This window comes from Numenius arquata, unplaced genomic scaffold (genome assembly GCF_964106895.1).
Source record: "Numenius arquata unplaced genomic scaffold, bNumArq3.hap1.1 HAP1_SCAFFOLD_246, whole genome shotgun sequence".
NCBI classification, from domain to species: Eukaryota; Metazoa; Chordata; class Aves; order Charadriiformes; family Scolopacidae; genus Numenius; species Numenius arquata.
The window spans coordinates 73,799-145,723 of record NW_027414497.1 but is presented as its reverse complement, the minus strand read 5'-3'; the positions used below and the strand labels follow the sequence as shown (position 1 = coordinate 145,723).

The 71,925-nt window shown below is 51.6% G+C and overlaps 1 protein-coding gene across 1 annotated transcript; it reads right to left on the bottom strand.

The window, feature by feature from the left end:
* Positions 1-45,063: 45,063 nt before the first annotated feature.
* LOC141478043 (elongin-A-like) lies at positions 45,064-50,645 on the bottom strand. The gene is made up of 11 exons (XM_074167179.1): positions 50,542-50,645; positions 50,027-50,213; positions 48,676-48,779; positions 47,883-48,294; positions 47,506-47,620; positions 46,994-47,143; positions 46,669-46,763; positions 46,211-46,385; positions 45,892-46,003; positions 45,455-45,603; positions 45,064-45,170 (listed from the first exon to the last, which is right to left on the bottom strand). Exons 1-11 carry the CDS (start codon positions 50,643-50,645, stop codon positions 45,064-45,066), a joined length of 1,710 nt encoding a protein of 569 aa, XP_074023280.1.
* Positions 50,646-71,925: the final 21,280 nt, after the last annotated feature.

The following is a 71,925-nucleotide window of genomic DNA, read 5'->3' as shown; positions in this document are numbered from 1 at the left end:
GTGAAATCACAACGCTCCTCTATGACGTTACAACCCTAACTCTATGACATCACAAACCACTCTGTGACATCACAAACCCCACTATGACATCACAACCCTACACTTTGACATCATAACCCCCTCTATGACATCACAACCCCACTCTATGACATCACAAACCACTCTGTGGCATCACAAAGCCCACTATGACGTCACAACCAGACTCTAGGACGTCACAACCCCCTCTATGAAATCATAACCCCATCTATGACATCACAATCCCCGATGACGTCACAGCCCCCTACGACGTCACAACCCTACCTCTATGACATCACAACCCCAATCTATGACATCAGAAACCCCTCTATGACGCCACAACCGCACTCTATGACATCTCAATCCCCGATGACGTCACAACCCTCCCTCTATGACATCACAAACCACCCTGTGACATCACAAACCACTCTGTGACATCACAAACCCCACTATGACGTCACAACCCTACCTCTATGACACCACAACCCTCCGTCTATGACATCACAACCCGACTCTGTGACATCACAACCCCTTCTATGACATCACAATCCCACCCTATGACGTCACAACCTGACTCTGTGACATCACAAACCCCACTATGACGTCACAACTCTGTGAAATCACAACGCGACTCTGTGACATCACAACCACACTATGACATCACAACCCCACTCTATGACGTCACAACACTACCTCTATGAAATCACAAACCCCACTATGACATCACAAACGCACTCTATGACGTCACAACCGCCTCTAGGACGTCACAACCCCACTCTATGACATCAGAAACCACTCTGTGACATCACAAACCCCAATATGATGTCACAACCCAACTCCGTGAAATCACAACACCCCTCTATGACGTCACAAACCCTACCTCTATGACATCACAACCCCACTCTATGACATCACAACCCCACTCTATGAAATCACAAACCACTCTGTGACATCACAAAGCCCACTATGGCGTCACAACCCAACTCTGTGACATCACAAACCCCACTGTGATGCCACAAACGCACTCTATGACTTCACAACCCCCTCTATGACATCACAGCCACACTCTATGACATCACAAACCACTCTGTGACAACACAAACCCCACTATGATGTCACAACCCAACTCTTTGAAATCACAATGCCTTTCTGTGACGTCACACCCTACCTCTATGACATCACAACCCCACTCTATGACATCATAACCCCTCTATGACATCACAACCCCACTCTATGACATCACAACCCCACTCTATGACGTCACAAGCCCACTCTATGACATCACAATCCCCACTATGACGTCACAACCCAACTCTCTGAAATCACAACGCCCTTCTATGACGTCACAACCCTACCTCCATGACATCACAACCCCACTCTATGACATCATAACCCCTCTATGACATCACAATCCCACTCTATGACGTCACAACACGACTCTGTGACATCACAAACCCCGCTATGATGTCACAACCACACGCTATGAAATGAAACGCCCTTCTATGACGTCACAACCCTACCGCTACGACATCACAATCCCCCTCTATGACATCACAACGCGGTTCTGTGACATCACAACCCCACTCTATGACGTCACAAGCCTACTCTATGACATCACAATCCCCACTATGACGTCACAACCCAACTCTCTGAAATCACAACGCCCTTCTATGACGTCACAACCCTACCTCTATGACATCACAACCCCACTCTATGACATCATAACCCCTCTATGACATCACAACCCCACTCTATGACGTCACAACCCGACTCTGTGACATCACAAACCCCACTATGACGTCACAACCGCACTCTATGACCTCGCAACCCCCTCTATGACATCATAAACCCCACTATGACGTCACAACCACACTCTGTGAAATCACAACGCTCCTCTATGACGTTACAACCCTAACTCTATGACATCACAAACCACTCTGTGACATCACAAACCCCACTATGACATCACAACCCTACACTTTGACATCATAACCCCCTCTATGACATCACAACCCCACTCTATGACATCACAAACCACTCTGTGGCATCACAAAGCCCACTATGACGTCACAACCAGACTCTAGGACGTCACAACCCCCTCTATGAAATCATAACCCCATCTATGACATCACAATCCCCGATGACGTCACAGCCCCCTACAACGTCACAACCCTACCTCTATGACATCACAACCCCAATCTATGACATCAGAAACCCCTCTATGACGCCACAACCGCACTCTATGACATCTCAATCCCCGATGACGTCACAACCCTCCCTCTATGACATCACAAACCCACTCTATGACATCACAAACCACCCTGTGACGTCACAAACCACTCTGTGACATCACAAACCCCACTATGACGTCACAACCCTACCTCTATGACACCACAACCCTCCGTCTATGACATCACAACCCGACTCTGTGACATCACAACCCCTTCTATGACATCACAATCCCACCCTATGACGTCACAACCTGACTCTGTGACATCACAAACCCCACTATGACGTCACAACCCAACTCTGTGAAATCACAACGCGACTCTGTGACATCACAACCACACTCTGTGACATCACAACCCCACTCTATGACGTCACAACACTACCTCTATGAAATCACAAACCCCACTATGACATCACAAACGCACTCTATGACGTCACAACCGCCTCTAGGACGTCACAACCCCACTCTATGACATCAGAAACCACTCTGTGACATCACAAACCCCAATATGATGTCACAACCCAACTCCGTGAAATCACAACACCCCTCTATGACGTCACAAACCCTACCTCTATGACATCACAACCCCACTCTATGACATCACAACCCCACTCTATGAAATCACAAACCACTCTGTGACATCACAAAGCCCACTATGGCGTCACAACCCAACTCTGTGACATCACAAACCCCACTGTGATGCCACAAACGCACTCTATGACTTCACAACCCCCTCTATGACATCACAGCCACACTCTATGACATCACAAACCACTCTGTGACAACACAAACCCCACTATGATGTCACAACCCAACTCTTTGAAATCACAATGCCTTTCTGTGACGTCACACCCTACCTCTATGACATCACAACCCCACTCTATGACATCATAACCCCTCTATGACATCACAACCCCACTCTATGACATCACAACCCCAATCTATGACGTCACAAGCCCACTCTATGACATCACAATCCCCACTATGACGTCACAACCCAACTCTCTGAAATCACAACGCCCTTCTATGACGTCACAACCCTAACTCCATGACATCACAACCCCACTCTATGACATCATAACCCCTCTATGACATCACAACCCCACTCTATGACGTCACAACCCGACTCTGTGACATCACAAACCCCACTGTGATGCCACAAACGCACTCTATGACGTCACAACCCCCTCTATGACATCACAGCCACACTCTATGACATCACAAACCACTCTGTGACAACACAAACCCCACTATGATGTCACAACCCAACTCTTTGAAATCACAATGCCTTTCTATGACGTCACACCCTACCTCTATGACATCACAACCCCACTCTATGACATCATAACCCCTCTATGACATCACAACCCCACTCTATGACGTCACAACCCGACTCTGTGACATCACAAACCCCGCTATGATGTCACAACCACACGCTATGAAATGAAACGCCCTTCTATGACATCACAACCCTACCTCTATGACATCACAACCCCACTCTATGACATCACAACGCGGTTCTGTGACATCACAACCCCACTCTATGACGTCACAACGCTACTTCTATGACATTACAACCCCACTCTATGACATCACAAACCAGTCTGTGACACCACAAACCCCACTATGACGCCACAACCGCAGTCTATGACGTCACATCCACCTCTATGACGTCACAACCCCACTCTATGACATCACAACCCCACTCTATGACGTCACATCCACCTCTATGATGTCACAACCCTACTCTATGACATCATAACCCCTCTATGACATCACAATCCCAGTCTATGATGTCACAACCCGACTCTGTGACATCACAAAGCCCACTATGACATCACAACCCGACTCTAGGACGTCACAACCCCCTCTATGAAATCATAACCCCATCTATGACATCACAATCCCCGATGACGTCACAGCCCCCATGACGTCACAACCACACTCTATGATGTCACAACCCTACCTCTATGACACCACAACCCTCCGTCTATGACATCACAACCCGACTCTGTGATATCACAACGCTCCTCTATGACGTTACAACCCTAACTCTATGACATCACAAACCACTCTGTGACATCACAAACCCCACTATGACATCACAAACCTACGCTTTGACATCATAACCCCCTCTATGACATCACAACCCCACTCTATGAAATCACAAACCACTCTGTGAAATCACAAAGCCCACTATGGCGTCACAACCCAACTCTGTGACATCACAAACCCCACTGTGATGCCACAAACGCACTCTATGACGTCACAACCCCCTCTATGACATCACAGCCACACTCTATGACATCACAAACCACTCTGTGACAACACAAACCCCACTATGATGTCACAACCCAACTCTTTGAAATCACAATGCCTTTCTATGACGTCACACCCTACCTCTATGACATCACAACCCCACTCTATGACATCATAACCCCTCTATGACATCACAATCCCACTCTATGACGTCACAACACGACTCTGTGACATCACAAACCCCGCTATGATGTCACAACCACACTCTATGAAATGAAACGCCCTTCTATGACGTCACAACCCTACCTCTACGACATCACAATCCCCCTCTATGACATCACAACGCGGTTCTGTGACATCACAACCCCACTCTATGACGTCACAAGCCCACTCTATGACATCACAACCCCACTCTATGACATCACAAACCACTCTGTGGCATCACAAAGCCCACTATGACGTCACAACCAGACTCTAGGACATCACAACCCCACTCTATGACATCATAACCCCTCTATGACATCACAAACCCCACTATGACGTCACAACCCGACTCTGTGACATCACAAACCCCACTATGACGTCACAACCGCACTCTATGACCTCGCAACCCCCTCTATGACATCATAAACCCCACTATGACGTCACAACCACACTCTGTGAAATCACAACGCTCCTCTATGACGTTACAACCCTAACTCTATGACATCACAAACCACTCTGTGACATCACAAACCCCACTATGACATCACAACCCTACACTTTGACATCATAACCCCCTCTATGACATCACAACCCCACTCTATGACATCACAAACCACTCTGTGGCATCACAAAGCCCACTATGACGTCACAACCAGACTCTAGGACGTCACAACCCCCTCTATGAAATCATAACCCCATCTATGACATCACAATCCCCGATGACGTCACAGCCCCCTACGACGTCACAACCCTACCTCTATGACATCACAACCCCAATCTATGACATCAGAAACCCCTCTATGACGCCACAACCGCACTCTATGACATCTCAATCCCCGATGACGTCACAACCCTCCCTCTATGACATCACAAACCACCCTGTGACATCACAAACCACTCTGTGACATCACAAACCCCACTATGACGTCACAACCCTACCTCTATGACACCACAACCCTCCGTCTATGACATCACAACCCGACTCTGTGACATCACAACCCCTTCTATGACATCACAATCCCACCCTATGACGTCACAACCTGACTCTGTGACATCACAAACCCCACTATGACGTCACAACCCAACTCTGTGAAATCACAACGCGACTCTGTGACATCACAACCACACTCTATGACATCACAACCCCACTCTATGACGTCACAACACTACCTCTATGAAATCACAAACCCCACTATGACATCACAAACACACTCTATGACGTCACAACCGCCTCTAGGACGTCACAACCCCACTCTATGACATCAGAAACCACTCTGTGACATCACAAACCCCAATATGACGTCACAACCCAACTCCGTGAAATCACAACACCCCTCTATGACGTCACAAACCCTACCTCTATGACATCACAACCCCACTCTATGACATCACAACCCCACTCTATGACATCACAACCCCATCTATGACATCAGAACCTCAATCTATGACATCACAACCCGACTCAGTGACATCACAAACCCCACTATGACGTCACAACCGCACTCTATGATGTCACAACCCTACTCTATGATGTCACCACCCCACTCTATGACATCTCAACCCCAACCTATGATGTCACAACACCCATGACCTCACAAACCCCCACAACCCCACTGTGACATCACAACCCCACTGTGACATCACAACCCCACTCTGTGACATCACAATGCCACTATGACATCACAACCCCTCTACATCACAACCACACCCTGTGACATCACAAACCAAACCTGTGAAGTCACAACCCCAACCTGTGACGTCATAACCCTCCCTGTATGACATCACAACGCCTATATGACGTCACTACCCTCTCTTTAGGACACCACAGCCCCCCTCTATGACGTCACACCCCAAACCTCTAACCTCACAACCCCAACTTGTGACAACACAACACCCTCTATGACATCACAGCCCTCCCTCTAGGACATCACATCCCCCTCTATGACATTGGGCAACGAAACACCCCCCCCAGCAGCTGTTTTACCTCGCCTTTGGCTTTTTCCACCTCATCCCGGACTCTCTTGACCCTTTTCTCCAGCAGGCGAGGTCAGGTGCACCCAAATCGCACTGTCTTCCTCCAGAAGTAACAAGAGTCAACACACTGGGCCACGGATTGCCTCTGGATCTATGGGGAGAAATCCAGGGATATTAAAGACTCCCTTGTCATTACAAAGGAGGGCAATGGTGTCTTCTCCCGCTGGGTTTTTAGCAGGAAGAAGGGTCCTAAGGACAGGATTCCAACGGGGGATTGAAAATAGGGCTTTCTGGTGAATCAGAAAATGAATGGTTAAAGGTTGTTAGTGTGAATTTAGTACGGCATGGGAAAGAACAAAGCTCGGAGCCCAGCATTCCAAGATAAAGAAATGGCCTTGTGTATAAGATAGCGGGAGCAGCCTGCATGCTAAGGAGGGACCCAACTGTCTGGGAAAGGTGTCCATCTGGTCGGGACTAGTTCTGCGGTTTGGGATCCGGCCAACCCAAGCTTTCTGGGACAAAGGTGAAGGTACCCGGTGAAGAAGACTGCGAGCCTTCCTCCAGAAGACCCCGGCCCACGACCACCAGGCAGCAGTGCGCATGCGGCAAGGGGAGGAGACTTATGATAATGAGTTCTTAGAAATAATTAGAATAGTAACGCCTTTTCTTAGAATTAATTAGAATAACCCAGCCCACCTTAATGAATATGTACGCTTTTCACCATAAATAGACGCTTGTTTCACAAACCGGTGTGCAAGTTTGGAGGAGAAATCCCCCTTGCACCCGGTGCCGCAATAAACATACCTGCTTTATAACTCTCAGCGAGTTGTAAGGTTTGTTTCCGCGCGTCAATTTGGCACCCCAGATGGGACCCTCTCTGTCCGGCTGCGGGACCTGCTGAGGACGGGACTCCTCTGGGCGCCCCCGAGATTTCTCGGAAGGACTCCCCAACTCATCCAGATCACCGCGGGGACAGACAAGGACCATCTCCTGCGGACCAGGTATGTTCAGGGTTTCTTAAGGGGGGGACCTGTAAGTCGTGAGGAGACGTCCTACGCGTGGTAAAGAGTCGGTGTACTCGCCCCGGGGTATGCTCAAGCTTGGGCTAATGGTTGGTGTGGGATCCCTCGGTTTCGGGTTTTTGTGTTAGTATGTAGAATTGCAATACTGCTGGCTACTTGTTGTATTTGTCATAAGGTACCGCTATTACCGCTATTTCCGCTATCGTGTTATTGTCTGATATAAGGTGGAAATTGTTGTATGAGTGAAATGAGTGATTGAGACGCGGCACTGCTGCAGAGCGAGTGCGGAGTTCCGATCTGCGGTTCCGTGTTCTCCGCGAGGAGAGCGGCCGGAGACGAACGAAGCATATGACAGACTGTGAACCTAATACTGAGAATATTGCGTGGCATTGTCCTGGACATTCAGATAACGTTTGTGATCCTATTTTTGTCTTAAAGTGCTTTGCTTGTAATACAGAGGCTTGGGTAGATCAGGAGGACGATTTTTGGTGTTCACAGTGTGGTAGCTGGACTGAGTGGGAGAAGATCGAGCGGGCGGGAGAGTTGGAACAAGTAATCTGTGGAGACATAGCCTACCCCTGGAGATAAAGGTAGCGGCAGGGATATAGCTGTACCGTTTCCCGGGAGGGGAACAGGGGTAACACCCAAGTGACACACGGAGATCAGGGTCACCTCTGAACTAAGGGGGTAAGGAGGACATAAAATGGGCAATAATCAAGGAAGTGAGATACTGAAAAGGAGTCCCCTAGGGTGTATTTTAGCACACTGGAAGGAGATCGGAGGCTCACCAGGTGGCAGCGTGAACAAGAAAACCTTAATTAAATACTGTAATCAGTGGTGGCCCGTTTACAAGTTAGATGATCAAGAGAAATGGCCCTTTAATGGGACTCTTAATTACAACACTATATTACAATTAATGCTGTTCCTTAGAAGGGAAGGAAAGTGGGATGAAGTCATATATGCGGACATGTTTTTCACCCTTTGGAACCACCCAGAGTACCAACGGGACTGCGGGCTGTTACCTCCACAAGACCCGATGGTATTAGCCTTAGAGAAAGAAAAAAGGGAAGAAATGAAAGCCAATATAAAAAGATGTTGTTCGGCCTGTAGCATAGGGCAGAGATGCACAAAGCCTGAAAAGATTCGGGATTCTAAAGAAGACGATTTTCTTGAAACTTACTTACCACCGGTTAAGGCAATAGGAGACCGTTGGGGGGGGGTAAAGGCTTCCCAAGGAGACGGAGAAACTGAAACTGATTCCAAAACCCCACCTGACAGTCCGGTATCGTCCCGTACTCGGAAGGGAACAGAGCGAATAGTGATTCAAGCACCCTTAAGGGAAGCTGTGGGTCCGGAAGGACTACCTGTATTGATAAAAGTCCCTTTTTCCTCATTTGATTTAGAAACCTGGAAAAGCGTGGCAAAGAATTATCGGAATGATCCCGTAGGGGTTACTAAACATTTTCAGTTTCTGGTAAAGCAGCACAATCCTGACTGGAGTGATGTCCAGTTATTATTAGATCACCTGACAGAAACCGAGAAACAACTGGTTTTGAAAGCTGCTCAAGATATAGCCACGGACCACCTGAAAGATTCAGGAAGAGACATTAAAGAGTACTTCCCCTTGCAGGACCCTCATTGGGACCCAAATAGGAGCATTCACTCAGAAGCACTACAAAGTTATAGAGATTGGATTATAAGGGGGATGGAGAGGGCTATCCCGAAAGCTATTAACTGGTCGATGCTGTATGCTGTAAGACAAGGGCCGAAGGAGAGTCCCTCGGAGTTTTTGGATAAATTACGGGATGCAATGAGACGCTACACCCCCTTGGACCCTGGATCAGAGATAGGAATCCAGCAGTTAGTGTCTCTCTTTTTAGGACAGTCTGCTAATGATATCCGGAGGAAGCTGCAAAAACTGAGAACAACTGACAGCAGGAATCTAGAGACTCTGTTAGATGAGGCATGGAGAGTATTTAACAACCGAGAGGAGGAGGATAGGAGAAGGGACCGACGGGCACTGGTGGCAGCAATACATGGTGGGGGGGAAATAAAAACTGGGAACTTTAGGAAACCATTAGAAAGAGATCAATGCGCATGGTGTAAGCAGAGGGGGCACTGGAAGAATGAGTGTCCAAAAAGACGAAAAGAGAAAATTCAGGCCCATTTTAAAGAAGATTGACGGGGACCTGGGGAATCTACCCTAGCGGATCCGCTGGTTACCCTAAGGCTAGGGAAAAAGCAACAAGAAATAAAATTTTTGGTGGATACAGGAGCAACGTATTCGGTTTTGAATCAAGCTCTGACCCCTCTTGATACTGATTTTATAACAGTAACGGGAGCCACTGGCCAGAGTGAGAAGGCATATTTTCTCAAACCTCTTAAGTTCAAATTGGGAAAACAATTGGGGATACACAAATTTTTATATCTGCCAAATTCCCCGAAACCCCTGCTAGGGCGAGATTTATTAGAACAATTGGGAGCAGAAATTAAATTCAAAAAAGGGAAAATGGAACTCCGGATAAGGGAAGATCGACTAATTGAAATACTAAGTTTGGCCCTAATAGGAACTCCCATTTCTACAGGAGTGCCTGAGGAGATTAAAGCCCAAATTTATCCGGGGGTATGGGCCTCGGGAGTGCCGGGGAGAGCAAAAAAATGCCTCCCCAATAGTGATAAAGCCTCAACAAGGAGTCAAAGAGTCAAACAGTATCCCCTTAGGATAGAGGACAGGGAGGGGATCCGACCAACTATAGACCGGTTTATCGAGTATGGGCTGCTGAAAGAATGTGAATCAGAGTATAACACTCCAATATTACCTGTCAAGAAGCCGGATGGTAGCTATCGCATAGTGCAGGACCTCAGAGCTATCAACAGAATTGTTGAGGATTTACATCCGGTAGTGGCAAATCCATACACTCTTCTAACTAAACTGGTACCTGAATTGGCATGGTTTACCGTTTTGGACCTAAAGGATGCCTTTTTCTGCGTGCCTTTGAGCCCAGAGAGCCAACTTTTATTTGCATTCGAATGGGAAAACCCAGAATCTGGGAGGAAAACACAGCTTACATGGACTGTGCTACCACAGGGCTTTAAAAATAGCCCAACACTTTTTGGAAATCAGCTAGCTAAAGATTTGGAGCAGTGGAAACGCCCGCTTGGGTCAGGAGTGGTTTTGCAGTATGTGGACGATATGTTACTCGCCACTGACACCAGAGAAACATGCATAAAATGGACTGTGAGCCTGCTAAATTTCCTTGGACTTAATGGCTATAAAGTTTCTCCACAGAAGGCACAGATAGCCCAGCAGCAAGTGACCTATCTGGGATATGAAATAACCGCAGGCCAACGGACACTGGGGAAGGAGAGGAAAGAGGCCATTTGCCAGACACCTTGACCACAGATGCCTAAGGAACTTCGGACCTTTCTAGGAATGACAGGATGGTGTCGTCTCTGGATATATAACTACGGACTCTTGGTAAAACCTCTATACGAGTTATTAAAATCTGACTCAAAGAATATTGTGTGGAATAAGGAAGCAGACAGAGCCTTCCATCAGTTAAAAAAGAGGTTAATGGAAGCACCTGCCCTGGGATTACCTGACACTACTAAACCTTTCTGGTTGTTTTCCTATGAGAAGCAAGGAATGGCCTTAGGAGTCCTAGCTCAGAATCTGGGACCCTATCGAAGGGCGGTGGCATACTTCTCCAAACAGCTCGACGGAGTAAGTAAAGGGTGGCCTAGCTGTCTCCGAGCGGTGGCAGCAGTGGTAATAAACATCCAAGAGGCCCGTAAGTTCACCCTAGGCCAGAAAATCACAGTTATGGTTTCACATACCATCTCAGCAGTACTGGAAGTAAAAGGGGGGCATTGGCTTTCACCTCAGAGGTTTCTTAAGTACCAGGCTATCCTGATAGAGCAAGATGATGTAGAAATAACAGTAACTAATGTTGTCAATCCAGCCTCTTTCCTCAGCGGAACCGAAGGAGAATCAGTGACCCATGACTGCTTGGAAACAATCGAGGCTGTGTACTCCAGCCGACCAGACCTGAAAGAAGAACCTTTGGAGGATGCAGAGGATTCCTGGTTCACCGACGGGAGCAGCTTCATTCAACAGGGAATACGCAAAGCTGGCTATGCGGTAACCACCACAGAGAAGGTAATAGAATCCAAGGCCCTGGCCCCAAATACATCAGCCCAAAAGGCTGAGATAATAGCACTAACCCGAGCGCTGGAATTGGCCAAAGGAAAACGGATAAATATCTGGACAGACTCTAAATATGCTTTTGGGGTGGTGCATGCTCACGGGGCGGACTGGAGAGAAAGAGGACTCTTATCTACACAAGGGAAACACATCAAACATGCTGAAGAAATTCTCAAGCTCTTAGATGCAGTATTACTGCCTGCCAAAGTGGCTATCATGCACTGCAAAGCCCACCAAAAAGGGAACACCGCTATGGAACTGGGCAACGCACTGGCGGACCGAGAAGCCAAAAGGGCAGCGGAAATGGGTAATGCGGAGATACAATCCTTGGTCCCAGATGGTAAAATACAAATTGACGACGAACCTAAATATTCTAGGGACGAACACAAATTGATCAAAGACTTAAATGGGAAAATTGAAGGGAAATGGGCCAAAACCCCACAGGGAAAAATAATAGTGCCTTTCTCGTTACTATGGGCTGTAGTCATGGCAGAACATAGAAAATCCCATTGGGGAACAGAGGCACTTTACAGATACCTGAATAGGCTAATATGTGCTCGGAATCTATATGCCACTGTCAAACAAGTCACTCAGCAGCGTGAGGTATGTTTACAGAACAACCCTAGGACAGGCCCCAGAGTCCAATTTGGCCAGATAGGGAAGGGAAACTATCCGGGACAACAATGGCAAATTGATTTTTCAGAACTTCCAAGAAAAGGGGGGTTTCGATACCTATTGGTGCTAACTGATACCTTTTCAGGATGGCCAGAGGCATTTCCCTGCCGAACCAATAAAACAAGAGAAGTGGTCAAAGCATTGTTGCAAGAAATTATACCGAGATTTGGGGTTCCCGCAGTAATTTCCTCGGACCGAGGATCTCATTTCACTGCAAGGGTTGTTTCAAAAGAACCTGGAGATTATGTATATGTTAAGTCTTTTACAGATTCACCACTGAGGCCAAAGTGGGAAGGTCCCTTCCAGGTACTGCTGACCACTCACACAGCCATAAAGATTAAGGAACAAGCCGCTTGGATCCATTGGACTCGCGTCAAGAGAGCTCTGGAACCCCAATGGACATCAACGCAGACCAGACCCCTGAAGCTTCGCCTCCAACGAAAAGATGGACATCAGTAACCTTGATAGTCGTCAACATGCCGGGACTTTGTATTTCAGGGGGAGGGACATGGGATACGAATACATATACACGAAGTCTGGAAACATTGGTAAAAGCTACTAATCTGTCAGATTGTTGGGTATGTACCACCTTACCTAAAGGAGAAATGAAATTACCTCTATATGGGGTGGCAGCAAGCAATTGGAATTATGCCAACGGAACCTGGCCTAAATTTTGGGCAAAAGGGGGAAATGAGCAGAATGGATATTGTGAATACGATGATAATGTCTACCCCTTAGGACCCAGATTTGATTTACAACTATTGAAAGAAGAGCTTGTGGTATTAATTAGCAGTAACAATTGTACCTGGGAACACGGGGAATATAGACACAGGGGGCCGGTGAATAAGACAATAGCCTGGGGATGGAGCAAGTTCTGGATTAATAAGACAACTGTTGATGTAGGGAATTGGGATCTAACAGGGATAAAGGCAACGTATATTGACTTTTGCGACAAAACCCAACTAGTTGCATATAAAAGTAGTGGCGTTTCTGAAGGAGAAGGATATTCGTGGGAGTATGGATGGTATCAGGCAGGAAAGTTTTTAGGTGCGAATTTGACAGCAACTATTGGACCCTGTAAGTTACCTCAAGGGTATTGGTGGTTGTGTGGAGATGGATATAGCAGAAAACAGCTGCCCGCAGGATGGAAGGGAACTTGCACGATAGGCTATCTAACTAGCCAGGATACGGTGTTTAATCAGTCTGAAATCCCCTCAGGAATGCTGAGAACACCTTGGAGGAGAATTCGGGGAGTAGAAAACCCTCTAGTGACGAGGGGAACAAGGTTCCATAGCTTTGTAAGGTGGCTTATACCGTTCCTGGGCGTCAGTGAATTGGAGAAAGCAATTGTAAACATATCGGCCACTAAGGAAGTGCTTGAGAAATCTACAATCGATGCTATACGGGCACTTCAACAAGAAGTCCAGTCATTAGCAAATGTGGTTGGACAAAATAGAATGGCATTAGACTTATTAACTTGGAAAGAGGGAGGCTTATGTGCAGTGATTAATCAAAGCTGTTGCTCATATGTAAACCAAAACGGAAGAATAGAGAAAGACTTACAAAATCTCATAGCTAAAACTCAGATTTTGCATCTGACTGCGCAAGATGACACCACATTCGGGTTTTCCGACCTTTGGGAAAAGTTAACCTCGTGGTTACCTAACTTGGCTTGGCTTAAGCGACTGTTTATCCTTCTAGTAGCAATACTTATGTTAGGAACTTTAGTGTGTGCATTAATTAGATGTCTTATGTGTTGTACCAGGGGGGCCAAAGACGAATACATTCAATGGAAGAAGCACCAGCTCCGTGAACGGGTGGAATCAGGGAAGTATTTTAGAAATCAGATGGGGAGGGAGAGTGTGTTACAGGCAATTGTAAAAGAATTTACAAAGGTGAAAGAAAAGGGGGGACTTGATTCAGAAAATGAATGGTTAAAGGTTGTTAGTGTGAATTTAGTACAGCCTGGGAAAGAACAAAGCTCGGAGCCCAGCATTCCAAGATAAAGAAATGGCCTTGTGTATAAGATAGCGGGAGCAGCCTGCATGCTAAGGAGGGACCCAACTGTCTGGGAAAGGTGTCCATCTGGTCGGGACTAGTTTTGCGGTTTGGGATCCGGCCAACCCAAGCTTTCTGGGACAAAGGTGAAGGTACCCGGTGAAGAAGACTGCGAGCCTTCCTCCAGAAGACCCCGGCCCACGACCACCAGGCGGCAGTGCGCATGCGGCAAGGGGAGGAGATTTATGATAATGAGTTCTTAGAAATAATTACAATAGTAACGCCTTTTCTTAGAATTAATTAGAATAACCCAGCCCACCTTAATGAATATGTACGCTTTTCACCATAAATAGACGCTTGTTTCACAAACCGGTGTGCAAGTTTGGAGAAGAAATCCCCCTTGCACCCAGCGCCGCAATAAACACACCTGCTTTATAACTCTCTGCGAGTTGTAAGGTTTGTTTCCACGCGTCACTGGGTTAAAAGCCTCCCCGCTAACCAGCTCCGCCCCGCTCCAACGGCTTTACCTCCTTCTGGATGAGGCCAAAAGTCTTCTGATGGACAAAAAAAAGGCTCTTTCAAGAGCTTTGGGAGCGGGATCTCCAGAGAGAAACTCCTCCCTGGCTGCAGATGAGCTGGGACCGCCAAAACCCCCCCTTTCTCATGGAAGATGCTCCCCAGAGCACCATCGGCTCTTATCTAGCCACTTTCCTCCCAAAAACGAGCCATCTCCTTCCCTCCAACGCTACGGGGCCAAGACAAGACGGGAGAGAACCCAAACGCCCTATCAAGTAACTCTGAAAAGGTGGAATTTGCCCCTTTCCCACAAGAAAAGCCTGAAGAGAAACCTTTCTCCTGCGGCTCGGGCTTGCTTTCCATGTCACCCCAGGGCTTCCAAACCAGGGAGGCTCCTTCCTCCTCCTCTTCCAAGAGGGATCTGTCCCGCAGGGCAGGCAGCTCCGCCTGCAACTGCTCCCCGACTTTGATGCGGCTGAAAGGGGGAGGAAGAGGAGGGGGAGGAAGGCACGTCGGGAATGGATACGGCGCAACAAACGCTTCAAAAGAGGGAAAACGTGGTGAGGTGGGGCAAAACCGGTCCCTATTTCCCAGCAAAACATCACTCAGCCTTCCGCCACCAACTTCCAACGCCCCTTCCCACCCCCAGCGTTACCCTTCGGCCACTGGAGGCTTTTTGGGCCCCATCGGGCAGGACAATTTGGGGGTTTCCCCAAAAAAACAATCCAACTGCTGAATGTCACTCTCCACAGCGGTAGGAAGCTGCCACAGCCACGGCCAGCGAGCGACCGCCGCCTCGGAATGTTGTGTGGAACGCGGGAGGCCGGCAACGGCCTGTGACCTCAGCAAAACCAGTGCTTTACTGGGACAGCACTGGGCGTTTGGGGGGGCTTCTGGCCCATATGGGGGACCCTCCACCCAAAAACACGCTGTGGAGAAGGGGCCGAGCGACACCCACCCCCACCCCCAGTTCCCTCCTCCCGTTTTCCCAGGGGTCGCCCTCATTCCCACGGCTCAACGTGGATTTTTGCCTCATCCTCCATCAAAAGAACCCCAAAATCCTGGATGTTCTGCCCAAAAAATCTGACAAAACCACGCTGGGGATAAAAATCTTTCCGCCAAGACCCTCCTTTAGCCTTCCTTGCCCTCCTCCTCCTCCTCACACACCACTCCATCCCCCACAAAATTTCCCCCTTCTCAGGGAAATCAGGGCTCTGGAGATGGACCCTCCAGCTACCACTTCACCCCTGCGGCTGCCCCGGGCCAGAAGGTGGGGATTGAGCCATTTGGGCCTTTTCTAGAAGCAAAAGGAGCAAAGCGAAACCCCGGGGGCCCTTTCCATCCCCCAATCCCCTAGTCCATGGGCTGCAGTCATCATGCTCTAGTGCACTTCACTCTCTTCACAAGTTGGAAGCCCACGAGAAGCAGAGTTAGGACGCCACATTTTAAGAAAGCAAACTTCCAGCTCTTCAAGGAGTTAGGAAATAGGACCCCGGGGGAAACTGCCCTTAGGGACAAGGGAGCAGAACAAAGGAAAAAGGGATTTGTAAGTCCTTCCTCTAGAAATCCATTAGACCCAGCTTCATAGAAACGACACCGGTCTGGATGCTGGTGGTTAAAGAAGATGGATCGGTGGGGGTTAAATTAGGAGAATTAATTGGGCGATCACTTCAAATGAGGTCAAATTAAAACTGGAGGCATTTTGCTGGCTGTGAGGGACTGGAGTGGGCAAGCCTCGGGCCACAAAACTCAATGGAACTTGAGTTTGTCCTGGGCAAAAAGGGGAAACCTGAGGGCTTTGCACAAGGAGGGGCCGCTCTGAACCTCACGGCTCCGGGGAAGGTCTCCCCGACTCCAAAAAGACAGAACGTTGGGGGTTGAAAGTCAAATAAAACCACCAAGAGGCACCTGGGCAAGGGCAATCCTCCAGCTGCCCTTCCCTTCTGCCCCTTCCCCCCCCCACCCCCAGGGTGCTTTTCTGAACCCAAAGGAGGCATTTGGGAAAGAAAAAGGGAGGGCTGACCTTCCGCACTCACCTCAGGGCAAGTCCCAGCACAGGGAGGTCCCGGGATCCCCGGAGGAGACGCAGGCGCTGTGGGGCTGCGGGTGGTGACGCCCCGGCGTGGGCTTGTCTTTGGGGGTCGCATGTGGCCTCTTCTTCTGGTGGCAGACGGCCTGCAAACCAGGGACAAAATAACTTGAAATGGCTCAAAAAGGCAGAAAAATAAGATTTTTTGGCCATGGATTTCACACGGTTTATCAGCCCAGGTAAAGTCTAAACAGCCAAAAAACCTCTAGATTTCCTCTAGAAAATTTCTTCTAGAAATCCATTAGACCCAGCTTCATAGAAACATATGACATAACAACCCCAGTCTATGACATCACAATCCCCGATGACGTCACAACCGCCTCTTTGACGTCACATCCCCACTCTAAGACATCACAACCCGACTCTGTGACATCAGAACCCGATTCTGTGACATCAGAACCCCGTCTATGATCTCACAACCCCACTCTATGACGTCATAACCCCCTCTATGACATAACAACCCCACTGTATAATATCACAACCCCCTCTATGACGTCACAACCCCGTCTATGATCTCACAAACCCACTCCATGACATCACAACCCCACTCTATGACATCACAACCCCACTCTATGACGTCACAACCCCACTCTATGACGTCACAACCCCACTCTATGGCGTTACAAACCACTCTGTGACATCTCAACCCCACTCTATGACATCATAACCACCTCTATGACATCACACCACTCTATGACATCATAACCCTCTCTATGACATCAAAACCCCACTATATGACATCACAACGCTCCTCTATGACGTCACAAACCCCCTCTATGACATCACAACCCTCCCTCTATGACATCACAACGCCCCCTATGATGACACAACCCTACCTCTATGACATCACAATCCCAGATGATGTCACAACCCCCTCTAAGACGTCACAACCCCACTCTATGACATTATAATCCCAGTCTATGATATCACAATCCCACTCTATGACATCACAACCCAACTCTGTGAAATCACAATGCTCCTCTACGACGTCACAACCCTACCTCTATGACATCACAACGTCCGTCTATGACATCACAACCCCACTCTATGACATCAATAACCCCCTCTACGACGTCACAGCCCTACCTCTATGACATCACTATCCCCGATGATGTCACAACCCCTCTATGACATCACAACCCCATTCTATGATGTCACAACCACACTCTATGACGTCAAAACATCCATGACCTCACAACCCCCAATGACATCACAACCCCACTCTATGACACCACAACCCCACTCTATGACGTCACACCCCAAACCTCTAACCTCACAACCCCAACCTATGACATCACAACCCTTCCTCTATGACATCACATCCCCCTCTGTGACATTGGGCGACGAAACCCCTCGTTTCCTCGTTTTGGGCAACCCCCCCCCAAAAGCATCTCGGGCTTTTGAGGGACAATTTCCATCTCCTGCTGCCTCCAGCCACAGTTTCTGGGCACAAACAAGGGCAGGAGGGGGTTTTCTGCCATCAGCCAAGTCAAAGACATCCAAACTTTGCTGGTCCATGGGGGCTGCCCAGCCAAGGAGATGTCCCTTAATTATATCCACTGGCAACTTCTATTATCATCAGAAGGTTGATCAGACTTGGTCCATGGATCCCAGCTCCAGCGTCACCACCCCAACGGGCTCCAGTCTGTGAGACTCGCACAGGCTCAGCTGAGAAAATGATGGCTCCAAAGGAAATGTAGCTCCAGGAGACAGAGCTCCACGGCCTGAGCGCAGCACTAACCAGAAGCTTTACTGACTCAACCGCTGCTTTTCTACCCAAACGCTGCTCATCTCCAGGGAGAGAAAGCTGCTTTAGCCACTTCTCCTCCAAAGCCCTCACAGGGCTAAAGCCACACAGTCAGGAGCACCCCTCTGCACAGAGACACAGCCAGCAGAAAGGCAATCCTTTGGGAAATCCATCGGGACACCCATTCCAGCAGAAAAGAGAATCCTTACCAGGCTGGTGGCAAAACTCCCCGCGTCTCTGGGCCAGGGGGACGTCACCAACGCGTCCGCACCTCTGAGGGTTGGGGTCCACCACAAGGCTGGTTTCCGTTCTGTCACATCCTCGGAGCTAAAACTGTCGGCAGGAGCTGCCTCATCCGGGGACTCAGAACCACCCGGGCACCTGACCTGCAGAACACAAGTACCTCTCAAGAGACCTTGATGTCCTGCATTAACACACCAGCCCGCTCTTGAGATCACACAACCACACAATGGTCACAGTTGGAAGGCACCTTAAAGCCCCTCCAGTGCCACCCCCTGCCCTGGGCAGGGACACCTCCCACCACACCAGGCTGCTCCAAGACCCCTCCAACCTGGCCTGGAACCCCTCCAGGGATGGGGCAGCCACAGCTTCTCGGGGCAACCTGGGCCAGGCTCTCACCACCCCCCCAGCAAACCATTTCCTCCCCACATCTCATCTCAATCTCCCCTCTTCCAGTGGCAAACCCTTCCCCCTCCTCCCACGGCTCCCCTCCCTCATCCAGAGTCCCTCCCCAGCTTTCCTGGAGCCCCACCTGTTTAGGGACTGGAAGGGGCACAAAGGTCTCCCCGGAGCCTTCCCTTCTCCAGCCTGAACCCCCCCAACTCTCTGTCCTTACAGCAGAGGGGCTCCAGCAGCCCTCACCCCCTCCCCTCCAGCACTTTTTGGGGGGTGCCTGCACTCCCTGGCCCCGTGACAGACCCCTCCAGTCACTGGGGTGGGAGGAGGGGGTGCCAGTGTTTTTTAGGTATTTTTTCTCTACAGTGCAGTATAAACGGCTCGGTCGGGGCTGGCGCTTCTCTGTGCACACCGTGGATTGGAAAGGAGGGGGACCCCAAAAAACACACCCTCTCACACCCTAAAATCATTCCTTCTCCCACCCCCTCTAAAACCACCCATTCTCCTTGTGACGTCATAGAAGGGCGTTTCATTTCATAGAGTGTGGTTGTGACATCATAGCGGGGTTTGTGATGTCACAGAGTCGGGTTGTGACGTCATAGAGTGGGATTGTGATGTCATAGAGGGGTTATGATGTCATAGAGTGGGGTTGTGATGTCATAGAGGTAGGGTGTGACGTCACAGAAAGGCATTGTGATTTCAAAGAGTTGGGTTGTGACATCATAGTGGGGTTTGTGTTGTCACAGAGTGGTTTGTGATGTCATAGAGTGTGGCTGTGATGTCATAGAGGGGGTTGTGACGTCATAGAGTGCGTTTGTGGCATCACAGTGGGGTTTGTGATGTCACAGAGTTGGGTTGTGACGCCATAGTGGGCTTTGTGATGTCACAGAGTGGTTTGTGATTTCATAGAGTGGGGTTGTGATGTCATAAAGGGGGTTATGATGTCAAAGCGTAGGTTTGTGATGTCATAGTGGGGTTTGTGATGTCACAGAGTGGTTTGTGATGTCATAGAGTTAGGGTTGTAACGTCATAGAGGAGCGTTGTGATTTCACAGAGTTGGGTTGTGACGTCATAGTGGGGTTTATGATGTCATAGAGGGGGTTGCGAGGTCATAGAGTGCAGTTGTGACATCATAGTGGGGTTTGTGATGTCACAGAGTGGTTTCTGATGTCATAGAGTGGGGTTGTGACGTCATAGAGTGCGTTTGTGATGTCATAGTGGGGTTTGTGATGTCACAGAGTGGTTTGTGATTTCATAGAGGTAGTGTTGTGACGTCATAGAGTGGGGTTGTGATGTCATAGAGTGTGGTTGTGATGTCACAGAGTCGCGTTGTGATTTCACAGAGTCGCGTTGTGATTTCACAGAGTTGGGTTGTGACGTCATAGTGGGGTTTGTGATGTCACAGAGTCAGGTTGTGACGTCATAGGGTGGGATTGTGATGTCATAGAAGGGGTTGTGATGTCACAGAGTCGGGTTGTGATGTCATGGAGGTTGTGGTGTCATAGAGGTAGGGTTGTGACGTCTTAGAAGGGCGTTGTGATTTCACAGAGTGTGGTTGTGACGTCATAGTGGGGTTTGTGATGTCACAGAGTGGTTTGTGATGTCATAGAGTGGGGTTGTGATGTCATAGAGGGAGGGTTGTGACGTCATCGGGGATTGAGATGTCATAGAGTGCGGTTGTAGCGTCATAGAGGGGTTTCTGATGTCATAGATTGGGGTTGTGTGGTCATAGAGGTAAGGTTGTGACGTCGTAGGGGGCTGTGACTTCATCGGGGATTGTGATGTCATAGATGGGGTTATGATTTCATAGAGGGGGTTGTGACGTCCTAGAGTCTGGTTGTGATGTCATAGTGGGATTTGTGATGTCACAGAGTGGGGTTGTGATGTCATAGAGGGGGTTATGATGTCAAAGTGTAGGGTTGTGATGTCATAGTGGGGTTTGTGATGTCACAGAGTGGTTTGTGATGTCATAGATTTAGGGTTGTAACATCATAGAGGAGCGTTGTGATTTCACAGAGTTGCGTTGTGACATCATAGTGGGGTTTATGATGCCATAGAGGGGGTTGCGAGGTCATAGAGTGCGGTTGTGACGTCATAGTGGGGTTTGTGATGTCACAGAGTCGGGTTGTGACGTCATAGAGTGGGATTGTGATGTCATAGAGGGGTTATGATGTCATAGAGTGGGGTTGTGATGTCATAGAGGTAGGGTTGTGACGTCATAGAAGGGCATTGTGATTTCAGAGAGTTGGGTTGTGACGTCATAGTGGGGATTGTGATGTCATAGAGTGGGCTTGTGACGTCATAGAGTGTGGTAGTGATGTCACAGAGTTGGATTATGGTGTCATAGAGTGGGGTTGTGACATCATAGAGGTAGGGTTGTGACGTCATAGAAAGGCATTGTGATTTCAAAGATTTGGGTTGTGACATCATAGTGGGGTTTGTGATGTCATAGAGTGTGGTTGTGATGTCATAGAGGGGGTTGTGACGTCATAGAGTGCGTTTGTGGCATCACAGTGGGGTTTGTGATGTCACAGAGTTGGGTTGTGACGCCATAGTGGGCTTTGTGATGTCACAGAGTGGTTTGTGATTTCATAGAGTGGGGTTGTGATGTCATAGAGGGGGTTATGATGTCAAAGCGTAGGGTTGTGATGTCATAGAGTGGTTTGTGATGTCATAGAGTTAGGGTTGTAACGTCATAGAGGAGCGTAGTGATTTCACAGAGTGTGGTTGTGACATCATAGTGGGGTTTGTGACGTCACAGAGTGGTTTGTGATGTCATAGAGTGGTTTTTGATGTCATAGAGGGGGTTATGGTGTCATACAGTGGGGTTGTGACGTCATAGAGGGGATTGTGACATCATCGGAGATTGTGATGTCATAGAGGTAGGGTTGTGACATCATCGAGGATTGTGATGTCATAGAATTTTTGGGCAGAACCTCCAGGATTTTGGGGTTCCTTTGATGGAGGATGAGGCAAAAATCCACGTTGACCCGTGGGAATGAGGGCAACCCCTGGGAAAACGGGAGGAGGGAACTGGAGGTGGGGGTGGGTGTCGCTCGGCCCCTTCTCCACAGCGTGTTTTTGGGTGGAGGGTCCCCCATATGGGCCAGAAACCCCCCCAAACGCCCAGTGCTGTCCCAGTAAAGCACTGGTTTTGCTGACGTCACAGGCCGTTGCCGGCCTCCCGCGTTCCACACAACATTCCGAGGCGGCGGTCGCTCGCTGGCCGTGGCTGTGGCAGCTTCCTACCGCTGTGGAGAGTGACATTCAGCAGTTGGATTGTTTTTTTGGGGAAACCCCCAAATTGTCCTGCCCGATGGGGCCCAAAAAGCCTCCAGTGGCCGAAGGGTAACGCTGGGGGTGGGAAGGGGCGTTGGAAGTTGGTGGCGGAAGGCTGAGTGATGTTTTGCTGGGAAATAGGGACCGGTTTTGCCCCACCTCACCACGTTTTCCCTCTTTTGAAGCGTTTGTTGCGCCGTATCCATTCCCGACGTGCCTTCCTCCCCCTCCTCTTCCTCCCCCTTTCAGCCGCATCAATGTCGGGGAGCAGTTGCAGGCGGAGCTGCCTGCCCTGCGGGACAGATCCCTCTTGGAAGAGGAGGAGGAAGGAGCCTCCCTGGTTTGGAAGCCCTGGGGTGACATGGAAAGCAAGCCCGAGCCGCAGGAGAAAGGTTTCTCTTCAGGCTTTTCTTGTGGGAAAGGGGCAAATTCCACCTTTTCAGAGTTACTTGATAGGGCGTTTGGGTTCTCTCCCGTCTTGTCTTGGCCCCGTAGCGTTGGAGGGAAGGAGATGGCTCGTTTTTGGGAGGAAAGTGGCTAGATAAGAGCCGATGGTGCTCTGGGGAGCATCTTCCATGAGAAAGGGGGGGTTTTGGCGGTCCCAGCTCATCTGCAGCCAGGGAGGAGTTTCTCTCTGGAGATCCCGCTCCAAAAGCTCTTGAAAGAGCCTTTTTTTTGTCCATCAGAAGACTTTTGGCCTCATCCAGAAGGAGGTAAAGCCGTTGGAGCGGGGCGGAGCTGGTTAGCGGGGAGGCTTTTAACCCAGTGACGCGCGGAAACAAACCTTACAACTCGCAGAGAGTTATAAAGCAGGTCTGTTTATTGCAGCGCTGGGTGCAAGGGGGATTTCTCCACCAAACTTGCAGACCGGTTTGTGAAGCAAGCGTCCATTTATGGTGAAAAACATACATATTCATTAAGGTGGGCAGGTTATTATAATTAAAGGCGTTACTATTCTAATTATTTCTAAGAACTCATTATCAAAAATTTCCTCCCCTGTCCTGACCAGATGGACACCTTTCCCAGACAGTTAGGTTCCTCCTCAGCATGCAGGCTGCTCCCGCTATCTTATACACAAGGCCATTTCTTTATCTTGGAATGCTGGGCTCCGAGCTTTTGTTCTTTCCCAGGCTGTATTACATCCGCACTAACAACCTGTAACCGTTCGTTTTCTGAATCAAGTCCCCCCTTTTCTTTCAACTTTGTAAATTCTTTTACAATCACCTATAACACATTCTCTCTCCCCATCTGATTTCTAAAATACTTCCCTGATTCCACCCGTTCACAGAGCTGATGCTTCTTCCATTGCATGTATTCGTCTTTGGCCCCCCTGGTACAACACATAAGACATCTAATTAATGCACACACTAAAGTTCCTAACATAAGTATTGCTACTAGAAGGATAAACAGTCGCTTAAGCCAAGCAAAGTTAGGTAACCACGAGGTTAACTTTTCCCAAAGATCGGAAAACCCGAATGTGGTGTCATCTTGCGCAGTCAGATGCAAAATCTGAGTTTTAGCTATGAGATTTTGTAAGTCTTTCTCTACTCTCCCATTCTGGTTTACATATGAACAACAGCTTTGATTAATCACTGCACATAAGCCTCATTCTTTCCAAGTTAATAAGTCTAATGCCATTCTGTTTTGTCCAACCACATTTGCTAATGACTGGACTTCTTGTTGAAGTGCCCGTATAGCATCGATTGTAGATTTCTCAAGCACTTCCTTAGTGGCCGATATGTTCACAATTGCCTTTTCCAATTCACTGACGCGCAGGAACGGTATAAGCCACCTTACAAAGCTATGGAACCTTGTTCCCCTCGTCACTAGAGGGTTTTCTACTCCCCGAATTCTCCTCCAAGGTGTTCTCAGCATTCCTGAGGGGATTTCAGACTGATTAAACACCGTATCCTGGCTAGTTAGATAGCCTATCGTGCAGGTTCCCTTCCATCCTGTGGGCAGCTGTTTTCTGCTATATCCATCTCCACACAACCACCAATACCCTTGAGGTAACTTACAGGGTCCAATAGTTGCCGTCAAATTCGCACCTAAAAATTTCCCCGCCTGGTACCATCCATACTCCCACGAATATCCTTCTCCTTCAGAAACACCACTACTTTTATATGCAACTAGTTGGGTTTTGTCGCAAAAGTCAATATACGTTGCCTTTATCCCTGTTAGATCCCAATTCCCCACATCAACAGTTGTCTTATTAATCCAGAACTTGCTCCATCCCCAGGCTATTGTCTTATTCACCGGCCCCCTGTGTCTATGTTCCCCGTGTTCCCAGGTACAATTGTTATTGCTAACTAATACCACAAGCTCTTCTTTCAACAGTTGTAGATCAAATCTGGGTCCTAAGGGGTAGACATTATCATCGTATTCACAATATCCATTCTGCTCATTTCCCCCTTTTGCCCAAAATTTAGGCCAGGTTCCGTTGGCATAGTTCCAATTGCTTGCTGCCACCCCATATAGAGGTAATTTCATTTCTCCTTTAGGTAAGGTGATACATACCCAACAATCTGACAGATTAGTAGCTTTTACCAATGTTTCCAGACTTCGTGTATATGTATTCATATCCCATGTCCCTCCCCCTGAAACACAAAGTCCTGGCATGTTTATGACTATTAATGTCATTAATGTCCATCTTTTCGTTGGAGGCGAAGTTTCAGGGGTCCGGCCTGCGTTGATGTCCATTGGGGTTCCGGAGCTCTCTTGACGCGAGTCCAATGGATCCAAGCGGCTTGTTCCTTAATCTTTATGGCCGTGTGAGTGGTCAGCAGTACCTGGAAGGGACCTTCCCACTTTGGCCTCAGTGGTGAATCTGTAAAAGACTTAACATATACATAATCTCCAGGTTCGATCTCGTGTACTGGTCCATCCAGCCCACGAGCTCTTGTTCCCAGAACCAGTTTTTCTACCTCTCGGAGCTGTTTTTGTAAATTTATCAGGTAATCTGTCAATATTTCATTCCCCAACTCTGTGGATATCCCATCCTGTACACTATATGGTCTCCCATACAGTATTTCAAAGGGGCTCAAACCTTCCTTGGTTCTGGGTTTTGTTCTTATCCTGAGAAGGGCTAATGGTAATGACTGAGGCCAGGCCAAGTTAGCTTCCTGGCCTAGTTTCACAATTTGCGTTTTGATCAAGTGATTCATCTTTTCTACCTGACCACTCGATCGTGGGTTGTATGGGGTGTGAAGTTGCCAGTCTATACCCAATAATCTGCTTACTTTTGAAACAACCCTTGCAGTGAAATGAGATCCTCGGTCCGAGGAAATTACTGCGGGAACCCCGAACCTTGGTATAATTTCATGCAATAATGCTTTGACCACTTCTCTTGTTTTGTTGGTTCGACAGGGAAATGCCTCTGGCCATCCTGAAAAGGTATCAGTTAGCACCAATAGGTATCGAAACCCCCCTTTTCTTGGAAGTTCTGAAAAATCAATTTGCCATTGTTGTCCCGGATAGTTTCCCTTCCCTATCTGGCCAAATTGGACTCTGGGGCCCGTCCTAGGGTTGTTCTGTAAACATACCTCACGCTGCTGAGTGACTTGTTTGACAGTGGCATATAGATTCCGAGCACATATTAGCCTATTCAGGTAGCTGTGAAGTGCCTCTGTTCCCCAATGGGATTTTCTATGTTCTGCCATGACTACAGCCCATAGTAACGAGAAAGGCACTATTATTTTTCCCTGTGGGGTTTTGGCCCATTTCCCTTCAATTTTCCCATTTAAGTCTTTGATCAATTTGTGATCGTCCCTAGAATATTTAGGTTCGTCGTCAATTTGTATCTTACCATCTGGGACCAAGGATTGTATTTCTGCATTACCCATTTCCGCTGCCCTTTTGGCTTCTCGGTCCGCCAGTGCGTTGCCCAGTTCCATAGCGGTGTTCCCTTTTTGGTGGGCTTTGCAGTGCATGATAGCCACTTTGGCAGGCAGTAATACTGCATCTAAGAGTTTGAGAATTTCTTCAGCATGTTTGATGTGTTTCCCTTGTGTAGATAAGAGTCCTCTTTCTCTCCAGACCGCCCCGTGAGCATGCACCACCCCAAAAGCATATTTAGAGTCTGTCCAGATATTTATCCGTTTTCCTTTGGCCAATTCCAGCGCTCGGGTTAGTGCTATTATCTCAGCCTTTTGGGCTGATGTATTTGGGGCCAGGGCCTTGGATTCTATTACCTTCTCTGTGGTGGTTACCGCATAGCCAGCTTTGCGTATCCCCTGTTGAATGAAACTGCTCCCGTCGGTGAACCAGGAATCCTCTGCATCCTCTAATGGTTCTTCTTTCAGGTCTGGTCGGCTGGAGTACACAGCCTCGATTGTTTCCAAGCAGTCGTGGGTCACTGATTCTCCTTCGGTTCCGCTGAGGAAAGAGGCTGGATTGACAATATTAGTTACCGTTATTTCTACATCATCTTGCTCTATCAGGATAGCCTGGTACTTAAGAAACCTCTGAGGTGAAAGCCAATGCCCCCCTTTTACTTCCAGTACTGCTGAGACTGTATGTGAAACCATAACTGTGATTTTCTGGCCTAGGGTGAACTTACGGGCCTCTTGGATGTTTATTACCCCTGCTGCCACCGCTCAGAGACAGCTAGGCCACCCTTTACTTACTCCGTCGAGCTGTTTGGAGAAGTATGCCACCGCCCTTCGATAGGGTCCCAGATTCTGAGCTAGGACTCCTAAGGCCATTCCTTGCTTCTCATAGGAAAACAACCAGAAAGGTTTAGTAGTGTCAGGTAATCCCAGGGCAGGCACTTCCATTAACCTCTTTTTTAATTGATGGAAGGCTTTGTCTGCTTCCCTATTCCATATAATATTCTTTGAGTCAGATTTTAATAACTCGTATAGAGGCTTTACCAAGAGTCCGTAGTTATATATCCAGAGACGGCACCATCCTGTCATTCCTAGAAAGGTCCGAAGTTCCTTAGGCGTCTGTGGTCAAGGTGTCTGGCAGATGGCCTCTTTCCTCTCCTTCCCCAGTGTCCGTTGGCCTGCGGTTATTTCATATCCCAGATAGGTCACTTGCTGCTGGGCTATCTGTGCCTTCTGTGGAGAAACTTTATAGCCATTAAGTCCAAGAAAATTTAGCAGGCTCACAGTCCATTCTAGGCATGTTTCTCTGGTGTCAGTGGCAAGTAACATATCGTCCACATACTGCAAAACCACTCCTGTCCCAGGCGGGCATTTCCACTGTTCTAAGTCTTTGGCTAGCTGATTTCCAAAAAGTGTTGGGCTATTTTTAAAGCCCTGTGGTAGCACAGTCCATGTAAGCTGTGTTTTCCTTCCAGATTCTGGGTTTTCCTACTCGAATGCAAATAAAAGTTGGCTCTCTGGGCTCAGAGGCAAGCAGAAAAAGGCATCCTTTAGGTCGAGGACGGTAAACCATGCCAATTCAGGTACCAATTGAGTTAGGAGAGTGTATGGATTTGCTACTACCAGGTGTAAATCTTCAACAATTTTGTTGATAGCCCTGAGATCCTGTACTATGCGATAGCTGCCATCTGGCCTTTTAACAGGTAATATTGGAGTGTTATACTCTGATTCGCGTTCTTTTAGCAGCCCCTACTCGATGAACTGATCGATAATTTGTCGGATTCCCTCCCTGTCCTCTATCCTAAGGGGATACTGTTTGATTCTCACCGGTCGTGCTCCTTGTTGAGGTTTTATCACTATTGGGGAAGCACTTTTTGCTCTCCCCGGCACTCCCGAGGCCCATACCCCCAGATAAATTTGGTCTCTAATCTCCTCAGGCACTCCTGGAGTAATGGGAGTTCCTATCAGGGCCAAACTTAGTATTTCAATTAGTTGATCTTCTCTTATCCGAAGTTCAATTTTTCCTTTTTTGAATTTAATTTCTGCTCCCAATTGTTCTAATTAAGTCCCGCCCTAGCAGGGGTTTCGGGGAACTAGGCATATATAAGAATTTGTGTATCCCCAATTGTTTTCCCAATTTGAACCTAAGAGGTTTGAGAAAATATGCCTTTTCACTCTGGCCAGTGGCTCCCTTTACTGTTACAAAATCAGTATCAATAGGGGTCAGGGCTTGATTCAAAACCGAGAATGTGGCTCCTGTATCTAGCAAAAATTCTATTTCTTGTTGCTTTTTCCCTAGCCTTAGGGTAACCAGTGGCTCCGCTAGGGTAGATTCCTCCGGTCCCCGTCAGTCTTTCTTAAAATGGGCCTGAACTTTTTCTTTTCGTCTCTTTGGACACTCATTCTTCCAGTGTCCTTTCTGCTTACACCATGCGCATTGATCCCTTTCTAGTAATTTTCTGAAGTTCCCATTTCTTATTCCCCCCCCGTCTTGTAATGCTACTACCAGTGTCCGTTTGTCCTTTCTCCTATCCTCTTCTTCTCGGTTGTTAAATACTCTCCATGCCTCATCTAGCAGAGTCTCTAGATTTCTGCTTTCAGTTATCCTTAGCTTTTGCAGCTTCCTCCGGATATCGGTAGTGGACTGCCCTATGAAGAGAGACACTAACTGCTGGATTCCTATCTCTGATCCAGGGTCCAAGGGGGTGTAGCGTCTCATTGCGTCTCATAATTTATCCAAGAACTCCGAGGGACTCTCCTTCGGCCCTTGTCTTACAGCATACAGCATCGACCAGTTAATAGCTTTCGGGATAGCCCTCTCCATCCCCCTTATAACCCAATCTCTATAACTGTGTAATGCTTCCAAGTGAATGCTACTATTTGGGTCCCAATGAGGGTCCTGCAAGGGGAAATAATCTTTAATGTCTCTTCCTGAATCTTTCAGGTGGTCCGTGGCTATATCTTGAGCAGCTTTCAAAACCAGTTGTTTCTCGGTTTCTGTCAGGTGATCTAATAATAACTGGATATCATCCCAGTCAGGATTGTGCTGCTTTACCAGAAACTGAAAATGTTTAGTAACCCCTACGGGATCATTCCGATAATTCTTTGCCACGTTTTTCCAGGTTTCTAAATCAAATGAGGAAAAAGGGACTCTTATCAATATTGGCCCTTCCAGACCCACGGCTTCCCTTAAGGGTGCCTGAATCAATGCTCACCCTGTTCTCTTTCGGGTACGGGACGATACCGGGCTATCAGGTGGGATTCCGGAATCAGCGTCTCTATCTTCTTGGGAAACATTTTTGTCTCCAATTACCTTAACCGGCGGTAAGTTCTAAGTAAATCTTCTTCTTCAAAACCCTGAATCTTTTCAGGCCTTGTGCACCTTTGCCCTATGCTGCAGGCTGAGCAACATCAATTTTATGTCTGCTTTCATTTCTTCCCTTTTTTCTTTCTCTAAGGCTAATACCATCGGGTCTTGTGGAGGTAACAGCCCGCAGTCCCGTTGGTACTCTGGGTGGTTCCAAAGGGTGAAAAACATGTCCGCATATGTGACTTCATCCCACTTTCTTTCCCTTCTAAGGAATAGCATTAATTGTAATACAGTATTGTAATTAAGGGTCCTGTTAACGGGCCATTTCTCCTGATCATCTAACTTGTAAAGGGGCCACCACTGATTACAGTATTTAATTAAGGTTTTCTTGTTCACACTGCCACCTGGTGAGCCCCCGATCTCCTTCCAGTGTGCTAAAATACACCCTAGGGGACTCCTTTTCAGCATCTCACTTCCTTGATTATTGCCCATTTTATGTTCCCCTTACCCCCTTAGTTCAGAGGCGATCCTGATCTCCGTGTGTCACTTGGGTGTTACCCCCCCAGCTGCCGCTGCCGCTACCTTTATCTCCAGGGGTAGGCTATGTCTCCACAGATTACTTGTTCCAACTCTCCCGCCCGCTCGATCTTTTCCCACTCAGTCCAGCTACCACACTGTGAACACCAAAAATCGTCCTCCTGATCTACCCAAACCTCTGTATTACAAGCAAAGCACTTTAAGACAAAAATAGGATCACAAACGTTATCTGAATGTCCAAGACACTGCCACTTAATATTCTCAATATTAGGTTCACACAATGCTTCTTTACAGTCTGTCATACGCTTCGTTCGTCTCCGGCCGCTCTCCTCGCGGAGAACACGGAACCGCGGATCGGAACTCCGCACTCGCTCCGCAGCAGTGCCGCGTCTCAATCACTCATTTCACTCATACAACAATTTCCACCTTATATCAGACAATAACACGATAGCGGAAATAGCGGAAATAGCGGTACCTTATGACAAATACAACAAGTAGCCAGCAGTATTGCAATTCTACATACTAACACAAAAACCCGAAACCGAGGGATCCCACACCAACCATTAGCCCAAGCTTGAGCATACCCCGGGGCGAGTACACCGACTCTTTACCACGCGTAGGACGTCTCCTCACGACTTACAGGTCCCCCCCTTAAGAAACCCTGAACATACCTGGTCCGCAGGAGATGGTCCTTGTCTGTCCCCGCGGTGATCTGGATGAGTTGGGGAGTCCTTCCGAGAAATCTCGGGGGCGCCCAGAGGAGTCCCGTCCTCAGCAGGTCCCGCAGCCGGACAGAGGGGGTCCCATCTGGGGTGCCAAATTGACGCGCGGAAACAAACCTTACAACTCGCAGAGAGTTATAAAGCAGGTATGTTTATTGCGGCGCCGGGTGCAAGGGGGATTTCTCCTCCAAACTTGCACACCGGTTTGTGAAACAAGCGTCTATTTATGGTGAAAAGCGTACATATTCATTAAGGTGGGCTGGGTTATTCTAATTAATTCTAAGAAAAGGCGTTACTATTGTAATTATTTCTAAGAACTCATTATCATAAATCTCCTCCCCTTGCCGCATGCGCACTGCCGCCTGGTGGTCGTGGGCCGGGGTCTTCTGGAGGAAGGCTCGCAGTCTTCTTCACCGGGTACCTTCACCTTTGTCCCAGAAAGCTTGGGTTGGCCGGATCCCAAACCGCAAAACTAGTCCCGACCAGATGGACACCTTTCCCAGACAGTTGGGTCCCTCCTTAGCATGCAGGCTGCTCCCGCTATCTTATACACAAGGCCATTTCTTTATCTTGGAATGCTGGGCTCCGAGCTTTGTTCTTTCCCAGGCTGTACTAAATTCACACTAACAACCTGTACCGTACTAACGACCTGTAACCGTTCGTTATAGGCTGTACTAAATTCACACTAACAACATTTAACCAGTCGTTTTCTGAATCACAACCCCCTCTATGACGTCACAACCCCACTCTATGACATCAGAAACCACTCTGTGACATCACAAACCCCATTATGACGTCACAACCCAACTCTGTGAAATCACAACACCCTTCTATGATGTCACAACCCCACTCTATGACATCAGAAACCACTCTGTGACATCACAAACCCCATTATGACGTCACAACCCAACTCTGTGAAATCACAACACCCTTCTATGATGTCACAACCCTACCTCTATGACATCACAACCCCACTCTATGACATCATAACCCCTCTATGACACCACAACCCCACTCTATGACATCACAACCCGACTCTGTGACATCACAAACCTCACTATTGCTTCACAACAGCACTCTATGAAAACACAACGCCCTACTATAACGTCACAATGCTACCTCTATGATGTCACAACCCCACTCTATGACATCACAAACCCCTCTATGACGTCACAACCCAACTCTGTGAAATCACAACGCCCCTCTATGACGTCACAACCCTACCTCTATGACATCACAATCCCACTCTATGACGTCATAACCCGACTCTGTGACATCACAAAGCCCACTATGACGTCACAACCACACTCTGTGAAATCACAACACCCTTCTATGACGTCACAACCCTCCCTATATGACATCACAACCCCTCTATGACGTCACAACCCTCCCTTTATGACACCACAACCCCCCTCTATGACATCACAACCCAACTCTGTGATATCACAACCACACTCTATGATGTCACAACCCAGCTCTATGACATCACAAACCACTCTGTGACATCACAAACCCCATTATGATGTCATAACCCAAATCTGTGAAATCACAACGTCCCTCTATGACGTCACAACCGAGCTCTATGACATCACAAAACCTACTATGACGTCACAACCCTACCACTATGACATCATAACCCCCTCTATGACATCACAAACCGCTCTGTGACAACACAAACTCCACTATGACGTCACAACCCCACTCTTTGACATCATAATCCCCCTCTATGACATCACAACCCCACTCTATGACATCACAAACCACTCTGTGACAACACAAACCCCACTATGATGTCACAACCACACTCTGTGAAATCACAACGCCCTTCTATGACGCCACAACCCTACCTCTATGACATCACAACCCTCCCTCTATGACATCACAATCCCAATCTATGACATCACAACCGGACTCTGTGACATCACAAACACCACTATGACATCACAACCGCACTCTATGACGTCACAACCCCCTTTACAACATCACAACCCCACTCTATGACGTCACAACCCCACTCTGTGACATCACAAACCCCACCACGGCGTCACAACCCAACTCTGTGAAATCAAAACGCCCTTCTATGACGCCACAACCCTACCTCTATGACATCACAACCCTCCCTCTATGACATCACAATCCCAATCTATGACATCACAACCGGACTCTGTGACATCACAAACACCACTATGACATCACAACCGCACTCTATGACGTCACAACCCCCTTTACAACATCACAACCCCACTCTATGACGTCACAACCCCACTCTGTGACATCACAAACCCCACCACGGCGTCACAACCCAACTCTGTGAAATCAAAACGCCCCTTTATGATGTCACAACCCTACCTCTATGACGTCAGAACCCGACTCTGTGACATCACAAACCCCACTATGACGTCACAACCGCACTTTGAGAAATTACAACGCCCTTCGATAACGTCACAACACTACCTCTATGACATCACAACCCCACTCTATGACATCACAAACCACTCTGTGACATCACAAACCCCACTATGACATCACAGCCCAACTCTGTGAAATCAAACGGCCCTCTATGATGTCACAACCCTACTTCTATGACATCACAACCCCACTCTATGACATCATAACCCCACTCTATGACGTCACAACCCGACTCTGTGACATTACAAAGCCCACTCTGATGTCAGAACCACACTCTGTGAAATCACAATGCCCTTCTATGACGTCACAACCCTCCCTATATGACATCACAACCCTCCCTCTATGACATCACATCCCCCTCCATGACATTGGGCGACGAAACAAACACCACAGCAGCTTTTTTACCTCGCCTTTGGCTTTTTTAACGCCACATTTTAAGAATGCAAACTTCCAGCTCTTCAAGGAGTTAGGAAATAGGACCCCGGGGGAAACTGCCCTTAGGGACAAGGGAGCAGAACAAAGGAAAAAGGGATTTTTTAAGTCCTTCCTCCATAAATCCATTAGACCCAGCTTCATAGAAACGACACTGGTCTGGATGCTGGTGGTTAAAGAAGATGGATCGGTGGGGGTTAAATTAGGAGAATTAATTGGGCGATCACTTCAAATGAGGTCAAATTAAAACTGGAGGCATTTTGCTGGCTGTGAGGGACTGGAGTGTGCAAGCCTCGGGCCACAAAACTCAATGGAACTTGAGTTTGTCCTGGGCAAAAAGGGGAAACCTGAGGCTTTTGCACAAGGAGGGGCCGCTCTGAACCTCACGGCTCCGGGGAAGGTCTCCCCGACTCCAAAAAGACAGAATGTTGGGGATTGAAAGTCAAATAAAACCACCAAGAGGCACCTGGGCAAGGGCAATCCTCCAGCTGCCCTTCCCTTCTGCCCCCGCCCCCCCCCCGCCCCCCAGGGTGCTTTTCTGAACCCAAAGGAGGCATTTGGGAAAGAAAAAGGGAGGGCTGACCTTCCGCACTCACCTCAGGGCAAGTCCCAGCACAGGGAGGTCCCGGCATCCCCGGAGGAGCCGCAGGCGCTGTGGGGCTGCGGGTGGTGACACCCCGGCGTGGGCTTGTCTTTGGGGGTCGTACGTGGCCTCTTCTTCTGCTGGCAGACGGCCTGCAAACCAGGGACAAAATAACTTGAAATCTCTCAAAAAGGCAGAAAAATAAGATTTTTTGGCCATGGATTTCACACGGTTTATCAGCCCAGGTAAAGTCTAAACAGCCAAAAAACCAATGGGAAAACGGGGTGCAAGAAAAACTGTATTATTTCCACTGTCCCAAGCGGAAAAGCACTTTCCTCCACAAAATCTATCAAAGGGGCTGAAAAGGTGCAATTCCGACGCACTGAAGCCACACAGCCACCCCCTTCCCCCGCCCACCAAAAATTCAAATAATAGCTATTTCCGTGAAGCAAATCCCTCTTTCCTGGCAAGGAACGTTTGAGCAGATGGATTCGTCCAGGAAACAAACCCCCCCAGCAGCTTTTTTACCTCGCCTTTGGCTTTTTCCTCCTCATCCCGGCATCTCTTGGACCTTTTCTGCATGAGGCGAGGTCGGGTGCAGCCAAATCGCACTGTCTTCCTCCAGAAGTAACAAGAGTCAACACACTGGGCCACGGTTTGCCTCTGGATCTATGGGGAGAAATCCAGGGATATTAAAGACTCCCTTGTCATTACAAAGGAGGGCAATGATGTCTTCTCCCGCTGGGTTTTTAGCAGGAAGAAGGCTCCTAAGGACAGGATTCCAACGGGGGATTGAAAATAGGGCTTTCTGGGTTAAAAGCGTCCCCGCTAACCAGCTCCGCCCCGCTCCAACGGCTTTACCTCCTTCTGGATTAGGCGAAAAGTCTTCTTATGCATGTAAAAAGGGGATGGGGTGGGAGAGGGTCTTTTGGGATGGGGGTGTTGAGAGGGAGTTTGGGGGGTTACAGAAAGGTGGAGTTTGGGGTTGGGTTTTTTGAGCTGGTAAGAGGAGTTTGGAATGGGAGGAGATTTTGGGGTGCAGGGTTAGGAAGAGGGATGTTCTTTGGGGGTGGGGGGTTTGGGAGACGGTTTTTTGGGGGTTGGGAGAATGGGTGGTTTTGGGGTGGGAGGGTGGGAGAAGGGGTGACTTAAGGGTGGGAGAGGGTGTGTTTTTTGGGGTCCCCCCCCTTTCCAGCCCATGGTCTGCACAGGGCAGCGCCAGCCCCAACCGGGCTGTTTATACTGCACTGTAGAGAAAAAATACCTAAAAAACACTGCCACCCCCTTTTTGACATTTCCTTTAGGAGGCTCGTTGCCCTCCTGCCCTCCAGTTCTGCTAATTAAGCCCCGTTTCATTGGCTTTAATTGGTGGTTGAGGGGCACGGAGCAGCTCCCTTCCAGTGCGGAGAGTGGAGCAATGGAGAAAGGATTCAGCAGGGATTTCAGAGAAGAATTTGCCAAGTTTGGATGTCTTTGACTTGGCTGATGGCAGAAAACCCCCTCCTGCCCTTGTTTGTGCCCAGAAACTGTGTCTGGAGGCAGCAGGAGATGGAAATTGTCCCTCACAAGCCCGAGATGCTTTTGGGGGGAGGTGAGGGTGGGTCCCGTCTCGGTCCCGGTGACGACAGCAGCCGGGAAGCAGGTGGGTGGCAATTTTTTGTGCTTTGAGTGTATTTAGGCAAAAGGCCTTTGTTTTGGTGAGACTTTGGCAAAGGTTGCAGGGGCCGTGGGAGGAATTGATTGGAAATACGTCCCCCGTTAATCACCTGGAGCTGCAGGAAAAGAAAAGGGGAAGTGGGAAGTGTCAAGGGGGATGGGAAAGCTGGGGAAATCCTTGGGCTTTGAGAAGGAGATTTAAAGGATTTCAAGACGATTTGGGAAATGACTTTTATTCCTTTGAGCTCTCTCTCTGGCCACACAAAAGCTGGCGGGGGCTTTCTTCTCCCCAGCTCTTGTTCTCAGGAGAACTGAAAAGGAATCCAGCCGGCTGTCCTTAAATGGAGCAACTCCACCCATTTGGAGCCATTTTCTGCCAGAGAATTCCTAAATTCAAACATTGTCCCCCTTCCTGGGGGATCAATGACCGCAGTGGAAACCCGGGTGTTGACAGGGAGCAGTTGAAGCTCCTCCTAAAGCCACCACGTGGTTTTTATGGTACGAGTTTGGGGTTCAAAACTGAATCCAAGCATTAAAAAGAGGCGGTGGTTGGACCCAAACTGGCGTGTCCGGGGCGCAACCGCCCACTCATCCCAGTTTCCCTACTGGGCTCGGCTTCTGCTTACTGGTTTTGCCACCTGGAGTTCCTGGGAGCCGAGGAGTTGAGACCCCAGGCCCCGGCTCTGCTTTTGCCTCCCAAAAAAGCTGGAAAGAGTAAAAAGGAGGGGATGGGGGAGAAGGGGTGGAAACGGCCCCTGGGGTTTCGCTTTGCTACTTTTGCTTCTAGAAAAGCCCCAAATGGCTCAATCCCCACCTTCTGCCCCGGGGCAGCCGCAGGGGTGAAGTGGTAGCCGGAGGGTCCATCTCCAGAGCGATGATTTCCCTGAGAAGGGGGAAATTTTGTGGGGGATGGAGTGGTGTGTGAGGAGGAGAAGGGCAAGGAAGGTTAAAGGAGGGTCTGTAGAATGAGATTTATCCCCAGTGTAGTTTTGTTATATTTTTGGGGCAGAACCTCCAGGATTTTGGGGTTCTTTTGATGGAGGATGAGGCAAAAATCCACGTTGAGCCGTGGGAATGAGGGCGACCCCTGGGAAAACGGGAGGAGGGAACTGGGGGTAGGGGTGGGTGTCGCTCGGCCCCTTCTCCACAGCGTGTTTTTGGGTGGAAGATACCCCATATGGGCCAGAAACCCCCCCAAACGCCCAGTGCTGTCCCAGTAAAGCACTGGTTTTGCTGACGTCACAGGCCGTTGCCGGCCTCCCGCGTTCCACACAACATTCCGAGGCGGCGGTCGCTCGCTGGCTGCGGCTGTGGCAGCTTCCTACCGCTGTGGAGAGTGACATTCAGCAGTTGGATTGTTTTTTTGGGGAAACCCCCAAATTGTCCTGCCCGATGGGGCCCAAAAAGCCTCCAGTGGCCGAAGGGTAACGCTGGGGGTGGGAAGGGGCAGTGGAAGTTGGTGGCGGAAGACTGAGTGATGTTTTGCTGGGAAATAGGGACCGGTTTTGCCCCAACTCATCACGTTTTCCCTCTTCTGAAGTGTTTGTTGTGCCGTATCCATTCCCGACGTGCCTTCCTCCCCCTCCTCTTCCTCCCCCTTTCAGCCGCATCAATGTTGGGGAGCAGTTGCAGGCGGAGCTGCCTGCCCTGCGGGACAGGTCCCTCTTGGAAGAGGAGGACGAAGGAGGCTCCCTGGTTTGGAAGCCCTGGGGTGACATGGAAAGCAAGCCCGAGCCGCAGGAGCAAGGTTTCTCTTCAGGCTTTTCTTGTGGGAAAGGGGCAAATTCCACCTTTTCAGAGTTACTTGATAGGGCGTTTGGGTTCTCTCCCGTCTTGTCTTGGCCCCGTAGCGTTCGAGGGAAGGAGATGGCTTTTTCTTGGGAGGAAAGTGGCTAGATAAGAGCCGATGGTGCTCTGGGGAGCATCTTCCATGAGAAAGGGGGGGTTTTGGCGGTCCCAGCTCATCTGCAGCCAGGGAGGAGTTTCTCTCTGGAGATCCCACTCCAAAAGCTGCTCTTCCTGTGGCAGTAGTTGGAATATGGGCCTTTTTTCTGGGCCTTTTCTGGTTTCCGGTCTGTTTTCTGCCCTTCCTCCATTTCCCATCCATCTCCTGTGGCATCTTTTCTCCTTTTTGGAGGAAAACCTGACTCGTTGGTGTTTTTTCTTGCCTTTGTAGTTTCAAAGCTGCTGAAGATGGCCTCTTCCAGCAGCAGAGCCGGGGCAGGGCTGAACACGGAGCTGGCTCTGCATTGCCTGCACGAGGCTCGGGGCAACGTTGCGGTAGGGAGCAGCGCTTCCCCCTGAAGAACCCGCTTTGTGACTGGTTTGAGCTGGGAGTTGCTCTGAGTTGGCTCTTCCAGGGGCCGGAATCTCTTTGCTCAAGGCGCCGGGTGCTGCCTGTGGCAGCGTTAAGGTCTGGTGGGGTGACAGAGCCCATCCCGGTGCATCCATTGGAGCTTGTTTGGATTCTGGGACAGTTGGGAGAATGGAATTTCCCTTTTTCCTTTTTTTTGCCCCTTTTCCTCCTCTGCCAAAGGAATTGAAGTCTTTTTTTCCCATTAAATCTGGCAGGAAGCTCTGGAAATGCTGCGCTCTGGGCCCCCCCGGAGACCCGAATGCCACCCCTTGGCTGATTACCATTACGCAGGTAAATGGGAGGAGAACAGATCCCTTTGCTATTGGAATTGTTCTTTAAAATGTGGGGTTTGGGTGGGGAAAATAGTAGTTTTAATCCATTTGTGGGGCTTTTTGAGGCAGGGAAATGCGTCTTCTAATAATTTGCCTGTGGCTGTTTATCCCAAGGCTCAGACACCTGGACCCAGCGGGAACAGCAGTTATTTAAAGAGGCGTTTTATGTTCACAAGAAGAATTTTCGCCTCATCCAGAAGGAGGTAAAGACGTTGGACCAGGGCGGAGCTGGTTAGCGGGGAGGCTTTTAACCCAGAAAGCCCTATTTTCAATCCCCCGTTGGAATCCTGTCCTTAGGACCCTTCTTCCTGCTAAAAACCCATCGGGACAAGACATCGTTTGCCCTCATTTGTAATGACAAGAGAGTATTTAATATCCCTAGATTTCTCCCCATAGATCCAGACGAAAACTGTGGCCCAGTGTGTCGAATATTACTACAGCCAGAAGAAGAAGATGCGTTTTGGCTGCACCCGACCTCGCCTCATGCAGAAAAGGTCCAAGAGATGCCGGGATGAGGAGGAAAAAGCCGAAGGCGAGGTAAAAAAGCTGCTGGGGGGGTTTGTTTCCTCGACGAATCCATCTGCTCAAACGTTCCTTGCCAGGAAAGAGGGATTTGCTTCACGGAAATAGCTATTATTTGAATTTTTGGTGGGCGGGGGAAGGGGGTGGCTGTGTGGCTTCAGTGCGTCGGAATTGCACCTTTTCAGCCCCTTTGATAGATTTTGTGGAGGAAAGTGCTTTTCCGCTTGGGAGAGTACAAATAATACAGTTTTTCTTGCAAGTTGTGGCTTTGCACCCCGTTTTCCCATTGGTTTTTTTGGCTGTTTAGTGCTCAGACTTTACCTGGGCTGATAAGCCGCGTGAAATCCGTGGCCAAAAAATCTTATTTTTCTGCCTTTTTGAGCCATTTCAAGTTATTTTGTCCCTGGTTTGCAGGCCGTCTGCCACCAGAAGAAGAGGCCACGTGTGACACCCAAAAACAAGCCCACACTGGGGCATCACCACCTGCACCCCCACAGCACCTGCGGCTCCTCCGGGGATGCCGGGACCTCCCTGTGCTGGGACTTGCCCTGAGGTGAGTGCGGAAGGTCAGCCCTCCCTTTTTCTTCCCAAAACACCTACTTTGGACTCAAAAAAACACCGTGTGGGGGGCCAGATAGGAAGGGCAGCTGGAGGATTGCCCTTGTCCCAGGGCCTCTTGGTGGTTTTATTTGACTTTCAACCCCCAATGTTCTGTCTTTTTGGAGTCGGGGAGACCTTCCCCGGAGCCGTGAGGTTCAGAGCGGCCCCTCCTTGTGCAAAAGCCTCAGGTTTCCCCTTTTTGCCCAGGACAAACTCAAGTTCCATTGAGTTTTGTGGCCCGAGGCTTGCCCACTCCAGTCCCTCACAGCCAGCAAAATGCCTCCAGTTTTAATTTCACCTCATTTGCAGTGATCAACCAATTATTGTCACATTTTAACCGGCAACAATTCATCTTCTTTAACCACTGACATCCAGAACGGTGTCGTTTTGCGGCCAAACAAACCAGGAATTCACACAAGTAGGAAATGACGAAGCTCGGTCTAATGAATTTCTAGAGAAAGGATGTAAAAACCCCTTTTTTTCTCTCATTTCCAGAGTATTTGAGAAGATCCCGACGAGAAACACCCCAATGAGGCTCCATCCCCCCCGGGCTGTTTGAAAGGCCCCGGGCACCGACACCGACCCACCGGCGGGGCCATTTTTCCCTGCATGGCGGGCCTGTGCTGGTGACTGGGAGCGCTCCCTGCCCTCCCTGCCAACAACAGCCCATCCCAGCAGGGAGAGCTCCATGTGCCCCTTGTCCCCCCCAGACCTCCAAGGCCCCCGGCCCTCCCTCCCATCGTTGCCACCCCTCAGCACTGGCAGCTCCCTGTCGTCCCTGCACCCCCCAGAAAGCCAGCCCCCCAGCCCCAGAGCCACCAACTGTCCCGTGATGACAGCCTGTCTCTCCTGTCCCTTCGGGAGCCCCTGGACTCCTGGCCCCCCCTGCCCCCCCTGAGCCATGGCCAGGGCCAGGCGTGCTCTCCCAAGAAAGACAGAGCAGAGGTGCCAGGCTGGATGGGAGGGAGAGGAGCCGGCAGGGACAGGGACAAGGCTGCGGAGGGACATGGCCTGCTTTGGGCCGGGGACACGGATGCTTCTCCTGGAGGGAGGGCAAGAAGAGAGACAAAGGAGAGCGACTGGGAGATGGAGACGAGCTCCTGCACCCTCCTCGCACACCTGCCAAAAATAAAGTCTTTTCCCTCTCTTCATTTATTGCATTTTGTTGGTGATGTCACCATCCCAGCCCCAGGATCCTGAGGCGCGGAACAGACTCTACAACTCGCAGAGAGTTATAAATCAGACATGTTTATTGCGGCGCCGGGTGCAAGGGGGATCGCTCCTCTAAACTTGCACACTGGCTCGTAAAACAAGCATCTATTTATGATAAAAAGCATACATATTCATTAGTGTGGGTGGGGTTATCATAATTAATTCTAAGAAAAGGCGTTACTATTCTATTTATTTCTAGGAACTCATTATCATAAGTCTCCTCCCCTTGCCCCATGCCTACTGTCGCCCGGTGGTCGTGGGCTGGGGTCTTCTGGAGGAAGGCTCATAGTCTTCTTCACCGTGTACTTTTACCTTTGGCTTAGAATGCTGGGCTGGCTGGACCTCAAACCGCGGGACTGGTCCCGACCAGATGGACACTGCACCCAGACAGTTGGGTTCCTCCTTAGGGTGCAGGCTGTTCCTGCTATCCTATACACAAGGCCAGCTCCTTATCTTGGAATGCTGGGCTCCTGGGCTCCGAGCTCTGCTCTTTGCCAAGCTGTACTAAATCTACACTAACGACCTTGTCATCTTGTCATCTCGTACAGAATCCTAGTGCAATAAATATAATTACTGCGACGAAGAGCTGCTTAAGCCATATAAAATTAGGTAACCATGATCTAAGCTTTTCCCAGAGCTTAGTAAAACCTAGGGAAGCACCACCTCGGGCCACTTGGTGTCAGACCTTTGCGTGTTCTCAAATTTTCTGGATATCGGTTTCCATCTTACCTGACTCATCGACATAAGTGCAGCAGCTTGTGTGGGTCAGAGCACAGACTCCTCCTACATCAGCTGTTATTATATCTAGGGCCATTCTGCTTTGTATGACCGTGCCCTTCAGGGATTCTAGTTCCTTGCCCAAACGGGAAAGGGCATCAGCAGTTGAGTTTGCTATTATTTCCATTTCCGCCGAAATATTTACTATGGCCCGTTCCGGTTGGTACACGCCTAGTGAAGGAAGCAGAACTCTGACAAAACTGTAAAATCCGGTGTTACATCTAAGTAAAGGGTTGGAGATTGTTCATCGATTGAATTGTCTCCAAACGCCCCGTACAATACCTCTCGTACCATCTCTGTGGAACATTTGCAATGGAGGAGCTAGATAACCCATAGTGCAGTCTCCTGTCCGATGTCGTGGCAGCTGTTTCTAGCCTTTAAATCTCCGCAGAGCCACCAATACCCCTCCGGTAGGTTACAGGTAGCACTTATAGCCGGGGAAGTATCGGCAGCGCTTCTGCCGTACAAGTATTGTGCCCGCTTCTGTTCTCCTTCTCCCGGAGAAGCTTTTGTAGAGTTTATTGGCTTGTCAACACTAGTTATGTTCCCTTTGACCAAAGCTGTTGTGGGCCAGTTGCCGAGGTCCGTACGGCTAAATTGCCCTGGTGATGCTCCCGCAGGGTTGTAACTTATGTACGGCACAGAGCGGTTTGCTAATGCTAAAGTGTAGGTTACTTGCTCTAATGAAGAGCTTTCCGTCCGACAGGAGTGTGAGGATTTAACCTTTTCATACGGATTTATGTCTGTCCAGTTGCTTACAGGGACTCCAAAAAGTGGGGAATCAAAGTCATCAGCTTGCTCACGTATCCAACAGTCACTAACATTGGTATATTTTACAACACTCTTTACAAGGGATGCGTAAGCATTCGCGTTAATGGATGCAGCCACAGCACAGTAAGGCTACAAGAGTCCAGATTTCTGTCTTTGGAGATGAAGTTTTAAAGGTCCGGTAGGCATCGATTCCTGTCGTGGTTTAGGTTTAGGGGCTTTCTCCACTCTGGCATGATGTGTCCATGAGGCTTGTTCTTCAATCTTGGCTGCCGTGTGAGAAGTCAGCAGCACCTGGAACGGACCTTCCTATTTCGGCTTTAAAGGTGAATCTGAAAGAGATCTAACGTACACATAATAGATTCATAGATTGGTCCAGGCCGGAAGGGACCTCCAAAGGTCATCTAGTCCGACCTCCCCGCAGTCAGCAGGGACACCCCCAACTAGACCAGGTTGCCCAGGGCCCCGTCGAGCCTCACCTTGAATGTCTCCAGGGAAGGGGCCTCAACCACCTCCCTGGGCAACCTGTTCCAGTGCTCCACCACCCTCATGGTAGAGAACTTTTTCCTGATATCCAATCTAAATCTCCCCTTCTCCAACTTAAAACCATTGCCCCTCGTCCTGTCACTGCCGGCCTTTGTAAACAGACCCTCCCCAGCCTTCCTGTAGCCCCCCCTCAGGTACTACATGTACCCGGCATTGCTCTGACCCAGGGGCAGCACCTTGCGATTCTGACACCGTTGGGTGTCCCAGCACCCAGCGAGGGGGCGCAGCGTGGGAGAAACCAGCGTCACTCTGCAGCTCCTCCGTCCTTCCAGGGTGCCAGGAGGAAAAAGAAACCGTAACTGGTACAGGGCTGAGCGTAGCTACGTGCTGCCTCTTCTCGAGAGAAACGGGGCGCTGGTTTCAAAGAGAAGGTGCCGTTTGATTGAGACGCTGGCTCTGCTGCCTGGAATCCAGCCTGCAGCGGGGTTAGCAGGCTGCAGAAGGATCCTTACTTCCCCCCAACCCCGGTCAAGTGGCTTCAGATTCAAAGACTCAAACCCTTCCTTCTTCCAAAGAGGGGGCAGAGGAAAACGTACAGGGAAGAGACACGATTTAAGCACCAGCTTCCAAACTGGAAAGAAATCCTTCCCGGTTCCACACAGAAAACGAGAGAAAAGGGTTCCTTCTTTCCACCTAAAGAGGCAAACCGATGCCTTCGTTGATATCGTAGAGTCCCAGATACCAGGTTGGAAGGGACCTCAAGGGTCACTGGCCCAACCTTTGGATGCGAGGGTGATCTGGCTGCGACATCTGTCACCCCGTGGATCGCCAGGGTTGATTCGGCTGGTCTGGCTGGCGAGGGGGGTGTCTCCTCTCCACTCCATGGGCGTCCCTCCCAAAAACGCACGCTGGGTCAAAGGGGACGACCTTCCCCAATAGAGACGCGCCATTCATCAGTCAAGGGTACAGGGAAGCTTTGCTCCCCCGCGAGAACCTCCAAACCATTGATACTTAAAAAGTGCTTTGAACAACAGAGGCAGACAAAGTCCCCTCTCCAAAAAAGTCAAAATCTGACTTGCTGCACAGTAAGATTTCTCCCAAAACCCCTCAGAGTTTTCTTCCGGTAGCCAGCAGAAGACAACAGGAGCAGAGAACAAGTCCCCACTGGCTCTTGCCATCCCTGCACAGCAACGTAAGCATCTGTACGAGATCTACGGTAACAGCAGAGAGAAGGGCGAGAGACGAGATTTCATGAACGTACACGAGGAGAGAGCAAAGCCTCGGGACGTGATGCACTTGCCAAAGGATCGATGAGCAGACGGGCCACCGGTCCGACCCGTCCCAGAGAGTCCAGGTACCAGCTCACGAGGAAAGAGTCCTGCGAGACCCAGTGTCCACTCAGACACAGGGATTCCTGCCAGCTCCAGGCACAGAGAGGCCGGCCCTCGTACTGCATTGCGAGGGGGGAGACTACGGGAGGAGATATGGGGCAAAATATCAAGTAAAACCATCTTATAATTTATTAAGAGGTTAAAAAGTCAATATTCTCAGGATCTTCCACTCTCCGCTGGTGCGAAGACTTGACATGTTCTCGGGAGATGCTGTACACCCTTCTTTTGACAGATGACAAAGCTGCAGCCTCCCGAGAGTCCAAAGAAAAGGGCTTTTGGGGGACCTTCTCCTCCATCAGTGCCACGCGTCCCCAAGAGGGGAAGTCCCGGGTCTGGGCTGCAGCTTATCTCTGAGAGCACCTCTTTTTGAAGTCTTAGACTGTGCCATCAAGGGTGCAATTTCTGCAACAGAGAAAGAAAAAAGAAAACACAAATCAACCCCAAAGCCCCTCCCATGAAAGCAGCAGCCACAGAGGAGGGGAGCAGAGAGCAGTTCCAAGCTGCAGCCCTGGCAAAGCAGACCCAAGGCAGGCGTGAGCGTTGGAACAGCCTTTATCCTCTCCTTGGGGAGAGGAGAGAGGCCACCAACATCCCCCCTCCTGCAGAGCCGGCAGAAGCAGCAGATTCCTGCGTTTGTGAAGGAGGAGCTCAGGGAGACTCAGGGACGTTCCGGGGTTTGTACTTACTCTTCGCTGGTGGTTTCCTGGGGTCCCAGGAGGAGAAGGTGCTGGCTGAGGATGGGACAAAGCAGGCACTGCTGGTGCTGGGCCCGTCACAGGACTTCTTGCTCACACGAGGGTGGCTTTTGGTGGATGCGCACAGGACTGGTTTTGTTCTGAAAAAGAGACGGGACAGGCGTTTCAGGAAAGGATTCTCTGTGGTTTGATGCAATTCTTCAGGTACAAGCCATGTGTGTTAACAGCAGCATGGCTGAGACCACACGGCACCAGCAGGGACCAGGACCTCCAGGCTTCCCAGCAAGACAGAGGCCATTACAGTTACAGGTTTCCCTGGAAAAGGGCCTCCCGAGGACACGGTGTCCCTTCCTGCCAGGACACGGCGCCTGCAGGAATGCCGAGGAGAAGAGGCCCTGAACAGCAAGCGCTCCTTGAGAAACACTCACTTGCTCTTCTCTGGCACAAGAGCTCCTCCAGTCCCAAACATCTCCTGTCTCCGTCGTACGTCCTGAGGGGCCTTTGGTGGGGAGGCCAGAAGCATGGTTTTGGCTGCTTGACCTGTAGGAGGCCAAAGGGAAACATTGCTGAGATGCAGCTGATGATAAATGGGGCTCCTCAGTTCCTGTCTTAGTAGAGAACAGAGAGTTAAGCAGCTCCTAAATTGGACCGGAGTTAAACCAGCCACTCGGGAAGACTTTCCCCACACAAAGACGTCCCCTCGGCAGCATTCCCAGAGCCCTCTCCCATCGTTCAGCCCTTCCTTACCTTTGTTGGCCTGAGCTGAGCCGATCTTCTGGGCTAACTTGAGCAGCCGCTGCTCCCGTGCCTCCTGGAGGCGGAGGTACATCTCCCGCCAGGACTCGGACTCTTTGGGCTCCTCGTTCTTGAAGTCTCGGAGACATCGGTTGCGCCAGAGCCGTTCTGTATCTTCAATGAGGACCTGAAACAAACCCACCCGTGAGCTGGGATCCCCCCGGACACCTTCACTCCCCTCTCCCTCAGCACAGGCTGGCGCCAGCGGCACTGGAACAGCAGCGAGGGCAAGGCAGCTTTGGGAGCAACGTGCAGCAAGAGAGGGGCAGATGCCGACTCCAGGAACTCCGGACTAGCAAAAGCCACCTCTGGCTGCAAAGGGCGCTGTGCTTGACTATTCATCTATCGCAGATGAGGACAGAAGGTCCCTCCTGCGTGTCACCAGCCCTTCCCCAGGCCCAGGCACTCACATGGTGACGTTCCTCGGCGCCACAAAGCTGCTCTCGGACAGTGCATCTGTCCAACGCTGGCTCCAGCCCAGGGACACCACCCGCTTCACAGATCGCTAGAGAGAAGCAAGATGCAGAGCATTTATCCTGCCCCTTCCTCACCAAGGAAAAAGGCTCGACTCCTTGAATGCAGTGGAAACCGCTGCAGCCGCTGCACAAGAGGAGGGGAAGGAGAAAGGAACCATGGGTGCCGTAGCTCTGGTGGGTCATCAGGCACCAGTGTCTCCAAGTGCCTGCGCAGGGCTCCATTTACCACTATTTCCAGTGCTTGAGGAACGGTACTTACAGTCAATGCTGTTGGTGACGACTGGGACACACAGCTGAGAAGGAGTCCTTGGGACTCGGGCAGTTTTAAGGCCTGAAAACACGGGCGTCTTTGAATACAGCCGGCGGCCTGTGAAGCCCCCTTCGATCTCTTCAGCTGCTGAGTAAACCGCTGTGAAGTGGAAGACTCGGGGTAAGAAGGGAACAGAGCAAAGAAGAGCCCAGCCTGAGGAATGGCACAGGAGACACAAATCAGAGTCCCCCAGAAGCAACGCCAAGGGCCGAGGCTTCTCTCTGAGACCCACAACCCGGTTCAGGAAGGGCAAGGCCAAAGCCCGAGCCTCCAGAAGGCTCGTCCTCATTTCTGCCAGAGCACGTGGGAGAGAAGCCGCCGCTTGGCTGAAACCCGGGCTCTGGGCACCAAGAGGCGGGAGAGCAGACGCCAACGGGAAGATTTGAACGCAGCCACCATCCACTCCCTCTCACAAAGAGTGGCTGCAGCCCATTTCAGCCCAATTTGCCTGCCCAACATACCTCTCCTTTTCTTCTGGGAGCAGGGAACGGACTCAGCAGCAGGAAGAGGGCTGCAGCTGGCCTGGAGCGGCGGCAGGGGGATCTCCGGGAGCTTTATGTCCACATCGAGAAGTATCTGGAAAGAGACGATGGTCATGCAAGTTACATACCCGTAACATGGATATGAGGCACCTTTTCAGCATCGTAAAAGGCTGCTAAGATTATAAAAACGCTTTCTGAAGGGGAAAGCGTTTCAAAGTTGAGCAACAAGACTCGGCAGGCAAGGTTTTACAGAGCCAGCACCTCTAAGGGGAAAACAAAGAAGCCCCAGAGGGCAGAGGACCGAGAGCAGCTGGTCCCACATCCTTGGTTCACTTGCAGACCCTTCAGAACCTTACCCTCTTTGGTTTAGGAGCCTCTGGTGGCTCCTGCTCTGTCCTTTTCTCATTGCTGCGCTTGCGGCTGGGGCTTTGGTGACTGGAGCAGGAGCTGTCGACGCTGGGGTGGCACAGCAAATGGGCGCTGTGCCGTTGCTCTTCCTCCCCAGCCGACACAGAGGCTTTGACCGCTCGCTTCTTTTTCTTTTTCTGGGGCTGGTCATAGGTGAGGTACTCCTCAAAGGACATGGTGGGGGGTTTAAAGTCCTCTTCCTCTTCATCCTCCCCCAGAATGGAGGAAAAGCCCGTTGATTTTTTGGACGCGTCGGTGTATTTGCGCTTCCTCTGTGACGTCTCCAGGCTCAGCTTGGTCTTTTCCACTTTGCCTCTTTCAGAGTCCCGACTTTTTTCCTTCTCAGCTTGTTTGTTTTCTCTGAAGGGATAAAAACCCCAAAATCGTTAGATTAAAACATGGGCAGCAAGCAGATTGCATCTCTTGCTTTATTAAAGGCCCTTTGCTGGCCTTGAAAGGCCTTTGAAAGCTGTTAATTGCTTCATCAAACCGCAGATTCTTGGCAGTCGGTCCCTACATTCACCCAAAACTGCGGCCACCAGCAGCCCAACGCTCCGTGGCCAGCAGAGGCAGGAATTTCTGCCAAAGCGAGGCACAAACCCCATCCAGAGTCAGCACGCTTGTCTCACGAGCCTTCCCAGAGCCTCCCCTTTTATTACCTCCGGTCAGAGAAGTTTCTCCTCCCCACGGCAAAACCAGAACAAAGCTTCTCCATCAAGATCACCAACCAGCTTCACTCACCTCAGTGCCTCTTGGCACAGCCGCTCCAGCTTCTGCCACGCAGCCTGGAAATTCGCCTCAAAGTCTGCGTCCGGCTCCGTCACAGCGTTCCCAAGAGGCGTCTCCTTCAGGAGAGAGCCCGGACGTCAGTTCATCTTGGCAAGACACGCGGCATCCTCACCTCTGCTCAACTTCCCACAGGGTGAATAAAGTTAACCCCCTGCCCGTCCCCGCCAGGTAGAAATAAACCCCCTCGATCTAACGGCAAAGATACCCCAAATCATAAATTATGTTTTCAGCAGCCATTGTAGCGTTTACTAGCGTTCTGTAAATCAAAGATGAGTTAACTCTGCCTTAGACAAACATTAATTGTTTGTAGCCATAACCCAAGTTAGTATTTACCATGACCGCGGGTAAGTTCGATGACAGAAGACTTCACTAATAATCGTCAGGATTATTACTTCTAATAACTAATAAACTATCAAGCTAGTAAACTAATAATCTAATAAGATATTAAACTAATAATCTAAACTAATATTAGTTCTAATAATAATTCTAATAATGTAATGCCGATTCCGTTAGCGTCAGGAATGGCTCCGACTCTCAGGTCTCGGTCAAGGGTGAAGCTTGGTGAGGAGCTGAGGACGAGCGAGTGTCCTCCGAGGCTTCCCCCTGACATGCTCCTTGGCGCTGCCTTTTATCTCTAGAACCGCATCACAATCGCGCCTGTGAGACGGGGCTGGAGCAGGCGGCCGAGGGAACAGGCCCCATTCCCGGGGAGGCAGCTTTGCCGGGGCAAAGACTTATCCCGGGACTTGAGAGACACCCGGGAAGCGGCAGAGATTTCACAGCTCTTACCCCAAGAACGTCCAGCGCGACGGGCACCTCAGGCAGCCTCTCCAGAGCTTCTGTTCACCAGAAACCACTGCCCCATCGCCATTATATTTAGGAGTTCGTTGCCATGACCAAAGTCCTTCTGGTTTGCTTTGGAAGAGCGAAACACTGATCCCAACAGTAACGGTGTGTTTTATGAACCGGAGCTGTGTGTCCAGGCTGCCACCCCGCTGCCTTGCCCCCTCCTCCCAGCGCAAATGGCCCAGGGAGCAGGAGGAGCAGCTTCCCTCACTCCTGTGGCCAGCGACGAGCTGTCACTGGGGCCAGGAGCAGGGGATTCAACATTCTGCACCCCAAAAAGCTCTGGGCTGCAGGCACAGGAACCCCCGCGGCTCCGGGGAGATGGGTGTCAGAGCAGAGCTCTCACCCGACAAGGGCAGGAGGGAGACGGGGAGGCAAATCCTGCTCTGGGGCACCTTTGAGATGCCAGGGAAGGAACTGCCCTCTGCTAACGATTTCCTAACAGCGGGCACCTCGCCAGCAGCTGGATGGAGTGCGGCGCCTGCGCTCGGGAGGAGCAGCCCCCTACACCCCCCCCGGCCCGTGGGTCGGCATCGTACTTGGTGGGGTACTCCAGCTCCCCCGTCGGACCCCGGTTCAGGCTGAACGTCTGCTCCGGTTCCCTGGCCGTGTCATCAAAGGACATGTGAGGAATGTTCCTGAACCTGGGAAGAGAGGGAGGAAGCCCAGGAAGGGGTTATTAACACACAGGGCAGCTCGTCGGTTCCCTCCCAGCCATTCCCACTACCCCCATTGCTCTCAACAATGAGAAACGGGATTTGCTCTGTCTTCTACGGGTGAAAATACCAACCGGTGCTGCCCCAAACGCTCCCCACAACAAGGGGAAGAGCTGCTGAAGAGCCAGTGCCTGGGGGCGCCCGGCTCCTCGCTCTCGGCTGCAGCCTCAGCACAGGGACCTGGAATCACCCCATTCCCACAGCACTCGGGCTCCCAACCTCCCCAGGGGAGCTGGGCTTCAGGGCGCCTCCTCACACTTCCAACAACCCCAGCCACCGGGCCACATCCCACACCCTTTCCTTCCAGAGCTCCAGGTCCTCAGACACCAAGCACAGCACAGCCTTTTGACCTCTTCCCATGTCGTACATTAACTCCTGTTAAAAACATTCCCTTATTCGCTTCCCAGCAGACCTCATCCTGCCCTCACCACCGAACCACAGCCCCAGGGAGGCCCCGTCCACCTCTGCTGCCCCACCACATTCCTTCTTGTCTCCGGCTTTGGCTGCTGCTGACACTTCCAAGTGCTGAGAGAGCTGGCAGATGTTATCGCTGGGCCACTCTCTATCATCTTTGAAAGGTCATGGAGAACAGGAGAGGTGCCTGAAGACTGGAGGAAGGCCAACATCACTCCAGTCTTCAAAAAGGGAAAGAAGGAGGACACTGGGAACTACAGACCACTTAGTCTCACCTCCATCCCTGGGAAGGTAATGGAGAGACTCATTCTAGATGTCTTCTCCAAACAAGTTGAAGAGCAGGGGGTTATTGGAAGTGGGCAACATGGGTTTACCAAGGGTAAATCACGTTTGACCAATCTGATAGCTTTCTACGATGCTGTAACTGGTTGGCTGGATGAGGGGAGGGCAGCAGATGTCATCTACCTTGACTTCAGCAAGGCTTTTGACACTGTCTCCCGTAACATCCTCGTTGGGAAACTAAGGAAGCGTGGGCTGGATGAGGGGACAGTGAGGTGGATTGAGAACTGGCTGTGTGACAGGACCCAAAGGGTAATGATTAATGGAGCAGGTTCAAGCTGGAGGCTTCTAACCAGTGGTGTCCCCCAGGGGTCAATACTTGGTCCAGTCCTGTTCAACATACTCATCAGCGACCTGGACGAGGGGACGGAGCGTATCCTCAGCAAGCTTGCTGATGATACCAAACTGGGAGGGGTGGCTGACATGCCGGAGGGCCATGCTGCCATCCAGCAAGACCTGGACAGGCTGGAGAGCTGGGCAAGGAAGAACCTCATGAGGTTCAACAGGGAAAAGTGTAGGGTCCTGCACCTGGGGAAGAAGAATGTCAGACACCAATACAGGTTGGGTGTGGACCTGCTGGAGACAAGCTCCAAAGAGAAAGATCTGAGGGTCCTGGGAGACAGCAAAATGACAATGAGCAAGCAGTGTGCTCTTGTGGCCAGGAAGGCCAACGGAATCCTGGGCTGCATAGGGAAGAGTGTGGCCAGTAGGTGGAGGGACGTCATTCTCCCCCTCTACTCTGCACTGGTGAGGCCACAACTGGAATACTGCATCCAGTTCTGGGCTCCCCAATTCAAGAGGGGCAGGGAACTACTGGAAAGAGTCCAGCGAAGGGCAACGAGGATGATTCAAGGATTGGAGCATCTCCCTTGTGATGAAAGGCTCATTCACCAGGGCCACCCCACAGGCCCAAAAATGGGTCATGGAGTTAACAAATTGGTAAGTCTCTGTGAGACCCAGTGGGATCCTGGGGCTGGGAAGGTGACATCACCAACAAAATGTAAAAAATGGAGACAAAACCCTTTACTTTTGGAAGTAAATAAATGAAGAGAAAGAAAACCCTTTATTTTTGGCAGGTGTGCAAGGAGGGTGCAGGAGCTCATCTCCATCTCCCAGTCGCTCTCCTTTGTCTCTCTTCTTGCCCTCCCTCCAGGAGAAGCATCTGTGTCCCCGGCCCAAAGCAGGCCATGTCCCTCCGCAGCCTTGTCCCTGTCCCTGCCGGCTCCTCTCCCTCCCATCCAGCCTGGCACCTCTGCTCTGTCTTCCTTGGGAGAGCACGCCTGGCCCTGGCCATGGCTCAGGGGTGGCAGGGGGGGCCAGGAGTCCAGGGGCTCCCGAAGGGACAGGAGAGACAGGCTGTCATCACGGGACAGTTGGTGGCTCTGGGGCTGGGGGGGCTGCCTTTCTGGGGGGTGCAGGGACGACAGGGAGCTGCCAGTGCTGAGGGGTGGCAACGATGGGAGGGAGGGCCGGGGGCCTTGGAGGTCTGGGGGGGACAAGGGGCACATGGAGCTCTCCCTGCTGGGATGGGCTGTTGTTGGCAGGGAGGGCAGGGAGCGCTCCCAGTCACCAGCACAGGCCCGCCATGCAGGGAAAAATGGCCCCGCCGGTGGGTCGGTGTCGGTGCCCGGGGCCTTTCAAACAGCCCGGGGGGGATGGAGCCTCAGGTGGGACTTTCTGGTGGTCTGGTGGGACTTGTCCTCATGGGGGTGTTTCTCATGAGGATCTTCTCAAACAATCTGGAAATGAAGAAGAAAGGGATTTTTAAATCCTTTTTTAGAAATCCTTTAGATCGAGCTTTGTTATTTCCTACTCGTGTGAATTGCTGGTCTGTTTGGCTGCGAAATTATACCATTCTGGACGTCAGTGGTTAAAGAAGATGGATTTTTGGGGGTTAAAATAGGAGAATTAATTGGGCGATCACTTCAAATGAGGTGAAATTAAAACTGGAGGCATTTTGCTGGCTGTGAGGGACTGGAGTGGGCAAGCCTCGGGACACAAAACTCAACGGAACTTGAGTCTGTCCTGGGCAAAAAGGGGAAATGAGGGGTTTGCACAAGGAGGGGCCGCTCTGAACCTCACGGCTCCGGGGAAGGTCTCCCTGACTCCAAAAAGACAGATTCATTTGGGTTGAAAATCAAATGAAGCCACCAAGCAGCCCTGGGGCAAGGGCAATCCAGCAAGGGCAATCCTCCAGCTGCCTTCCCCCTCTGCCCCCCACACCCGTAGGTTTTTTGAGCTCAAAGGAGGCATTTGGGGAAGAAAAAGGGAGGGCTGACCTTCTGCACTCACCTCAGGGCAAGTCCCAGCACAGGGAGGTCCCGGGATCCCCAGAGGAGCCGCAGGCACTGTGGGGCTTAAGTTGGTGATGCCCCGGCGTGGGCTTGTCTTTGGTCATAAAACGCGGCCTCTTCTTCTGGTTGCAAATGGCCTGAAAAATGGGCAAAAACTAACTTGAAATGTCTCAAAAAGGCAGAAAAATAAGATTTTTTGGCCATGGATTTCACGCGGCTTATCAGCCCAGGTAATGTCTGAGCACTAAACAGCCAAAAAACCAATGGGAAAAACGGGGTGCAAAGCCACAACTTGGAAGAAAAAATATATTATTTCTACTGACCCAAGCGGAAAAGCACTTTCCTCCACAAAATCTATCAAAGGGGCTGAAAAGGTGCAATTCCCACGCACTGAAGCCACACAGCGACCTTGCTCCCCCACCCACAAAAAATTAAAATAAATATCTATTCCTGCGAACCAAATCCCCGTTTCCTGGCAAGGAACGTTTGAGCAGATGGATTCGTCGAGGGAACAAACCCCCCCAGCAGTTTTTTTACCTCGCCTTCGGCTTTTTCCTCCTCATCCCGGACTCTCTTGACCCTTTTCTGCATGAGGCGAGGTCGGGTGCAGCCAAAACGCATCTTCTTCTTGTGGCTGTAGTAATATTCAACGCACTGGGCCACGGTTTTTGTCTGGATCTATGGGGAGAAATCCAGGGATATTAAATACTCCCTTGTCATTATAAATGAGGGCAAACGATGTCTTGTCCCGCTGGGTTTTTAGAAGGAAGAAGGGTCCTAAGGACAGGATTCCAACATGGGATTGAAAATAGGGCTTTCTGGGTTAAAAGCGTCCCCGCTAACCAGCTCCGCCCCGGTCCAACGGCTTTACCTCCTTCTGGATGAGGCGAAAATTCTTCTTATGTATGTAAAAAGCCTCTTTAAAGAGCTGCTGTTCCTGCTGGGTCCAAGTGTCTGAGCCTTGGGATAAACAGCCACAGGCAAATTATTACAAGAGGCATTTCCCTGCCTCAAAAAGCCCCAGAAATGGATTAAAACTACTGTTTTCCCCACCCAAAACTCACATTTTAAAGGATAAATCCCAAAGCCAAGGGATCTGTTCTCCTCCCATTTACCTGCGTAATGGTAATCAGCCAAGGGGTGGCATTCGGGTCTCCGGGGGGGCCCAGAGCGCAGCATTTCCAGAGCTTCCTGCCAGATTTAATGGGAAAAAAAGACTTCAATTCCTCCGGCAGAGGAGGAAAAGGGGCAAAAAAAGGAAAAAGGGAAATTCCATTCTCCCAACTGTCCCAGAATCCAAACAAGCTCCAATGGATGCACCGGGACGGGCTCTGTCACCCCACCAGACCTTAACGCCGCCACAGGCAGCACCCGGCGCCTTGAGCAAAGAGATTCCGGCCCCTGGAAGAGCCAACTCAGAGCAACTCCCAGCTCAAACCAGTCACAAAGCGGGTTCTTCAGGGGGAAGCGCTGCTCCCTACCGCAACGTTGCCCCGAGCCTCGTGCAGGCAATGCAGAGCCAGCTCCGCGTTCAGCCCTGCCCCGGCTCTGCCGCTGGAAGAGGCCATCTTCAGCAGCTTTGAAACTACAAAGGCAAGAAAAAACACCAACGAGTCAGGTTTTCCTCCAAAAAGGAGAAAAGATGCCACAGGAGATGGATGGGAAATGGAGGAAGGGCAGAAAACAGAACGGAAACCACAAAACGCCCAGAAAAAAAAGTCCCATATTCCAACTACTTCCACATGAAGAGCAGCTTTTGGAGTGGGATCTCCAGAGAGAAACTCCTCCCTGGCTGCAGATGAGGTGGGACCGCAAACCCCCCCCACTTTCTCATGGAAGATGCTCCCGAGACCACCATCGGTTCTTATTTAGCCACTTTCCTCCCAAAAACGAGCCATCTCCTTCCCTCGAACGCTACGCGGCCAAGACAAGACGGGAGAGAACCCAAACGCCCTATCAAGTAACTGTGAAAAGGTGGAATTTTCCCGATTCCCCAAAGAAAAGTTTTAAGACAAACCTTTCTCCTGCGTCTCGGGGTTGGATTCAATGTCACCCCAGGGCTTCCAGACAAGGGAGGCTCGGTCTTCTTCCTCCTGTCCCAAGCAGGATCTGTCCCGCAGGGCAGGGAGCTCCGCTTGGAACTGGTCCCCAACATTGATGCGGCTGAAAGGGGGAGGAAGAGGAGGGGGAGGAAGGCACGTCAGGAATGGATACGGCGCAACAAACGCTTCAAAAGAGGGAAAACGTGATGAGGTGGGGCAAAACCGGTCCCCGTTTCCCAGCAAAACATCACTCAGCCTTCCGCCACCAACTTCCACCGCCCCTTCCCACCCCCAGAGTTACCCTTCGGCCACTGGAGGCTTTTCCGGCCCCATCCGCAAGGAAAAGCTGTGGGGTTTCCCCCAAAAAACAGTGCAACTGGTGAGTATCACTCTCCACAGCAGTAGGAAGCTGCCACAGCCACGGCCAGCGAGCGACCACCGCCTCGGAATGTTGTGTGGAACGCGGGAGGCCGGCAATGGGCTGTGATGTCAGCAAAACCAGTGCTTTACTGGGACAGCACTGGGCGTTTGGGGGGGTTTCTGGCCCATATGGGGGACCCTCCACCCAAAAACACGCTGTGGAGAAGGGGCCGAGCGACACCCACCCCCATCCCCAGTTCCCTCCTTTCGTTTTCCCAACATTAGTCCTCATTCCAATGGCTGAACGTGGATTTTTGCCTCATCCTCCATCAAAAAAAAACCCCAAATCCTGGGTGTTCTGCCGAAAAAAATCTAACAAAACCACACTGGGGATAAATCTCATTCTACAGACCCTCCTTTAACCTTCCTTGCCCTCCTCCTCCTCACACACCACTCCATCCCCCACAAAATTTCCCCCTTCTCAGGGAAATCATCGCTCTGGAGATGGACCCTCCGGCTACCACTTCACCCCTGTGTCTGCCCCGGGGCAGAAGGCGGGGATTGAGCCATTTGGGGCTTTTCTAGAAGCAAAAGGAGCAAAGCGAAACCCTGGGGGCCATTTCCATCCCTCCTCCGCCAGTCCCCAGGGAAAAATCCCCTCCTTCATCTGTTTTCAGCTTTTTTAGGAGGCAAAAGCAGAGCCGGGGCCTGTGGGCTCAACTCCTCGGCTCCCAGGAATTCCAGGTGGTAAAACCAGTCAGCAGAAGCCGAGCCCAGTAGGGAAACTGGGATGGAGTGGGAGGCTGCGCCCTGGACATGCCCATGGTTTGGGTCCAACCACCACCTCTTTTTAATGCTTGGATTCAGTTTTGAACCCCAAACTCGTACCATAAAAACCAGGCGGTGGCTTTAGGAGGAGCTCCAACTGCTCCCTGTCAACGCCCGGGTTTCCACCGCGGTCATTGATCCCCCAGGAAGGGGGACAATGTTTGAATTTAGGAATTCTCTGGCAGAAAATGGCTCCAAACGGGTGGAGTTGCTCCATTTAAGGACAGCCAGCTGGATTCCTTTCCAGTTCTCCTGAGAACAAGAGCTGGAGAGAAGAAAGCCCCCCGCCAGCTTTTGTGTGGCCAGAGAGAGAGCTCAAAGGAATAAAAGTCATTTCCCAAATCGTCTTGAAATCCTTCAAATCTCCTCCTCAAAGCCCAAGGATTTCCCCAGCTTTCCCATCCCCCTTGACACTTCCCACCTCCCCTTTTCTTTTCCTGCAGCTCCAGGTGATTAACGGGGGACGTATTTCCAATCAATTCCTCCCACGGCCCCTGCAACCTTTGCCAAAGTCTCACCAAAACAAAGGCCTTTTGCCTAAGTACACTCAAAGCACAAAAAATAACCACCCACCTGCTTCCCAGCTGCTGTCGTCACCGGGACCGAGATGGGACCCACCCTCACCTCCCCCCAAAAGCATCTCGGGCTTTTGAGGGACAATTTCCATCTCCTGCTGCCTCCAGCCACAGTTTCTGGGCACAAACAAGGGCAGGAGGGGGTTTTCTGCCATCAGCCAAGTCAAAGACACCCCAACTTGGCAAATTCTTCTCTGAAATCCCTGCTGAATCCTTTCTCCATTGCTTCACTCTCGGCGCTGGAGGGGAGCTGCTCCGTGCCCCTCAACCACCAATTAAAGCCAATGAAACGGGGCTTAATTAGACCTGGAGCAGAACTGGAGGGCGGGAGGGCAACGAGCCTCTGAAAGGAAACGTTAAAAAGGGGAAAGGAAGGAAGATTTGGCGTTGCTGAGCAAACCCCAAGCCCTACCACAACCAGCCCCAGATAAAAGGTACCTCATGGGAGAAGAAATCCCCATTTCTGGTTAAAACCCCAGGCCAGGAGCTGCCGGGCCCCCCCAGGCAGGCTCTGGGGAGGGAAGAGGGTCTTTTCATGGAAAGATGCAGAAAGAGAAGGGGCAGAAGCATTTCCCCCACCCTGGGAGAGGCCGAGGGGCAGGAAGAAGGAGGGAAAGGCTGCCCAGGAGTGGGCTTTGGGGGAGTTTGGGGGTTCTCCATGGGGCAATCACTGCTCCCGCCATCGCAGGAGGCAGCGGGACCACCCCAGGGCCAGGTTTTGGGCTGAAGGAGCCTCCATCCCCGAGGGAAAGCCTGCTCTGGCCTCGCAGGAGGCTCTGGGGTCACCCTGGGTATGGGTTGGGGGCAGTCTGGGCTCTGTCACCTTCCTCTGGGTCACACTCCCAGGATGTCACCCACCCCTGGGTCACACCATCTTCCATGACATGGCAGGGTGCCAGACGCTCCTGCCCTCGGGCACGGCATGGGACAGTGACAGCCTGATGGCACTGCTCACACCGCTGCACAGACCCACTCGCACACGCAAACCCGTGACCAACTGCCTGTACCTGCTGGCGGATCACCAACCCTTGGAGACACGTCCAGCTGTGTACGGAAAGGACGGGTCTGTGTCAGCCGGTCGGTCAGACCGCACAGAGATGGCACAATCCCATTATATCCATTGGCAACTTCTATTATCATCAGAAGGTTGATCAGACTTGGTCCATGGACCCCAGCTCCAGCATCACCACCCCAACGGGCTCCAGTCTGTGAGACTCGCACAGGCTCAGCTGAGAAAATGATGGCTCCAAAGGAAATGTAGCTCCAGGAGACAGAGCTCCACGGCCTGAGCGCAGCACTAACCAGAAGCTTTACTGACTCAACCGCTGCTTTTCTACCCAAACGCTGCTCATCTCCAGGGAGAGAAAGCTGCTTTAGCCACTTCTCCTCCAAAGCCCTCACAGGGCTAAAGCCACACAGTCAGGAGCACCCCTCTGCACAGAGACACAGCCAGCAGAAAGGAAACCCTTTGGGAAATCCATCGGGACACCCATTCCAGCAGAAAAGAGAATCCTTACCAGGCTGGTGGCAAAACTCCCCGCGTCTCTGGGCCAGGGGGACGTCACCAACGCGTCCGCACCTCTGAGGGTTGGGGTCCACCACAAGGCTGGTTTCCATTCTGTCACATCCTCGGAGCTAAAACTGTCGGCAGGAGCTGCCTCATCCGGGGACTCGGAACCACCCGGGCACCTGGCCTGCAGAACACAAGTACCTCTCAAGAGACCTTGATGTCCTGCATTAACACACCAGCCCGCTCTTGAGATCACACAACCACACAATGGTCACAGTTGGAAGGCACCTTAAAGCCCCTCCAGTGCCACCCCCTGCCCTGGGCAGGGACACCTCCCACCACACCAGGCTGCTCCAAGACCCCTCCAACCTGGCCTGGAACCCCTCCAGGGATGGGGCAGCCACAGCTTCTTGGGGCAACCTGGGCCAGGCTCTCACCACCCCCCCAGCAAACCATTTCCTCCCCACATCTCATCTCAATCTCCCCTCTTCCAGTGGCAAACCCTTCCCACTCCTCCCACGGCTCCCCTCCCTCATCCAGAGTCCCTCCCCAGCTTTCCTGGAGCCCCTTTAGGGACTGGAAGGGCCACAAAGGTCTCCCTGGAGCGTTCCCTTCTCCAGCCTGAACCCCCCCAACTCTCTCAGCCTGTCCTCACAGCAGAGGGGCTCCAGCAGCCCTGACCCCCTCTCCTCCAGCACTTTTTGGGGGTGCCTGCGCTCCCTGGCCCCGTGACAGACCCCTCCAGTCACTGGGGTGGGGGGAGGGGGTGGCAGTGGTTTTTAGGTATTTTTTCTCTACAGTGCAGTATAAACAGCCCGGTCGGGGCTGGCACTGCCCTGTGCAGACCATGGGCTGGAAAGGGGGGGGACCCCAAAAAACACACCCTCTCCCACCCTTAAGTCACCCCATCTCCCACCCCCCCACCCCAAAACCAATATTCTCCCAACCCCCAAAAAACCGTCTCCCAAACCCCCCACCCCCAAAGAACATCCCTCTTCCTAACCCTGCACCCCAAAATCTCCTCCCATTCCAAACTCCTCTTACCAGCTCAAAAAACCCAACCCCAAACTCCACCTTTCTGTAACCCCCCAAACTCCCTCTCAGCACCCCCATCCCAAAAGCCCCTCTCCCACCCCAAACCCCAACTCACTTCTGACGCAGAAGCTCTTCCCTCTTCTGTCACCAGCTTCTTGATATCCCCAAAAACCTCCTGTCACTCCCTGGGGGACACAGGGTTAACGAGGAGCAGCACTAACAAGCCCCATCCCCCATTATGTTCTACCCTGGCTGCAGCCAGAGCCGGCAAAGAAATTTCCAGACAGCACCTGGAAAAGGGGGTGTCAATTCGGGGGAGGGGCACCAATGGGAAGTGGGATATGGCAGGGGGGAGTTGGGGGGGACGCCTCACCATCTTTGGGCGAGTTGCCCTTCATGAAGATTGATTCAGAAAATGAATGGTTAAAGGTTGTTAGTGTGAATTTAGTACAGCCTGGGAAAGAACAAAGCTCGGAGCCCAGCATTCCAAGATAAAGAAATGGCCTTGTGTATAAGATAGCGGGAGCAGCCTGCATGCTAAGGAGGGACCCAACTGTCTGGGAAAGGTGTCCATCTGGTCGGGACTAGTTCTGCGGTTTGGGATCCGGCCAACCCAAGCTTTCTGGGACAAAGGTGAAGGTACCCGGTGAAGAAGACTGCGAGCCTTCCTCCAGAAGACCCCGGCCCACGACCACCAGGCGGCAGTGCGCATGCGGCAAGGGGAGGAGATTTATGATAATGAGTTCTTAGAAATAATTAGAATAGTAACGCCTTTTCTTAGAATTAATTAGAATAACCCAGCCCACCTTAATGAATATGTACGCTTTTCACCATAAATAGACGCTTGTTTCACAAACCAGTGTGCAAGTTTGGAGGAGAAATCCCCCTTGCACCCGGCGCCGCAATAAACATACCTGCTTTATAACTCTCTGCGAGTTGTAAGGTTTGTTTCCGCGTGTCAAGATGAAGCTGAGGATGACCACGAGGAGCCCCAGCTCGGCCGTCTGGGTGTTCCTGGGTTCGGGAGGGGGATGGCAGAAGGGTATCATCCCCCTGAATAGGGAGGGGGAAGCTCTAACCGGGTCTACCTGCCTCCCAAAATGCCCCCCCATGGGGAAAAAAGGCCCCACTAGCACAGGATCACCCCTTTGGTGGGGGACAGGTCACTGGTGAGGATGTCAATGTGGTGTTTGGTGTCCATCTCCACCAGCTGCAGCCAAAAGACCTGCAGGGCACAAAGGGTTAGTCTAACAAGGGGCCTTAAACCCCAGAAAATACCCCACACACGCCCCTCTTTGCCTCCCCCCTCACCTGCTGCAGGGTCCTGCCCATCCGGCTGACCATCTCCCAGTAGGCATCTCTGTATTCCCAAATGACTTCCTTCAAGATATCTATGGGGAAAAAGGGGAAGGAATTGCCTGGATATCGGGGCAATAGGCTTGGGGAGGGGGGGAGGTGGGTGCTCCCCTCATCTCACCCACCCTCTTGATGGGGATCCCCAGAGCACTGGACACGCTGCTGGGGATGCGGGCCAGGATGCGGGGGGCTTTCTGGGCTGCCAGCGCACATTGTTGGCTCCTCTGGAGCTTCTCACCCACCAACACCCCCAAGCCCTTCTCCTCAGGGCTGCTCTCCAGCCATTCTCCACCCAGCCTGGATTTGTACCCGGCATTGCTCTGACCAAGAGGCAACACCTTGCACTTGGCCTGGTGGAACTTCAGGAGGGTCAGAGGAACCACCTCCATCCTGCCCATATCCCTCTGGCTCTGGGCAGAGGGTGGAGAAGCAGGACAACTGGCAGACTCATCACACAGGACTGCGGGAGAGCTGATCCCACCTCGCTGAGGAGCTGCTGGGACCGTCCCAGAGGCAAAAGGGGCTCAGTCTCTCCTGCATCTTCAGGGATAATGTTCCTCAAAGCCCAGGAAGAAACAGGGCCTGACCAGTGCGGGGGAAAGGAGACCCCACGGGGCAGGGGACGGGGGGACAACGACAGGACAAACACAGTCATTCCTCGGAACAGAGCGCCTTCCTCGGCACTCTTGCTCAGAAACGTGGTTTCTGGAGGAACTGGGTGTTTCACGGAAGGTTTTTACCCTCTTCCGCCACCAGCACCTCCCGGCGGGACTCTCTCGGTGACAGGAGGTCGAGGTGACAGGGACAGTCCAGCGCAGGGAGCGCTTTGGGGCCCTGAGCTCTGTGCAAAACCCCAAAACTCGCTTATTGAAGGTTGTTGGCCCTGCTGTGAGGGAAAGTTTGAAAATAGTTTTTAAAAATGAAGCCACAAGAAATAGAACGAAAGACGTCGAGTGAAGGAAACGTCTCCTGGCGACATCAAGCTGCAAACAGCGTTGGTGGTTTCATCCTCCTGGCTTGGTTTCCTCTTGGCAACTTCATCCTCAAAACCACCTTTCTCCCTCTCCCCAGGGCCAGGCTCAAAAGGAGCACCCAAGGGCCGGAGATTGCTCCCACACCCAAGGGGACAGGTTTTCACAGCACAGGGGGTTGACACTGCTTTGGGGGTGCTCACAGCACAGGGGGGGTGGCACTGCTTTGGGGGTGCTCACAGCAAAGGGGGGGGTGGCACTGCTTTGGGGGTGCTCACAGCACAGGGGGCGGGGGGGCATCGATAACCCCCGTTTTCCCCCCATCCAGGTTCTCTGCATGGAATCCATCTGCGTCGACCCCGCCAGCATTGAAGGGAACATCAAGGTGAGACCCTGGGGGGGCAGAAGCGACACCGAGGTGAGAACCTTGAGGTGGGGGGTCCCCCAAAATTCGTGCCCATCCCCCCAAAAAAACCCATGCAGACACCCTCCCCCCAGCAAGTGAAGCTCAACCCGCATCGAGGGGGACACGGGGGTCTCCCCTCGGGGACAGCGGGGGGGGGCAGGACATGTCTGTGAGCTGGGACCAAGCAGGGACAGGCTGGGGGGGGGGAAAGGGAGGGGAGTGGGAGGGGTGCGGCCAGGGGTGGGGCTGAGGCCACACCCAGCTGGCAGGTCAGGAAGGGGTGGGGCTAAAGAAAGGGGTGGGGCTAAGAAAGGAGGCCACACCCACCAGAGGCACCCCAGGGAAGGGCAGGGCTAGGGGGAAGGGAGTGGGGCTCTGGCAGGCCACGCCCACAGACTCAGGGAGGAGGTGGAGCTAAAGGACAAGGCCACGCCCACCAGTGGGAGTTACCCCTAGAAGGGTGAGGGTGGGAAAAGTGGGTGGGGCCAAGGGAGGCCACACCTACCACTCACACAAGGGAGGGGCTGGGCTATGGGCAGGGGCGGAGCCACAGGGAAGGGGTGGGGCCAAGGGAGGTCACACCCATAGGGAACACCCTGGGGGGCGGTGCTAAGGGAACAAGCCACACCCCCAAGGGCTACTACAGGCAGGGACAGAGGGGCGTGGCTAAGGGGGAAAGGGTGGAGCTGAAGGGAAGGGGTGTGGCTAAGGGGGGAAGCCACACCCCCAGGTGAGACAGGGACACAAAGGGGTGGAGCCAGGGGAAACAAGCCACGCCCACAGGGCCTCCTGCAAGAGGCAGGGCTAAGGCAGTGAACCCCACCCACAAGAGCTGGAAGGCCACACCCACAAAGGGGTGGGGCTAAATGAGAAGACCACACCCACAAAGGGGTGGGGCTAACTGAGCCAAGCCACAGCCCCAGCAGCCCCCATCATTTCAAGGGAGGGCGTGGCCAGGGGTTGCCCCACCCCATGGCAGTGCCCACCCTGTCTGCCCCCAAAAAAGGGGACAACCTTCCCAAAAAGGGGACTGTCCCCTCCCCGGGTGTGCCCCCCAAAACAGGGACAACACCCCCAAAAAGGGGGCTGACCCCCCCCCAAACGCTGTTGCCTCCCGGGGAACCAGGGTACGAGGGGGAGGCAGTGAACACCCACCGCGAGCGGCCACAGGTAAGGGAGGAGCCCAAAAAAAAAACCCCCAAAAGAGGGGACAGATCTCATTAAACCCCCCTGAAATTGTGGGGGTGGTAGATTTTGGGGAACCTCCCCCAGAACCCCATTTTGCCCCGTAGAATGTTGACATCAGCCGCCCCCCTTGCCAAAGCCCTGGTCACCGTCCCCAAGCATTATTGGGGGTGGGGGGCATTAATTTTGGGGGCTTCCAGGGGGGTCCATCAGGGGGATGGGGGTGATCTCCAGGTACCTACGAGGGGGATGAGGAGGGGGTGTGTGTGAGGTGGTGACCCCCTCCCCTCAAGCACTTTTTGGGGGGTACTTGCACCCCCTGGGCCCATGACAGACCCCTCAATTCACTTGGTTTGGGTGTGTGGGGGTGGGGGTGTGAGTGTGTGTCTGGGGGGGGGGTGGGGTGGGGGGGAGGTGTGTTTGTCAGTGGTTTTCAGGTGTTTTTTCTCTACAGTACAGTATAAACGGCCCGGGACTGGGAAGGGGGGGGCACCACAAAAACACCCATTTTCCCAACCCCCTCACCCCAAAAACCACTAATTCTCTCACCCCCCACCCCAAAACACACTTCCTCACCCAAAAAGACCCCTCTCCCAACTCCTCCATCCCCCAAAAAACCCTCTCCCACCCCAAACTCCCCTCTCTCCCAACCCAGACAGCCCCAAAACCCCCCATTCTCCCACCCCCACCCCCAAAAAACCCTCTCCCAAGCCCCCCCACCCCCAAAGAACACCCCTCCTCCCAACCCTGCACCCCAAAATCCCCTCCCATCACAAACTCCCCTTACCAGCTCAAAAAACCCAACCCCAAACCCACCCTCTCCCAAACCCTTCTCCCTAACACCCCCAAAACCACCCTCAACACCCCCCATCCCAAAAGCCCCTCTCCCACCTCAAACCCCAACTCACTTCTGCTGCATAAGCTCTTCCCTCTTCCATCACCAGCTTCTTGATAGCCCCAAAAACCTCCTGTCACTCTCTGGAAGGGAAGGGCTCTGGTGGTGCCTTTTGAGGGGCGGGGTCAGCACAGGTGCTTTAAATCCCTTCTTTTGGTAAAACTGGCTATTTGGGGTGGTTTGGGGGAGTTTTTATCTTGTTTTTAATGGTTCAAGCCAAGCGGCGCGGCCATTTTGTGGCCCTGAGGGGAAAGGGGGCAGGGGCGCCTTTCCCGCCTTTTTCACCACCTGAGGGGAGCCCTCGCAGGAGAGAGGGGGCGGGGCGAGTGCAGCCGCTGGCCCAATGGCGGCTTGAAGAGGGGGCGGTGGGCAGGATGAGAGCAGTGAGCGGGCCAATGGGCAGCGGTGTTTTCCAGGGTGGGCGGTGCTGGCACGAGCGCATGGGCAGAAGGGGAGGGGTCATATTTTGGGAGGCAGGCAGACCCCGTTAGAGCTTCCCCCTCCCTATTCAGGGGGGTGATACCCCTCTGCCGTCCCCCCTCAGGCCCCAGGGACACCCAGACGGCCAAGCTGGGGCTCCTCATGGTCATCCTCAGCTTCATCTTCACGAAGGGAAACTCACCCAAAGATGGTGAGGCCTCCCGCCCAAGACGCCCCCCGCCCCCCCCCCCCATATCCCATTTCCCATTGGTGGCCCTCTCCCCCACATTGACACCCCCTTTTCCAGGTGCTGTCTGGAAATTTCTTTGCCGGCTCTGGCTGCAGCCAGGGTAGAACATAATGGGGGATGGGGCTTGTTAGTGCTGCCCCTCGTTAACCCTATTGACCCCCGGGAATGACAGGAGGTTTTTGGGGATATCAAGAAGCTGGTGATGGAAGAGGGAAGAGCTTGTGCAGCAGAAGTGAGTTGGGGTTTGGGGTGGGAGAGGGGCTTTTGGGATGGGGGGTGTTGAGGGTGGTTTTGGGGGTGTTAGGGAGAAGGGGTTTGGGAGAGGGTGGGTTAGGGGTTGGGTTTTTTGGAGCTGGTAAGGGGAGTTTGTGATGGGAGAAGATTTTTGGGGTGCAGGGTTGGGAGAGGGGTGTTTTTTAGGGGTATGGGGTCTGGAAGAGGGATTTTTGGGGTTGGAGGGTGGGAGAATGGGTGGTTTTAGAGGGGGTGGGAGAAGGAATGATATTAGGGTGTGAGAGGGTGTGTTTTTTGGGGTCCCCCTCCTTTCCAATCTACGGTGTGCACAGAGAAGCGCCAGCCCCGACCGAGCCGTTTATACTGCACTGTAGAGAAAAAATACCTAAAAAACACTGGCACCCCCTCCTCCCACCCCAGTGACTGGAGGGGTCTGTCACGGGGCCAGGGAGCGCAGGCACCCCCCAAAAAGTGCTGGAGGGGAGGGGGTGAGGGCTGCTGGAGCCCCTCTGCTGTGAGGACAGAGAGTTGGGGGGGTTCAGGCTGGAGAAGGGAAGGCTCCGGGGAGACCTTTGTGCCCCTTCCAGTCCCTAAAGGGGGGGGCTCCAGGAAAGCTGGGGAGGGACTCTGGATGAGGGAGGGGAGCCGTGGGAGGAGGGGGAAGGGTTTGCCACTGGAAGAGGGGAGATTGAGATGAGATGTGGGGAGGAAATGGTTTGCTGGGGGGGTGGTGAGAGCCTGGCCCAGGTTTCCCCGAGAAGCTGTGGCTGCCCCATCCCTGGAGGGGTTCCAGGCCAAGTTGGAGGGGTCTTGGAGCAGCCTGGTGTGGTGGGAGGTGTCCCTGCCCAGGGCAGGGGGTGGCACTGGAGGGGCTTTAAGGCGCCTTCCAACTGTGACCATTGTGTGGTTGTGTGATCTCAAGAGCGGGCTGGTGTGTTAATGCAGGACATCAAGGTCTCTTGAGAGGTATTTGTGTTCTGCAGGTCAGGTGCCCGGGTGGTTCCGAGTCCCCGGATGAGGCAGCTCCTGCCGACAGTTTTAGCTCCGAGGATGTGACAGAATGGAAACCAGCCTTGTGGTGGACCCCAACCCTCAGAGGTGCGGACGCGTTGGTGACGTCCCCCTGGCCCAGAGACGTGGGGAGTTTTGCCACCAGCCTGGTAAGGATTCTCTTTTCTGCTGGAATGGGTGTCCCGATGGATTTCCCAAAGGGTTTCCTTTGTGCTGGCTGTGTCTCTGTGCAGAGGGGTGCTCCTGACTGTGTGGCTTTAGCCCTGTGAGGGCTTTGGAGGAGAAGTGGCTAAAGCAGCTTTCTCTCCCTGGAGATGAGCAGCGTTTGGGTAGAAAAGCAGCGGTTGAGTCAGTAAAGCTTCTGGTTAGTGCTGTGCTCAGGCCGTGGAGCTCTGTCTCCTGGAGCTACATTTCCTTTGGAGCCATCATTTTCTCAGCTGAGCCTGTGCGAGTCTCACAGACTGGAGCCCGTTGGGGTGGTGATGCTGGAGCTGGGGTCGATGGACCAAGTCTGATCAACGTTCTGATGATAATAGAAGTTGCCAGTCGATATAATTAAGGGACATCTCCTTGGCTGGGCAGCCCCTGTGGACCAGCCAAGGAGAGCTCCCCGAGGTGGCTTTGGGGCGCCTTTGGATGGGATTGTGCCATCTCTGTGTGGTCTGACCGACCGGCTGACACAGACCCGTCCTTTCCGTACACAGCTGGACGTGTCTCCAAGGGTTGGTGATCCGCCAGCAGGTACAGGCAGTTGGTCACGGGTTTGCGTGTGCGAGTGGGTCCGTGCAGCGGTGTGAGCAGTGCCATCAGGCTGTCACTGTCCCATGCCATGCCCGAGGGCAGGCACCTTTGTTTTGGTGAGACTTTGGCAAAGGTTGCAGGGGCCGTGGGAGGAATTGATTGGAAATACGTCCCCCGTTAATCACCTGGAGCTGCAGGAAAAGAAAAGGGGAGGTGGGAAGTGTCAAGGGGGATGGGAAAGCTGGGGAAATCCTTGGGCTTTGAGGAGGAGATTTGAAGGATTTCAAGACGATTTGGGAAATGACTTTTATTCCTTTGAGCTCTCTCTCTGGCCACACAAAAGCTGGCGGGGGCTTTCTTCTCCCCAGCTCCTGTTCTCAGGAGAACTGGAAAGGAATCCAGCCGGCTGCCGTTAAATGGAGCAACTCCACCCGTTTGGAGCCATTTTCTGCCAGAGAATTCCTAAATTCAAACATTGTCCCCCTTCCTGGGGGATCAATGACCGCGGTGGAAACCCGGGCGTTGACAGGGAGCATTTGAAGCTCCTCCTAAAGCCACCACCTGTTTTTTATGGTACGAGTTTGGGGTTCAAAACTGAATCCAATCATTAAAAAGAGGTGGTGGTTGGACCCAAAGCATGGGCATGTCCGGGACGCAGCTGCCCACTCATCCCAGTTTCCCTACTGGGCTCGGCTTCTGCTGACTGGTTTTACCACCTGGCATTCCTGGGAGCCGAGGATTTGAGCCCCCAGGCCCCGGCTCTCCTTTTGCCTCCTAAAAAAGCTGAAAACAGATGAAGGAGGGGATTTTTCCCTGGGGATTGGGGGAGGAGGGATGGAAATGGCCCCCGGGGTTTCGCTTTGCTCCTTTTGCTTCTAGAAAAGCCTCAAATGGCTCAATCCCCGGCTTCTGGCCCGGGGCAGCCGCAGGGGTGAAGTGGTAGCCGGAGGGTCCATCTCCAGAGCGATGATTTCCCTGAGAAGAGGGAAATTTTGTGGGGGATGTAGTGGTGTGTGATGAGGAGGAGGGCAAGGAAGATTAAAGGACGGTCTGTAGAATGAGTTTTATGCCCAGTGTGGTGTTGTTAGATTTTTTTGGGCAGAACATCCAGGATTTTTGTTTTTTTTGATGGAGGATGAGGCAAAAATCCACGTTGAGCCATTGGAATGAGGACTAATGTTGGGAAAACGGGAGGAGGGAACCGGGGTTGGGGATGAGTGTCACTTGGCCCCTTCTCCACAGCGTGTTTTTGGGTGGAGGGTACCCCATTTTGGCCAGAAATGCCCAAAAATGCCAAGTGCTGTCCCAGTAAAGCACTGGTTTTGCTGACATCACAGCCCGTTGCCGGCCTCCCGCGTTCCACACAACATTCCGACGCGGTGGTCGCTCGCTGGCCGTGGCTGTGGCAGCTTCCTACTGCTGTGGAGAGTGATACTCACCAGTTGGACTGTTTTTTTGGGGGAAACCCCCAAATTGTCCTGCCCAATGGGGCCGAAAAAGCCTCCAGTGGCCGAAGGGTAATGCTGGGGGTGGGAAGGGGCGTTGGAAGTTGGTGGCGGAAGACTGAGTGATGTTTTGGTGGGAAACAGGGACCGGTTTTGCCCCAACTCATCACGTTTTCCCTCTTTTGAAGCGTTTGTTGCGCCGTATCCGTTCCTGACGTGCCTTCCTCACCCTCCTCTTCCTCCTTTCAGCCGCATCAATGTCGGGGACCAGTTTCAGGCAGAGCTCCCTGCCCTGCGGGACAGATCCTGCTTGGGACAGGAGGAAGAAGAGCGAGCCTCCCTTGTCTGGAAGCCGTGGGGTGACATTGAATCCAACCCCGAGACGCAGGAGAAAGGTTTGTCTTAAACCTTTTCTTTGGGGAATCGGGAAAATTCCACCTTTTCACAGTTACTTGATAGGGCGTTTGGGTTCTCTCCCGTCTTGTCTTGGCCCCGTAGCGTTCGAGGGAAGGAGATGGCTCGTTTTTGGGAGGAAAGTGGCTAAATAAGAACCGATGGTGCTCTTGGGAGCATCTTCCATGAGAAAGGGGGGGGGTTTGGCGGTCCCACCTCATCTGCAGCCAGGGAGGAGTTTCTCTCTGGAGATCCCACTCCAAAAGCTGCTCTTCATGTGGCAATAGTTGGAATATGGGATATTTTTCTGGGCGTTTTGTGGTTTCCGTTCTGTTTTCTGCCCTTCCTCCATTTCCCATCCATCTCCTGTGGCATCTTTTCTCCTTTTTGGAGGAAAACCTGACTCGTTGGTGTTTTTTCTTGCCTTTGTAGTTTCAAAGCTGCTGAAGATGGCCTCTTCCAGCGGCAGAACCGGGGCAGGGATGAACGCGGAGCTGGCTCTGCATTGCCTGCACGAGGCTCGGGGCAACGTTGCGGTAGGGAGCAGCGCTTCCCCCTGAAGAACCCGCTTTGTGACTGGTTTGAGCTGGGAGTTGCTCTGAGTTGGCTCTTCCAGGGGCCGGAATCTCTTTGCTCAAGGCGCCGGGTGCTGCCTGTGGCAGCGTTAAGGTCTGGTGGGGTGACAGAGCCCGTCCCGGTGCATCCATTGGAGCTTGTTTGGATTCTGGGACAGTCGGGAGAATGGAATTTCTCTTTTTCCTTTTTTTGCCCTTTTTCCTCCTCTGCCAGAGGATTTGAAGTCCTTTTCTCCCATTAAATCTGGCAGGAAGCTCTGGAAATGCTGCGCTCTGGGCCCCCCCGGAGACCCGAATCCCACCCCTTGGCTGATTACCATTACGCAGGTAAATGGGAGGAGAACAGATCCCTTTGCTATTGGAATTATTCTTTAAAAGGTGGGGTTTGGGTGGGGAAAACAGTAGTTTTAATCCATTTGTGGGGCTTTTTGAGGCAGGGAAATGGCGTCTTCTAATAATTTGCCTGTGGCTGTTTATCCCAAGGCTCAGACACCTGGACCCGGCGGGAACAGCAGTTATTTAAAGAGGCGTTTTATGTTCACAAGAAGAATTTTCGCCTCATCCAGAAGGAGGTAAAGCCGTTGGAGCGGGGCGGAGCTGGTTAGCGGGGACGCTTTTAACCCAGAAAGCCCTATTTTCAATCCCCCGTTGGAATCCTGTCCTTAGGACCCTTCTTCCTTCTAAAAACCCAGCGGGACAAGACATCGTTTGCCCTCATTTGTAATGACAAGGGAGTATTTAATATCCCTGGATTTCTCCCCATAGATCCAGACGAAAACCGTGGCCCAGTGTGTCGAATATTACTACAGCCAGAAGAAGAAGATGCGCTTCGGCTGCACCCGACCTCGCCTCATGCAGAAAAGGTCCAAGAGAGTCCGGGATGAGGAGGAAAAAGCCGAAGGCAAGGTAAAAAAACTGCTGGGGGGGGTTGTTCCCTTGACGAATCCATCTGCTCAAACGTTACTTGCCAGGAAACAGGGATTTGGTTTGTGTAAATACATCTTTTTTTAACTTATGGGTTGGAAATGGGGTGGCCATGTGGCTTCAGTGCGTGGGAATTGCACCTTTTCAGCCCCTTTGATAGATTTTGTGGAGGAAAGTGCTTTTCCGCTTGGGACAGTAGAAATAATACAGTTTTTCTTGCAAGTTGTGGCTTTGCACCCTGTTTTCCCATTGGTTTTTTGGCTGTTTAGTGCTCAGACTTTACCTGGGCTGATAAGCCGCGTTAAATCATCACAAAAAATCTTATTTTTTTGCCTTTTTGAGAGATTTCAAGGTATTTTGTCCCTGGTTTGCAGGCCATTTGCCACCAGAAGAAGAGGCCACGTGTGACACCCAAAGAAAAGCCCACGCCGGGGCGTCACCACCTTCAGCCCCACAGCGCCTGTGGCTCCTCCGGGGATCCCGGGACCTCCCTGCTCTGGAACTTGCCCTGAGGTGAGTGCGGAAGGTCAGCCCTCCCTTTTTCTTCCCAAAAAGCCTACTTTGGGCTCAAAAAAACACCCGGAGGGGAGGAGGGGGGCAGAGGGGAGGGCAGCTGGAGGATTGCCCTTGCCCAGGTACCTCTTGGAGGTTTTCTTTTACTTGCAACCCAAAAAATCTGTCTTTTTGGAGTTGGGGAGACCTTCCCTGGAGCCGTGAGGTTCAGAGCGGCCCCTCCTTGTGCAAAAGCCTCAGATTTCCCCTTTTTGCCCAGGACAAACTCAAGTTCCATTGAGTTTTGTGGCCCGAGGCTTGCACACTCCAGTCCCTCACAGCCAGCAAAATGCCTCCAGTTTTAATTTCACCTCATTTGCAGTGATCAACCAATTATTGTCACATTTTAACCGGCAACAATTCATCTTCTTTAACTACTGACGTCCAGAACGGTGTCGTTTTGCAGCCAAACAAACCAGGAATTCACACAAGTAGGAAATGACGAAGCTCGGTCTAATGAATTTCTAGAGAAAGGATGTAAAAACCCCTTTTTTTCTCTCATTTCCAGAGTATTTGAGAAGATCCCGACGAGAAACACCCCAATGAGGCTCCATCCCCCCCGGGCTGTTTGAAAGGCCCCGGGCACCGACACCGACCCACCGGCGGGGCCATTTTTCCCTGCATGGCGGGCCTGTGCTGGTGACTGGGAGCGCTCCCTGCCCTCCCTGCCAACAACAGCCCATCCCAGCAGGGAGAGCTCCATGTGCCCCTTGTCCCCCCCAGACCTCCAAGGCCCCCGGCCCTCCCTCCCATCGTTGCCACCCCTCAGCACTGGCAGCTCCCTGTCGTCCCTGCACCCCCCAGAAAGGCAGCCCCCCCAGCCCCAGAGCCACCAACTGTCCCGTGATGACAGCCTGTCTCTCCTGTCCCTTCGGGAGCCCCTGG

Bases quoted from the DNA above. Each gene is read 5' to 3' on its own strand.
- LOC141478043 (XM_074167179.1), bottom strand. From the start codon at position 50,645: ATGGGAAGAGGTCAAAAGGCTGTGCTGTGCTTGGTGTCTGAGGACCTG. The intron at 47,621-47,882 runs GTAAGGTTCTGA...GTCTCTTTCCAG, and splicing joins AGGCTCCTAAACCAAAGAGG to ATACTTCTCGATGTGGACAT. The intron at 45,604-45,891 runs GTGAGTGTTTCT...TCTCTTTTTCAG, and splicing joins CTTGTGCCAGAGAAGAGCAA to AACAAAACCAGTCCTGTGCG.